Source organism: Triplophysa rosa, linkage group LG22, assembly GCF_024868665.1.
Source record: "Triplophysa rosa linkage group LG22, Trosa_1v2, whole genome shotgun sequence".
Classification (NCBI taxonomy): domain Eukaryota; kingdom Metazoa; phylum Chordata; class Actinopteri; order Cypriniformes; family Nemacheilidae; genus Triplophysa; species Triplophysa rosa.
The window spans coordinates 1,026,818-1,098,906 of NC_079911.1; the positions used below are offsets into that span (position 1 = coordinate 1,026,818).

Here is a 72,089-nt window from a genome sequence, read left to right on the forward strand (position 1 = left end):
GATGTCTAGGTTCAGCACTGACCACCAGCATGCAGAATCCACCTAGATGATGCGACGGCAGCCATATTACAACGGCACCTGTGTGCTCACCACACACAAGCTTGGGGCGAAGAGGAGAAAGATAGAGACAATTCAGTGAATGGGGATTATTTGGAGGCCATGATTGACATTGCATTTCATATATGTGTCTTGTACGGCATACATATTAGGACATCTTCAGACCTCAATGTCAGTACTCAGATATCATATAAAACGACATCGCGCCTCAGACAAAAAGGCATCAGTTTTCAGCAAAACAGCGTCAGAACTAAGCTCTCGCACAATCAGGCAAAACGGCCTCAGACTAAAAGGTTTCAGTTCTCGTGCAACAAGGCATCAGGCAAAACGCCACCGCCTCAGACTGAAAGGCATCAGGTGCAGTACAACAAGGCATCAGGCGAAACGGCCTCAGACTAAAAGGCGTAATGTAAAATGGCCTCAGGCGAAAATGCATTAAATGGAAAAAATTAAAACGGGCATTAAATAAGTTTACACGTGACCCCGTCTCTCCAGTGACGCCACGCTAGCAAACAGTTATCCAGTTCTTATGGAACTTTTGACAGATTTGATTTATTTCATATATTGACCACACGTTGATTTAAAAATGTAAAAAAATGTCTGGCTCTTAAAAAGATATTCGGCTGTATGTCAAGACCAATTTTCATTCAAATAATTAAAGCTGTCAGGATATGTGATTTCTTTTCCAATAAATGTATGTAATGATAAGCCTAACCTCTGCTGTATGCAGACTACAAAGTACTTTTCATTACTTGTGTTTCATTACGTTGTATGTTATACAGAGAAGAGGTGCACACTCTTTCACGTTGGTGTGAAGAACACAACCTCTCACTCAATGTCAGTAAGACCAAGGAGCTGGTGGTGGACTTTAGGAGGAAAGACAGAGAACACAGTCATATCACCATCAACGGAGCACCAGTGGAGAGAGTCAACAGTTTCTAGTTCCCTTTCAAAAGCTACACTCGATGCTGCGTTTCAAACGCTATGGGAGAACAGTCTTTGTTCGACCGGTTGTGAAGCACGTGTGTCAAACACGCCAACATTTTTTGGATTTAAATAACCTCGGCAGGTGACGTGGCTAATTACACCAACACCTGCAGGTTATAAATACGCGTGAAAGCGGACACGTCTTCAGGTTCTTTTGTCTTCAAGGACCGCTTTGTGTGCGTTGTGTCTTCGTCTCTGTTGTGAGGGAGAAGTCTACCTCATATATTTGATCTAGTTTATTGCAAGAGTTGCAAGTAAAGAGGATTTTTCGCTAGTGTCTAAGCACTTTTTGTCACTTAGCCTAGTGTTAAATAAGAGGAAAAGATCTTACCATGTCTGACTCGGATCGGAGATGTGTCCCTCCCTGTGAGCGGATCCTCTCTGATGCCGACAAGCATGAGTTTTGTTTTGAATGCTTGGGGGCTGATCATGCCACCCGGGGACTTGAGGGAGAGTGCAAACTCTGCGATGTCTTTGACTTCCGGGTTCTCCGTGCTCGGTTCGCCTTTTTTAAGCGAGACCGAGCCACCTCTTCCTCGTCCTGGGGTTCGCGGTTTGAGCTTGCTGAGGCACGGGAGACGGATACGTCCGCTTCTCCCGTGCATTCGCCGAACCGCGACGTCCTCGCGTCCGCTTCTGAAGTGTGCCCTGGCACTTCTTCTGAGCCGGCGGAGGACAAGGCTTCCCTTGTTTCTGCGGGGTTAGAAAGCGCCGCCTCGGGGCGGTCCTCTCGCGACGTGAAAGCGATTGAGGATCTACTCTGGGCTGTAACCAAGGCAGTCGACCGCCTCAAGCTCGACTGGCTGCAGGAACAAGAGGCCCCCAAGGGATCAAAACTTGACGACAGATATCTGTCGGGTGGCCGGGGGGATGAGCCCCAACATCGGGCTCTCCCTTTCTTCGAGGATCTCCACGATGAGCTATCTCGTTCGTGGCAGAAACCTCATTCCTCCCGTGTCTTTGTGCCATCGACGCCGATTTATTCGACCATCGTTGGCGCGAGGACACGGGGGTACACGGCGATGCCCCGGGTGGAAGAGACGCTGGCGAGCTATCTCTCCCCTGGGACATCATCATCCCTGAAAAAGCCTTCTCTTCCCACAAAGCCAGGCAGGGTTACATCTGCGCTGGTGGGAAAAGCTTTTCAGGCAGCGGGTCAGGCTGGTGCTGCCCTGCACACCATGGCAGTTCTGCAGGCGTACCAGGCTGACCTGCTGGATGATGTCAGCACTGGCGGGGTGATCGAAGAAACAGCGTTCTCAGATCTACGCTACGCCACAGATTTGTCTTTCCGTGCGACCAAGCAGACGGCCCGTGCCATCGGCCGTTCTATGGCTGCTTTGGTCACCGCGGAGAGGCATCTCTGGTTGAACCTCACGGGCATCAAGGACAGGGACAGGTCCATCCTCCTTGATGCCCTGATCTTGCCTTCCAGACTGTTTGGCGATGCGGTTAATACCATAGTCACCAGGTTCCGGGAGGCGAGAAGTCATGAGGAGGCATTCGTCAGGTATCTCCCCCGCCGTGTCGGCCACCCACTCCAGACCAGTTCCCCAGTCCAGACCAGGCACACAGTCTCGGGTGGGTCCGGTCAACCTGAGGCGCGAGGTCCTCAGGGAGAGTGTGACGAGTCGCGCCACCCCTCGCAGAGGCAGGGGAGCGGCCCACCACGACCCTCAGGCCACCTCGGGAGGGTCGGACGAGAAGAGAAGAGATCCTGAGACATGTGTGCCCGGGACTGTGGGGGTGTGCCCCCCCGGGGAGGGGTGCGTCAAATTCCAAGAGAAATTAGAGGCTCCTCTTCGGCACCCTCACAAGGTCGCTTTGCAATCTCCGCCACTACCAGTGTTTCGGGGATTAGCGGCCCCAAAAATGCTAAATATTCGGTCGTCTCCTGCCACACTTCAGGACGCCGAATATCTGGCATCCCACCAACAAGACGAAGTGTTGACGTTAATACCCCTTTCAAAGAAGCTGGCAGCGTGGAAACTACTTCCAGGTATATCTCCATGGGTAGAAAGGACTGTAGCCAAGGGCTACAGGATTCAATTTGCATATCGCCCTCCGCGTTTCAACGGCGTGGTCATCACTTCCGTGCAGCCAGAGCGAGCACATTTGTTGACAAGAATTACAAGCTCTGCTGGACAAAGGGGCCATAGAACGTGTTCCCCTATCAGACAGAGAGTCAGGCTATTACAGCCGATATGTTATAGTTCCCAAGAAAAATGGGGGTTGCGTCCAATTCTAGATCTTCGCGGATTGAACCGCTACTTGAAGACGCACAAATTCAAAATGTTGACAATCAAGATGATTGTATCTCAAATTCAGTCAAACGACTGGTTCGTAACTATCGATCTCAAAGATGCATACTTTCACATAGAGATATTGCCACAACACAGGAAATTCCTGAGGTTCGCTTTCAGGGGCGAAGCTTACCAGTATAGGGTTCTTACATTCGGCTTTGTCTTGTCACCCCGCACGTACACAAAATGCATGGATACAGCTCTGACTCCTCTGCGACTCCAGGGCATCCGCATTTTGAATTATACGACTGGCTGGTTTTAGCTCAGTCTCGAGAGCTAGCGCTTCGACATCGGGATGTCATCCTAGCTCATCTCAAAGCTCTCGGGTTAAGACTCAACGCGACAAAGAGCGTTCTCTCCCCTACGCAAAATACAATGTGTTTAGGGATAATATGGGACTCTACTGCGATGCAGGCACAACTGTCTCCAGCACGCGTCGAATCCATCCTGAGCACCCTGAGGAGCATCAGGCTAGGCCAGAAAGTCACTATTAATCACTTTCAAAGAATTCTAGGTCTCATGGCGGCGGCTTCCACAGTGATACCTCTGGGCCTCCTACATATGAGACCGTTTCAGTTGTGGCTCAAAGCCAGGGGGTTTCATCCAAAGGCCAACCCCCAGAGGCAGATAAGGGTGACGCGCAAGGGGCTTAGCACCCTTTCTATGTGGTTCAGACCTCGGTTTCTGACTTTAGGTCCCACTCTCGGTCCGTGTTGTCGTCGCAAGATGTTAACGACACACGCTTCCCTCACAGGCTGGGGCACGGTCTTAGATGGCCGTCCACCCCAGGGGGTCTGGAGAGGTCAACTTCTCGATTGGCACATCAATTGCCTCGAGATGATGGCTGTATTTCGGGCCCTGAAATACTTCCTCCGGGAGTTACGAGGCTACCATGTCCTAGTGCGGGTGGACAACACTTCAGTAGTCTCGTACATAAATCACCAGGGCGGTCTGCGGTCACGCCACGTGAACAAATTGGCCCAGCAGATCCTGCCTTGGGCAGAGGGCAAATTCCTGTCCCTCAGAGCGAATCACATCCCGGGGCATATGAATGTGGGAGCAGACTTGCTGTCAAGACAAGCTGTGACGAACGGGGAATGGAAACTCCATCCCGAGATAGTCAGACAAATCTGGGAAAGATTTTACACAGCAGAGGTGGACCTCTTTGCTACGCAGGAGACAGCGCAATGTCCCCTCTACTTCTCTCTGACTCATCCAGCTCCTCTGGGTCTGGACGCGATGGCCCATGCATGGCCCAGACTGCATCTTTACGCATATCCTCCGATAGCTCTGCTCCGGGAGTCCTGGAGAAGGTCCTTCAACAGGGGTCTCGCCTTCTATTGGTAGCTCCCCGTTGGCCAACCAGAGTCTAGTTCTCGGACCTAGTATCCCTCCTCGACGACTCACCATGGGCGATCCCAGTCAGGAGGGATGTCTTGTCTCAAGGGCACGGGACAATACTTCATCCCCGTCCCGAGCTCTGGAATCTCCATGTCTGGCCCCTGAAGGGTCCCAGCTGAGAGGTGTTGGGCTTCCGCCCAATGTAGTAGAGACTATTCTAAGTGCTAGGGCTCCCTCCACTAGAAGGAGCTACGCCCTTAGATGGAGCGTTTTTGACAGATGGTGCATGGCACACCATGCAGACCCAATTCACTGCCAGGTTGTTTCAGTGTTGGAGTTTCTGCAAGAGAAACTGTCCTCAGGAACAAGCCCCGGTACTCTCAGGGTTTATGTGGCCGCCATTTCGGCCTGCCACGCCCTGATTGATGGGGTTTCTGTGGGAAAACACCCTTTAGTCGCCCGCTTTATTCGTGGAGCGAGGCGGCTGAGGCCTCCTTCTAGACAGACAGTCCCTTCATGGGACTTAGCTATAGTGCTCGAGGGTCTGGTTGGCTCCCCTTTCGAACTTATGGAGTCAGCACCTGTCAGGCTTCTGACCCTTAAGATGGTTTTCCTAACGACAATCACTTCTCTTAAGAGAATAGGAGATTTGCAGGCGCTCTCAACCTCGCCCTCCTGTTTAATTTTTGCCCCTGGGATGGTCAAAGCTATTCTGCATCCTCACCCGAGATATCTGCCTAAAGTTCCGTTCTCCACCGTGCATCCGGTTGTTCTTGAGGCCTTCTGCCCTCCGCCGTTCACGTCGTCGGAGCAGGAACGATTACACTTACTGTGTCCAGTACGTGCTCTTCGAAATCATGTCCACCGCACCAGCCAGTGGCGTATATCAGAGCAGCTTTTCATAGGTTATGGGGGCCGCAACCGGAGGGCAGCTGCCACCATGCAGACTATGTCACATTGGGTGAGGGATGCTATTGCTCTGGCCTACGAGGCGCGCGGTCAAGCTTCACCTCTAGGAGTCAGAGCTCATTCAACAAGTGGGGTTTCATCTTCTATGGCCTTAGCAAGAGGTGTCCCCTTGCAGCAAGTGTGTGATGCGGCGGGCTGGTCCTCTCCGCACACATTTGTGAGATTTTATAGTCTGGATATCCATGATACTCCAGGCGCAAGAATACTGGAGTCTACATCCCAGACTCACATCTGAGACCTCCTCTCGGCTTGTGCACACACACCACACAACCTTGGGGGTGTCCAGACACTTCCAGTGCGGCGGCGTTGGTATTCTCATTCCCAAAGCATTTGTAACACAGCATCGAGTGTAGCTTTTGAAAGGGAACGTCTCGGGTTACTTGGCTGTAACCCTGTTCCCTGAAAAAGCGGGAACGAGATGCTGCGCCTCAAAACCGCACTGTAGGCGTGCCCGGACGTCCTTTCAGACACAGTTGGAACCTGAAGACGCGTCCGCTTTCACGCGTATTTATAACCTGCAGGTGCTGGTGTAATTAGCCACGTCACCTGCCAAGGTTATTTAAAGCCAAAAAAAATTGGCGTGTTTGACACATGTGCTTCACAACCGGTTGAACAAAGACTGTTCTCCCATAGCGTTTGAAACGCAGCATCTAGTTCCCACTTTTTCAGGGAACAGGGTTACAACCAAGTAACCCGAGACGTTTCTTGGTGTCAATATCACAGAGGAGCTCACATGGACCACTCATACCAAAGCCGTATTGAAGAAGGCTCACCAGCGCCTCTTCTTCCTGACGACGGATGATTGAACCAGGGTGATAGCGCTGCCGGAGACGAGGAGAGCTCGGCGGGTTCTGCCAGCCAAGCAGACCGACCTCTCGGGGGCCCCGTGGGGAACCGTCTGGTGTACGGATCATCATGCCATCCAGGCACGGCAGGCAGGGGACTGAGGTTCAGTGGGCATGGGTTCATCCACGGACTTGGGGGCCGCCGGCCTACTCACAGGTCATGAAGTACCGGCCTAAGCTCCTCATAGGTATGATATTGTTGGGCGGCACAGATGGTTGTCAGGCCGGCCCGAGCCAGGATCTCTGCCTTCAGACTGTAGTAGTCTTCGCTGGTGACGGCTGACAATGAATAGTATGTGTGCTGTGCTTCCCCCGATAAGAAGAGCATAATAATACGGGCCCATTGTTCTTTGTCCCAGGCCTCTCGAGTGGCGATCACCTCAAAGGTGTGCAAATATGCTTCCACGTCATCCCGTTCGGTCAACTTGGTGAGCAACTGGGCTGCCACAAACCGGGGATCGGGTAGCGGAGTCCGTTGTGCGGCCGTGCGGAGCTGGTCCATTCCCTGCTCGTCCTCTCCTGTCTGGCAGCCAGCTGCTCAAAATACTGCTGCTGATGGACCGTGACCTCCGTGAGCCAGCGGAGGATTTCCTCAATCCTTGCTGAGTGAGAGAGCGACTGTGTAACTCCTAGGGAAACAATACACAATGGTTTTCTCTTACCAATATGCCCGCATTCTCCACCACTTGTGGCGAGGTAAGAGAATGAACTGACACAAGACTGCTGGTTTAAGCAACCCTGGAGGGAGATATTTATTTACAAGAGTGAAAATGTTCTATGTGAACATCCCTGGAGTGCTCAGGTGCACATTGTCTTGGTCCGTGCTCGAAAAGTTCATGTCGTGACGTGCTTCACCCACTGGAATCTGTGAATGATAGGAGAGAACACAGTGTTAGGTCTGTGAGACTCAAACTCCCCGTTTGCTGTGTTCAAGCGGCTTATATGCGCTTTTATGCAATTTTGCACGCATTACTGGAAAGTCTGTAGTCAGCAAAGGACTTACAGCGAATCTACGACGTGGTGCAGCGGACAGTCCCTTCCTGCAGCGACTCTCCCCTGGGCGTCTCGGCAGTTCCGGAGGTGTTCGAGCAAGTTTCCTTTTCTAAAAGAGCAAATTTCTCCAGCGTGGCATGGCCCGCTGTTCTCGTGGGTGCAATGCGCTTATCGAGGAAGGGGACGGACACGATGTCTGCCTCAGGTGTTTGGGTCTCCGGCACACTGAGGCAGCCTTTGTGGATACGTCCTGGATGGCGATCCAGACGTTGCGGTCACGGGTAGCTGTGTTCTTCATGGACACAGCCACCACCTCGTCTGCTACCCGTTCCGAAACCGCAGTGGCTACGGCCCTGCCGTCCGCTACGGCTAGCACCAGGGGTGATATGGGGATTTCCATGAACGTTAACCCCCCAGTCTCAGGCTCACGGACCGTTCGCGCCCCGTCTCACTCGTCTGACCGTTCCTCAGGAGACGGTCGTACCCCGTCTTGTTCCTCGGCCATGTACTCGGGAGTGCGTGACGAAGATGAGATGTCTATTGCAGCATAGGAGGGCGACCTATTGGCATCCGACCCCGAAGATTCCTCGGAGCTCCCTCCCTCGGGGGGTCGAGCCCAGGAAGAGGCAGACGTTGAGATGTCAACCATGCTTTTCCGGGCCGCTGCGAGCATTGGGCTGCAGTGCACTGCGCTGCCTCTCCCCCAGCGCTCACGGCTGGATACGTGGTACCTCGGGTCTGAGCGCGACTCCAAGCCGCGCCCGGCCCCGGTCCCGTTCTTCCCGGAGGTGCATGAGGAGCAACTGCCTGGAGTTGTTGGCTGTGCTACTTGCACTGAAGAGGCTACTACATCTCATGCAGGGCAAGTACGTGCTGGTGGCGTATATCAATCGTCAGGGTGGCGTTCGCTCACGGCAGCTAACACGACTCGCCCGGCGCCTCCTCCTCTGGAGTCAGCAGGTGATCAGCTCCCTGCGGGCCACACACATCCCAGGCATCCTGAACCAGACAGCCGACGCGCTCTCTCATCAGTCGCCAATAGCAGATCATTTGTAACTCTGATCAAAGCAGTCTCTGTACTGTGACATGCTCTAAATCCAGACTGGAATTCTTCATTGATGTCATTCCTTTGGAGGAAGGAGCATAATTGAGTTGAAACTACTTTTTCCAGAACTTTAGATATGAAAGGTAGATTCGATATAGGCCTGTAGTTCCTTAGTTCTCTAGGGTCGAGTTGGGGTTTTTTGACAAGGGGCCTTATAACAGCCACCTTATATGCTTTAGGCACATGTCCTAATGTCAGAGATGAGTTAATAATACCAAGAAGAGGATCTATAATTTCTGGGAGCATCTCTTTCAGTAGATTTGTAGGTATAGGGTCTAGTATGCATGTTGTTGATTTAGATGATCTAATAATTTTAGACAGCTCATCTTGATCTACGGTATAAAATAATTGCATTTTCTCCTTAAGGGCGCTGTAGTTAGTTTGTTCAGCGGGTTTCACTTCTGATTGCATTGTTATAATTTTTTCTCTAATATCTTGGATTTTATATGTGAAGTAGTTCATAAATTCATCACTGCTATGCTGATATACAGGATCAGAAGTCACTGACGATTTATTTTTTGTTAATTTAGCCACCGTGTTAAATAAAAACCTAGGGTTGTGCTGGTTTTCTTCTATTAGTGATGAAAAGTAGGCGGATCTAGAAGTTTTTAGGGCTTTCCTGTATTTTCGAATACTATCCTTCCATGCTGTACGAAATACCTCTAATTTAGTTTTCTTAAAGTTGCGCTCCATTTTTCGGGCCGCTTTCTTTAGAGCCTGAGTGTGTTCATTATACCACGGTGTGGGGCTGCCATTTTTAATCTTCTTTAAACGTAGTGGAGCAACTTTGTCTAGCGTTACCGAGAAGGTGGAATTAAAATTTTCAGTGGTAATGTCAAGATCTTCAACGTTATTTCTCATGATTTGAGACAATTCGGGCAGATTATCGAGAAACGCATCTTTGGTAGTTGAAGTTATTGTTCTACCATATTTGTAACAATGAGTTTTATTTGCAGCCGTAGGCCAGTGAAGCAAACATAATACCAGATAATGATCCGAAATGTCTTCACTCTGCTGAAGGATTTTAACGTCGTCCACATTTATACCGTAAGACAGTATTAAATCTAAAGTATGATTACGAAGGTGAGTGGGTCCTGACACATGTTGACTAATGCCCATGGAGTTAAGAGTGTCTTTGAAAGCCATTCCTAAGGCATCTGTAACGTTATCTACGTGGATGTTAAAGTCACCAACGACAAGGAGTCTATCTGCGGCCAGTACTAGTTCTGATAAGAACCCACCAAATTCTTTAATAAAATCTGTGTGGTGCCCTGGAGGCCTATATACAATAGCTAGAATCAATTTAAAAAGTGTTTTATCTTTAGTATTAGGTGTTGAAACATGAAGAACCATGACTTCAAAAGAATTATATTTAGAGTTCGACTTCTGGGAAATGCTAAGAGAGTTATTGTAAAGTGCTGCGACACCTCCCCCTCTGCCTTTTAGACGAGGCTCGTGTTTATAATAATAATCTTGGGGGACAGATTCATTTAAAGCAATATAATCATCTGGTTTTAGCCATGTTTCTGTCAAACAGAGCATGTCTATTTTATGATCTGTTATCATATCGTTAACAAAAAGTGCTTTATTAGAGAGAGATCTAATATTTAGCAATCCGAGTCGTAACAGTTGATTATCTGTATTTTGTTCATGTTTAGTTTGTTTAACGTTTATTAAATTACTTTCAAGAGGTTTACGCATTATTTTATGTTTGCTAATCCGGGGGACAGACACAGTCTCTATTTTGTGATGTTTGGGAGAACGGATTACTACATGTTGTACATTTTGTGTATTCTGCGACGTGAGACGGCAAGCAGACAGTTGGTTAAGCCATACTGTCTGCTCCCTGACCTGGGCCCCAGCGAGTCAAGTTTTAGCATTAGCATTAAGACTTTTTGCCATATTTCTAGACAGGATGGAAGTCCCAGCCCAGGAGGGATGGAGACCATCTCGTTTCAACAGGTCAGGTCTGCCCTCAAAACTCTTCCAGTTATTTATAAAAACTATATCATTCTGCAGGCACCACTCAGACAACCAGCCATTTAGTGATGATAATCTGCTATAAATCTCATCACCACGATAAGCATTGAGGGGGCCAGAGAATATTACAGTGTCTGACATCATGCTTGCGAGCTCACACACCTCTTTAATGTTATCTTTTGTGATCTCCGATTGACGGAGTCGAACATCATTTGTGCCGACGTGAATGACAATCTTACTGAATTTACGATTAGCCTTAGCCAGCACATTTAAATTTGACTTGATGTCAGGCGCTCTGGCTCCCGGTAAACATTTGACTATGGTGGCTGGTGCCTCTATGTTAACGTTCCGAACAATAGAATCACCGATAACTAGGGCACTTTCAGCAGGTTTCTCAGTCGGTGCGTCACTGAGCGGGGCAAACCTGTTCGAGACTGTAATCGGAACGGTTGAGTGATGTTTTGTCCTGCGACTACGCCGTCTCACAGTCACGAAGTTTCCCAGCTGTGGGGGATTTTCAACCGGAACCGAGCTGTGTGCGCTAATGTTGCTCGCATCCAAAGTGTTTTCTATCGTCGTTAAACTCTTACCATCCTCAGATAAAGACTGGATGCGAGACTCTAATTCTAAGATCTTCTCTGTCAGCCTAACTATTTCCCTGCATTTATCGCATATAAAACTCTCGCAGCTGACAGGGAAGGCTAAGCTAAACATATGACATGAGATGCAATTAACAATAATAGGAATAGAAGCCATAACTCACCGGATTTTAAGTGCAATTCCAACTTACCAAGGTTGCTCGATGAATCGTAGTATACTCGCTTAAAAAGAGAAACAGTTAGCACACAAGACAAACCAGAGGCAAGATGATATTCCACAGTGTAAACAGAAAGCAAGCTAACACGCTATTGCTATGCTAACGGCGTTAAGTTAACTGTCACTTTTGGTTTAGAGTCTTCAAGTAAACAACAAGAACAGGGTTATTGAGATATCAGGATAAGTTAGCAACGACAATAATTATTAACGATACTAATATACACTAATATTAGAGCGAAGTGTAAGTGCACTGATACAAACAAGCCATTGGCAGCGATGCAGGAAACAGGAAGTCTCACACCATTTTCATCTGCGCTATACATCAGATCATGTCAGAAGATGACAGGTTCTCAAGTCAAACCCCATCTGTCGGCTCGACACAACGTCTTGTTCCCTCCATCAGGGAACTGAGGTTACATCCGTAACCAAGACGTTTTGCGCCCAGACGATATCCAATTATTTACCGACGCTGCTCCATCTGTCAGTTTCGGAGGGTATTACCAAGGTCGCTGGTTCGCATCCATGTGGTCCCCTCAGCTGTTAAATCTCCCTCAGTCTTCCTCGTCCTCTGCACTGTTTGAGCTATACCCATTGGTCATCGCAGCCTTTCTGTGGGGGAAAGAATGGTCAACCAACAGCATCACAGTTCACTATGACAATGAAGCAGCCGTGCAATGCATCAATAAAGGCCGTTCCCATTCCCCCGCACTAATGCCTTTGATAAGACGACGAATTTGGATATCAGCGTGCAACCAATTTATATTAACTGCAAAACACATTCCCGGGTCAAAAAAAAAACGTTTTGCTATCCCATTTTGCTCTTCAGAAGTTCAGGCGGCTGGCACCAGAAGCGGACCAACTACCCATCCCAGTACCTCCCTATTCGGAACTAATATTCCCCTAAACCACCCACTGAAGCCTCTCCTCGATGTCTCTCTCAACCCAATCATCCACTCCGTATCCCCCAGGACCCTACAATCGTACCTCACAGCTTGGAAATGCTTCAAATCTTTCCAACGCAAGATACATCCTAACATTCCCAGATTTTTCAATGCTAGCCATCACTTCATTCATCTCTTACCTAAACACTTAAAAAAAAACTCCAAGCCAGTTCCATTAAAGGATACCTAAGCGGATTACAATTTTTAGACAAACTCATATTCGGATCACTTTCACCCTATATAGCCAGTTCAGAGACCTCCATGCTTATCAAAGGCATCAAAAGAGACCACCCCTCCTGCCCGGACCCCAGAAAACCCATAACACTCGAAATCCTAACTAAGTGCATTAACACTCTCTGCCAAGGCTACCACTCCATCCACACCACACGCACACTTGACGTTATTTTCACATTAGCTTTCTTCGGTTTCCTTAGATGTTCAGAACTCACCATCAAGTCCAAATTTAATCCAGATATCCACCCCACCGTCTCAGATCTCTCCGTAATGGACCACGACACAATATCTTACTTCATTAAACAGAGTAAGACAGACCAAACAAAGACAGGCCATCTAATTTAAATTTTTAATTTACCATCAGCTCTCCAACCATACCAAACCCTCCAAGCCTACTTCCAGCTCAGAAGCACACAAAACTCAATCCCCTCCGACCCACTTTCCGTAGATGACTCCAACCGCCCCACCACTCGTTTTTGGTTCCAGAAACATCCTAAATTAGTCTTGCTCCAATCAGGCATCCCAGCGGATAACTTTTCCAGCCACTCCTTCAGAATCGGAGCAGCCACAACAACGGCCCAAAAAGGACTCTCCCAGCACCAAATCCAAACACTCGGATGCTGGTCTTCAGAAGCCTTTAAGAGCTACATTCGGTCCGACCGTTCCCACATTAAAGAAGCACACCGAACCCTCATCAACCAAACTCGTTAATGCCAGTCCTGTCAAGGATGAGGCAGGAAGAACCCAAGCGCAGGCAGGCAAAGGCAATGAAGGGGTTAACGGAATATATTTATTGAACAATAGACAAAACTGAAACAAAACACCCACGAGGGGGTAAAAAACGAGACAGGAAAAATAAACTAGACTAGACTAAAACTAACATAACACTTGACTTAACATGACTTAACATAACACTTGAATTAACATGACTTTGACAACCTAAACAAAACACTTACTAAGACTGGACTGGACTGGGATCTTAACACAACAACACAGGAACACAGGAACAATGACTGGCATGAAGCATATACACGACGAAGGACAGAGTACAATCCACAAGCACAGGACAAAGAAACAAGAGGGTATATATAGGCAAGACAAACGAGGGATAACGACACAGGGCAGGTGTAGGTAATGAAACACTCAGGGAAGGATAACAAGGAAACGAGATGGCAGGAACAGAGACGAGACACTGGAGAGAACGCATATTATTGTCAAAAGAACAATAATATGTTTCTCTCCACACCAAACCAAAGACCTTGTCATGGCTCTGCTACAAGACCAAGAAAAACATGACTAAATGAAGCAGAGCCATGACAAGTCCGCTCCCAACCTTCCACACGTATCAGCAGCTCACTGCCGTAGCAGTGTCGTCCCAGCAGGGGCCTTTAACCGTATTTCCCACCACTGCAGCGGCATCGCCCCAGCAGGAGCCTTAACCTATATTTCCCACCGCCACAGCGGTGTCGCTCCAGCAGGAGCCTTCTCCGTATTTCCCACTGCCGCAGCAGTGTCTCCCCAGCAGGGGCCTTTATCTGTATTTCCCACCACCGCAGTGGTGTTGCCCCAGCAGGGGCCTTTGCCTGTATATCAAACTGCCGCAGCAGTGTCGCCCCAGCGGGGGACTTTATCTGTATTTCACACTGCCGCAGCAGTGCCACTCCAGCAGGAGCCTTTATCTGTATTTCCCACTGCCGCAGCAGTGTCGCCCCAGCAGGGGCCTTTATCTGTATTGCAAAGTGCCGCAGCAGTGTCGTCCCAGCAGGGGCCTTTATCTGTATTTCACACTGCCCCAGCAGGGGCTTTTATCTGTATTTTCCACTGCCGCAGCAGTGTCTCCCCAGCAGCGGCCTTTATCTGTATTTCCCACTCCCACAGCAGTATCTGTACCTCACAGATGCCCACAGAAACCAACCCTCTTCCAGAGGACTCAGCCGCGACTCTACCCCAAGCGAAGGCCAGCAACTCACCGGCCACAAGCTCTGCTATATTTTGGGGGGCCAATAACGCCCAGCCTTGGCTGCTGTCCTGCACTAGCTGCATTTTTTGGGGGGCAGTGCTCGGGGCTCGGGCAAACACAGAGATTGGAGCCCTCACCCCGAACAAGGAGGAGTGCTCCGGGGTCGGGAGAGAATGCAGACCCCAGAGCCCTCTCCCCGGACAGCACGCCAAATACGCATACTATATTCTCTGCTTAACTAAACTGCCGCTCATTTAATTATTTGCTAAGGCGAACTCGTGAAATAGTAGTTCTGTACAGTCTTAGGAGTGGTGGTGCGTTTCTTCACCAACTGTTTCATTTTGCTGTGCAATTACTGTCTGGCATGATTACTATGCTGGTTTCTTTTCCTTTGTCAATATGCCTATGCATGATCATGCATTTATTTGGTTGGGGATTTTCTGCTGTACTTGGTTTCACTTTCACTGTACATTTTTATTTTAAAGCTTTCTTAAAACAAAATTGAAACATCTGATGTACCATATAAATACAAAATGTTTTTACAATCACATTAAATATATAACTTTAATAAAGCTCAATAAAAAGGAAGGAAGGAGGCGGGAACCGGCGAACATTCAAACATTTTTAATCAAAGTAAATAAACAATAAATCAGCAGTAAAAAAGGCCACACGAACATAAACAAAACTTAAATGTCCGGGCCCGGTCCTCTCTCGCCGTATGCTCCTGCCGCTTTTATGCTCCCGATCTCCTCCGTGAGGCATGCGGGACCGGCGTGGGTACAGCTGATACTCATTATCACTCACACCACCGGCCCCACCTTCCTGCCCCACGGCTCTTGTCCCGCCTTCCTCGCTACAATAACCTTATTGGGTAACACTTTATAATACTGATCTTTAGTCAGAGGTTGCCAGGTAAACTAATATCATTAAGTCTGGCCACTCCATGCTTGCTCAGAAACATAACCATAGTTATTTTAGTCACGATCATGCAACTTGCTAAGCCAGGTGATAGGTGGAATTCTGTTACATCTGAGCTTTAGTAAATATGCTCCATTTATAATTTAAATCAAAACTAGTCCATCCTATCCTGACATATCGATTTTGCCGTAACAAAACAGGCTCCTTTCAATCTACCGGTAATAACAGACTCTGAAGAATTCAGATATAATAAACAATAACAATTTATTATGCCAGGAAGGTACAACATTAATTAAAATCATAGAATGCACATACGAAGAAAATTCTAAACTTAATAGACAAAGATGATCAATATAATATAAGAATAGAATAAAACCACAAAGTTTATCATACCTGGCAAAATCGAGACACACAGTTGCAGTGTGGGAAGTTCTGGTTACAGATGCTTCCCTGAGTCTTTTGCCAATGCAACTTATATACCCAGGTGTAACAAAGAATCATGAATTCAATGGTCATTGTGAAATTTAGTTTAACTCGTGGCTGACAAGATCATCAAATGGGATTTCAATCTATCTGTGAACAGGAGTCCCTGATAAAGTCACTCCTCTTAGAGGTAACAGGTAATGTCCTAAAGTTAAAAATCTCCAATACACTCTTTGTTAGGTTTGAAGGAAATATACCCTTTTACCCATCGCACCATGACCTTTAAAACAATACCAAACATGATGATCAAATCTTCATAACATGACAATAAATTATAAACACAGTATGAAATGAGTAAGCACTTTTCAAATTATCATGGCCTGAAAAGATGAAGGGGAGGGGAGAGGTGTAATAAGAAGAGGGGTTCAGTTCATGGACATCAACCCCTGATGGGAGGTCAGGATATCATCCCTCAGGTTCTAGCAACAAATGGGGTTTTATTGTTTTGTGTCCCAGCATTACAAACAACCTTAGTTCTTAGCACTTTTCCAGCTGCATTACAGGTCTAGCATGCATGTTGTTGATTTAGATGATCTAATGATTTAAAACAGTTCATCTGGATCTACTGTAGAAAATAATTGCAATTTCTCCTTAGGGGCGCTGTAGTTAGTTGTTTGTTCAGTAAGTGTAGTCTCTGGTTGCATTGTTATTATTTTTTCTCAAATATCTTAAATTTTATTTGTGAATTCATCACTGCTATTTGTTTTTTGTTAATTTAGCCACGCTGTAAAATAAAAACCTAGGGTTGTGCTAGTTTTCTTCTATTAATGATGGAAACGTTTTTAGGGCTTTCCTGTATTTTCGAATACTATCCTTCCCTTTCAGTAGGTCTCTCGACGTTGTGTTGAGAGACAGACTGGGATTTGATCTTGAGAACCTATCATCTCCGATAGGAATTTTAAAATGCCAATGAAGTTGGGGAATGGCACGCGCACACCAGTCTCTGCCCCGTGCATTTGGTTATAAAATCATCTTTTTGTTCTTTGGAACCTGCGTGACTGGATGTCAGGCAACTATTCTCTTCGAGAAAGCTACTACACTGCTGGGCTTAAGACGCGTGCAGCGGAACTCCCCCTGTGTTCGTGCGGACTTCCCCTGGGCGTTTCGGCAGCGAGCCACAGAGCATCTAAAAGAGCAAATTTCTCGCAGTTCCAGGCATGTCTTGCAGCTGTGTTCTTGGGTATGACAGATTCATCCCAGAGTCTGACGGAGGTGCTTCCCAAGCGAGTTCGACGTCTCGGCCACCGAACCACCTCCCCTGAACGGTGAAGCAGATCGTCCCTCTAGTTACCTTTCTGTCGGTCTCTCGACGTTGTGTCGAACCGACAGAATGGGGTTTGTCTTGAGAACCTATCATCTTCTGAGTATTTAGAAAAGGCCAATGAAAATTGGCGAATGAAATTTGCATGCCGGGCTCCTCCCCGGATGCTCATTCATTCACCTTATGTTCTTCAGAGCCTATGCATCTGATGAGCTTCTCTACGATCTTTGGTGATCATTTTTCTGCTGGAATCTACGATGTGCACAGCGGACGGTCCCTTCCTGCAGTGACTCTCCCCTGGGCGTCTCGGCAGTTCCGGAGGTGTTCGAGCAAATTTCCTTTCTAAAAGAGCAAATTTCTCCAGCGTGGCATGTCCCGCTGTTCTCATGGGTGCAACACACTCATCAAGGAGGGGGACGGACACGATGCCTGCTTCCAGTACGCTGGGGCAGACATTGTGGATATGTCCTGCCCGCACTGTGGGCGGTGATGATTCAGACGTTGCGTCACGGGTGGCTGTGTTCCCACGGGACTCAGCCACCACCTCGTTTGCTCCCCGTTCCGTGGCGGCAGGACTACGGCCCTGCCGTCCGCTACGGCAAGCAGCGAGGGTGATATGAGGATTACTGTGAGCGCTAATCCGCCAGCCACTGGCTCACGGACCGTTCACACCTCGTCTCGCTCGTCTGACCGTTCCCCAGGAGACAGTCCGCCATCTTATTCCTTAATCACGTTTTCGGACACGATGCGTGATGATGAGATGTCTCTTGCAGGCGTTGTGTCGAACCGACAGATTGGGGTGCCAGGTTGTAAAACCTCACGAAGGTATTGGGCATAGCCCAACCCGCAGCTCTGCAGATGTATGCCAGAGAGGCGCCCTGAGCAAGTGACCACGAGGAGGCTACACCCCGAGGGCAGGGGCAGGGGTGATCTTGTGATCGGTATGCCGTGGCAATGGCATCCATGATCCAGTGCGCCAGTCTCTGTTTGGAGACAGCCCTCCCCTTCTGCTGACCTCCAGAACAGACAAAGAGCTGCTCAGAGCTTCTGAAGCTCTGCGTGCGGTCCAAGTAGAGGAGCAATGTGCATACTGGACACAACACAGATGGGGTTGGGTCTTCCTCCCCAGTGGGGAGCGCCTGCAAGATCACCACCTGGTTCCGGCAGGGAATGGTGGGAACCTTGGGCACGTAGCCGGGCACCCGACTCTGTAGCCAGTGTTGGAGCGGTCGCATGTGCATCAACCCAAGGGGGACCACCCCCGCCGAGAACGCCATGTGTCCTAGGAGCCTCTGAAATTGTTTCAGGGGGACCGCTGACTGCCTGAAATGCTTCAGGCAGTCTAACACTGACTGGGCGCGCTCTGTGGTCAGTCACGCTGTCATGGAGACAGAGTCAAGTTCCATACCGAGAAAGGAGATGCTCTGCACGGGGGAGAGCTTGCTCTTTTCCCAGTTGACCTATAGCCCCAACCGATCTAGGTGCCGGAGCACCAGGTCCCTGTGTGTACACAACAGATCTCGCGAGTGAGCCAAGATGAGCCAGTCGTCGAGATAGTTTAGTACCCACACACCTCTTTCCCTGAGGGGAAGGAGGGCGGCTTCCACGATCTTCGTGAAGACAGGGACAGACCGAAGGGGAGGACCCTGTACTGATATGACCGCCCCTCGAACGCGAACCGTAGGAACGGCCGATGTCGAGGGAGGATCGAGACATGAAAGTACGTGTCCTTCAGGTCGATTGCCATGAACCAATCCTGACACCTGACGGACGTCAGGATGCGCTTCTGCGTGATCATCCTGAACGGCAGCTTGTGCAGGTGCCTGTTCAGAACACGCAGATCTAAGATAGGGCGCAGCCCCCCACCTTTCTTGGGGACAATGAAGTACGGGCTGTAAAACCCGTTGAACATCTCGGCTGGTGGGACGGGCTCGATCGCTCCCTTCGCCAGAAGGGTGGCGACCTCGGCCCGAAGTACGGGAGCATCCTTGCCTCTGACTGAGGTAGAAAAGATGCCCCGAAACTTGGGCGGGCGTGTGGCGAACTGGATTGCGTAGCCGAGACGGATCGCCTTCCCTAGCCAGCCTGACGGTCTGGGAAGCCGAAGCCAGGCTCCCAGAAACCGTGACAGGGGGACTAAAGGTTCGATCTTCTTCATCGTCCCCCGGGGGGTGGTTCGATGAATAGCAGTACGGATCCCTTGCCGGGGGAGGCGGTTTCCTCTTCGACGTCCTTTTCCGGGAGGCTGCCTGGGTGGGGTGCGCTGGAGCCAGAGCCGGTATCGAAGAGGGCCGGGGCTGCTGGGAAGCAGACGCCGCTCGACATCTCGAAGGCCTGAAGGCGGCCGAGTCGCGGCAGGGCAAGATGTGTTTGATGGCCTCCGTCTGCTTCTTCACCGTCGAGAACTGCTGGGAGAAATCCTCGACGGTGTCACCAAACAGCCCATCCTGCGAGATGGGGGCGTCAAGAAAGCGAACCTTCTTGGCATCCCGCATCTGCGCAAGGTTAAGCCAGAGGTGCCTCTCCTGGACCACCATGGTGGACATCGCCCGACCCAGGGCCCGCACCATCACCTTTGTCGCCCGTAGAGCGAGATCGGTGGCGGTACGGAGTTCCTGCATCTCGACATAGCCCCGGGCTGCCCCACCATCGAGGGAAGTAAGGGTGACAGAGCCTTTCTGACTGGAACGGGCTGTGAGGGGCGCGTTCCACATCTTACTGAGCTCCTCATGCACTTCCGGGAAAAACGGGACCGGGGCTGTGCGCGGCTTGGAGTCGCGCTCAGACCCCAGGTACCACGTATCCAGCCGCGAGAGCTGGGGGAGAGGCGGTGCGGTGCACTGCAGCCCAAGGCTCGCGGCGGCCCGGAAGAGCATGGTTGACATCTCGACGTCAGCCTCTTCCTGGGCTCGACCCCCCGAGGGAGGGAGCTCCGAGGAATTATCGGGGTCGGATGCCAAAAGGTCGCCCTCCGGCCAGGGTAGGACCGTCTCTTGAGGATGGGTCAGACGAGCGAGACGGGGCGTGAATGGTCCGTGAGCCTGTGGCTGGCGGGTTAACGTTCACAGTGATCCCCATATCACCCCCGGTGCTAGCCGAAGTGGACGGCAGGGCCGTAGCCACTGCGGTCACAGAACGGGTAGCAGACGAGGTGGCAGCTGTGTCCATAAAGAACACAGCTACCCGTGACCGCAACGTCTGGATCGCCATCCGCCCGCAAGTGCGGGCAGGACGTATCCACAAAGGCTGCCTCAGCGTGCCAGGTCCCAAACACCTGAGGCAGACATCGTGTCCATCCCATTCCTCAATGAGCGCGTTGCACCCACGAGAACAGCGGGTCATGCCACGCCGGAGAAATGAGCTCTTTTAGAAAGGAAATTTGCTCAGACACTTCCGGAACTGCCGAGACGCCCAGGGGAGAGTCACTGCAGGAAGGGACCGTCCGCTGCACCACGTCGTAAATTCCAGCAGAATGTTGATCACCAAAGATCACTGTGTAGCTCATCAGATGCGTAGGCTCTGAAGAACGAAAGGTGAATTAATGAGTACGCCAGCTTCCTTTAATACCGGGACATCCGGGGAGGAGTCTGGCATGCAAATTTTATTCGACAATTTTCATTGGCCTTTTCAAAATACTCAGAAGATGATAGGTTCTCAAGACAAACCCCAATCTGTCGACACAATGTCGAGAGACCGACAGAAAGGGAAATTACTTTTAAGAGGTTTACGCAATATATTATGTTTACTAGTCTGGGGGACAGACACAGTCTCTATTTTATGATGTTTGGGACAAGGGATTATCACATGTTGTGCATTTTGTGTATTCTGCGACATGAGATGGCAAGCAGACAGTTGGTTATGCCATTCTGTCTGCTCCCTGACCTGGGCCCCACTTAGTCAAGTTTTAGCATTAAGACAATGTGCCATATTTCTAGACAGGAGGGCAGCACCAGCCCAGGAGGGATGGAGACCATCTCGTATCAACAGGTCAGGTCTGCCCTCAAAGCTCTTCCAGTTATTTATAAAAAAACATATCATTCTGCAGGCACCACCTAGACAACCAGCCATTTAGGGATGACAACACTACGTTTTACTATGAAATTATATGTAATATCTAATCATATAATCTAATCAGATTTATTTTTATAGCGCTTTATTTGTATTGTATCAAAGCAGCTGTAGCCTACCCAAAAAAGCAAATACAAAATAAAAACACATGTTAGCTAAACTTAGAATAAATGGATATACACTTAAAAAGTAGTTTGCAACGGAAAGCTTTCCGCAACAGCCCTAGAAACGGCCCTAGACTGCTGCTGACACTAGGCTCACATTAATGATGTCATCATATAAGGAATTAGATAAAATAACATGCAGTACCCAATTTAGAACCGAAGGGGTCACTATACTACTATTGATTATTAGACCGAATGCAGACTGTTCATAGGAAACAAGACAGATGCTTTTCCTCTAGATATGGATTCAAGTTTACAAGTATGTTCATCTTTAGTGTGTGCATTGCTGATCGTGTCATATTGATGTGTAAACTATTCCTGCAAAGTAAACAGAAACACAATGAAGAAGATGAAGAGATTCGCAAGCAACGGTCACGTGAGCATTCTCAATCTGGAGCTGAACTTCACACTGTCTGATTCTTAAAACGCTCTGAATGTCATTCAGTGAATGATGAAAACTCTAAACTTCCTCCTACTGACACAAAGGTTTTGTGAGTCTCTAAAGCCTTGTCCATGGCAGATTTCTACCACGCCTTTGGTGTCGTCCTTATTTAGAAAAGATTGGTGAGAATTTACGCCACAAAGACGTGCTCTCATTTGATAGTCGGCCCAAGCACGCGGCTGTGTCATGTCAAAATTATATTGGAGAATGTGATTGGTCAAAAAAACCTTAAAGGTGTGATGAACTGGGCTTGTTTGTTGTTTTATACTGTTGTATGAGGTCTACTTATGACGTTCGCGTGTTTTTTACATTAAAAATCATCAAAATCAATAAGAAATAGGCTATTTTCTACCCAGGTTTTGAGGCCAGCTCTACAAACGATCAATAGTGTCTGTCTGCGGAGTGCAAGAGAGGGGCGTAACTGGGAAGGGGCGTAAATTAGAAGGGGGCGTAACTTGTAATTGTCCAAATCTCACGGTACAACGCGAGATATCAAAATGAGATGTCGGCAAGATCGCCTTCTCGTTTTATGCCTTAATAGTATGTACTGGTTTGTGACGGAAAAAGTAGATATTTTTGACAGCAGAGCAAGTGTGTGCACTGATACAAACGCGAAACTAAAGTGACGACTGTTTGCGTTAGGACACTGTAATTATTAACAAAGACAAACAGCAACTTGTTTTTACATTTAAGCATGTCTTTATTAATCATTTATAATGTATTATTTACTGTTTAGTTTAATTAATTCAGCGACGCATCATTTGGACTATTTATTAATTTTGTGTAGCGCAAGTAAACTCCGCCCTCTAGCGGTGTTACTACTCGATCCGTACCGGTAGCAGTTTTTAATTGCTTTTCTTCTCCAGATGTATGTGTGATATCCTTTGTGACACACAATTACGAGACAGGAAGGAAATGTTAACTCTGGCTTTATTTACAGGTGCAACATACAACAATCTGTGATGTCCAACACCCGACTGCCACCGGGAACACTCTTCAAGGTTGCACAGGAGAACAGAATAACATGCTAGTAAAATACGCCCTCTACTGTCCACCTTCACCATACAACACTACATTACTACAGTATGTCACAGTTAATATGTGGCACAAATTCAGTTTAATAAACAAATAAATGAAAAAGGTTACGTTTGTTATACACAATTTTGGGAAATACAGATATATTTGTATTTCATTTTCTGAAGATGTTACAGTTCTAAATATTTCAGCATACTTTAACAAATCTGCATTTAAGAAACGCACAATGCATTCATTTATTAATAGTTTATACATTTGTTTATTCTTTTTCACTCATTCACTCCTTCAGTCATTCACTGCAATGAAATTTCTCATTTTTGACCATGGCATTGACTCTTAGGCCGTATTCGTCAACACAGGTTAACAAAAATGTTTCCATGTCTTTCAGATGGTGAAACACAAACAAAAAGTTATCTCTGGCTTCTGGGAAATGACCCCCCAGGACCTTCTTGAGTGCATCTTCTTGTTCGTTGTAACTCATCCCCAAAAAGGCAGGCTCTGTCACCTCCCCAAAGAACAGGTCTTTGTGGCTCTGCACCCAATTCCATGCTGTCTGCAGGTCTCTCACAATCGTTGGTTGTACCTAATGAATGGCAGTACAATTTTTAGGTCAGCAAATAACAAATGGAACGATACCAATATGTGTGTTACTATTGTATGAAAATTACTTAAAGAATTAAATTTAAACTTTTATCTCAGGAAAATATCCTTACCGCTGTCTCTATACGACCCGCCATCTTGCCGACAATGTGACGTTTTTGATATCTTGCGTTGTTCCGTGTGATTTGGACAATTACAAGTTACGGCCCCTACTAAGTTACGCCCCTTCCCAGTAACGCCCCTCTCTTGAACTCCGCAGACAAACCCCACTCCAAACACTCAGTTTTAATGGGCGTGCCGCATTGAAGACACTTGGAAGTAAACGCCCACTGCTTTGATTGGATAGCAGTTTGCGTAGTTGGAGCATTCTGTGAATTTGGTTCGAGACGTAATGTTAGGTTACACATTAGCACTGTCGGTACACGATCCGGGATGCCTGCACGATCCGTCCGCGCATGCGCATAATGACGTAGTAGACAATTCTGTTTAGCGACGACACTGCACGATCTGTTCCACGCTTGAGCACCTTTGTACCGCGACTTTCACTACTGTCCACCTCTGGTCTCATGTCACTTCTGTGTGCACACTATGCGTTGAAATACTCTGTAACGTTTCCCCAGACTTGTTTGTAGTTCTTTCTTCATGTAAGTGCAGATAGTCTAGGCAGAAATGCATATTATGTTCCTTATTGTGTTCTGTAACCACCATTGAAGGGATTATTCCTCATTTAGATTATATAGATAGATATATTAGCCTATATATAGACCCATACTAATACAAAACGAGTCGATTTAAAGTGAACTAATATTAGCAGCTTTTAATAAAAACCGTCTTTGACAATACTACTGACCTCAGATCGAAACACGGCAAGTTAAGTAGGCCTAATGCCATGCAGCAATGAATCGCAAAGGGGAGTATGGAGGAAACTGAAGGTTTGCAGTGACAGACTCTCAAGACTCAGACTTTATTCCACATGTAACCAAAATCGTGTATGTTCATGTAACAACTCCTTTATTATTTTGGATTGGCAACCACGTAAACACATCGTAATGCATAGCGTAAGCTACATTTTAAAACATCAAAATAGACCCGCCGTGAACTGTTAAATGAAAAACACGACGTAGCCTACAAAAATATGCCGCCATTGTGCCGTTGCGTCAAGCGTTTCATCGCATGCTTGATACCAATAGTGTAGGGAAACCGTGAAGTTGTTTACTACGTCATTATGCGCATGCGCAGAACGGATCGTGCAGGCATCCCGGATCGTTCTTGTTGGGACCGACAAGCGACAATATCACAATTCTAAGTTTTTTCCACCAACAGCCAATTATATTCTGTATCTGAGGAGACTCTGACTCCTGTTGATTAATACATGATAAATGACCTCCCCACATCAGTATTTCATGTGACGCATTCGCACGGGATGATTTTACTCAAATTTACTGACTTATTTCCCGGATGTGATGTCAAGGCATTTGTATGTTTGTATAGCCTATACTTGTATTGCGTTTATATGACCGTACCTGTCAGCATTTGAGACCCGCGAACCGGACAAAAGATCACCGCGATTGGGGGTTTGTCAGGGTTTTATCGGGGTAAAGCATTGCAGTGAAGACAACAAGACTGAACAGGGAAGAACAAAAAGGTGCAAACTTAAATAGAATCCTGATGATGTGATGCAGGTGTGGACTAATCAAAAATGGTGGATGTGCGGTGCATGCTGGGAAACTGAGTTCAGAACTCCGGGGAGAGGGAACGGGTGAAGCGAGCTGACGGTGACGACATGGGGGGGCGTGGCCGGTGGTGCTGAAACCGTTACAGGGTCTCAAATGTTACGAGAGTTTCCATGATAAATAAACAAACAGGAGACTCCCGGTAACTTATGGATATCACCCAGCACCCGAAATAATACCAAAACACTTCAAAACTGCCTCCATTATTGGAAAATGGTTTATAAAACCTTGAAAAATGATATATGAGCCCACCAAATCACAGAGATGGCAATTCGCATGGGCTTAAGATCACAGAAAACCTCTGCAATTAATACAAATGACTAGAGGTCCGCAGGTAATACTAATCTCATGCGAATAGGGCTCAGGGCACATCAAGCGATCTCTAACAAAGCAATAGTGACGCATAGTACAAAAATGTTTTACTCACATAAGATTGCTGCACCATTCCTATCCGATCCAATATTGACGCCACAGCACTGCTTTTTAATTTTAGTCTCTCCGCAAATCCAGTGTCGACCTGTGCCTTGTTCACGAAGGAATCCCCGGAGAAATTAAATGAACAAAACGCTCCATGTTTTTCCCACATGAGCTGGAATGTCTTTAAAAATAAACTTTAACCCCGCATTCCTAATATCGGAATCCGAAGGAAGGTTATGCAGCGACGGTGTCCTTAACAACCAGGGATGGCACAATATTTAGCTATTTTTAACGGCATGTTTGTTTATTGCTTGCTCGCTCTATCTGGTTCCGTGCCACTTGTGTTACTTCAGAATTGTCATGCACGAACCAGTGGGCGGGGCTAGAGAAGTAGTCATTGATATTTTTCTGTGGAGGCGGTGTTCAACCTAAAATGTCGTCATAGATACGGTGCATTCCAGATCCTGGCGTTCGCTGGGCCTGGTGTCAATAACAGATGTAATCTCAGTAACAAGGGCGTTTTCAGTTCTGACACTTACATGATGTTCGCGTGAATACCATTTCCTCTTATATAAAAAAAGCTCGGGTTAAAATTGTGATTTTAATTCATGCCTCCTTTAAATGCGTTGACATCCAATGATCTCTGACAGGGAGCCGACCATATAAAACATCTCAGTCACTGAAAGTAAGGTTATTTAGTCCATCAATGAACACCAGAGTGATTAAGAGCGAGAGAAGAACCGCCGATCTCATCGTTAACACAGAATAGTGATATTTCAGAAGAATGACAACAAGCTTCTACAATATAACAAAACTTTTAACAGCAAGTTTGTGGCCAAACACATCGAAAGCGTTTACATTTTGTATTTAGGAAAGGCAACTTCAAAGACTATCAACATTATTTAGAGCTGTTGAGTGAGTTTGGTTGAAGATTGGACAAACTTTTTATGAATAACAGTAAGTGAATCAGTTTGAAGTGGCAGTAAAGCACTTTACTGTATAAATGCCCTTAAAAGTATGAGAACATTTTCAATAGAGAAGAGTTTCACTGTATATGTCCTAGCTCGGATTTAGTAGACTTTTGGAATTCATAATAACAAGCAAGAAAAGTCAAAAATATTGTGAGTTTACCTGTTTGGTTCCTGAGATTTTCAACGCTGCAACCTTCGAGTGTTTCACAAGTCTCACTTCCCTCTGCAGTAATGATCCCGTGTTTTGTCCTGTCAAAGAAAAAATGTGTCAAACTGTTTGCCAGTGTTTTCCCCTTGTTTTTGACATCAGCATTTGCTGCATTGTAACGTGCACTGGAGGACAAATGTTTGGGGCCAGTAAGAGTAATGTTCCTGATAGTTTATTTCTGCTCTGTACAGCTACATTTATTTAACAAAAAATACAGTAGAGTATTATCATTTAAAACATTTTTATCTGTTAATATTTTGTTAAAATGGGATTGAATTCGGTGATCAAATCTGAAATCTGATCTGCAGCATCATTAGGCTACTCAAGTCTTCATTTTCACGTGATCTTTAAGAAATCATTCTGAGATGCTGATTTGCTGCTCATGAAACATCTCTGATTACAACAGTATCAATGCTGAAAACAGTTGATCTGGGAAGCCATGATACAATTGATTTTTTCACTGTCCATGGTGAAGAGCTAATCACTATTCCGGTGACTTCAATTAAAACATCAACATCTAAATCTCTAGTAATTCTCATTATGAACTAGACATGTGACAGAAATCTGGTTAGTAAAAACGAGTGAAGAGTGTGATGAATGTTTAAAAAAGACAAGAGCCATGACGTGGTTGACTGCCAAAAAATATTGATCTTTTAAGTTCTATACACGGGATGCACATAAGTGGTGCGCAGGTGCGACCAAAATTAAAAATGCGCTCTGTAAATAAGTTTAGAACGCTCATTTGCGTACTGACATGGTTGAAACCTTTTGATGCACAATCACTGTTTTAGACCGACTAAATGTAATACTGGATAAGATTTCCGTTTGTAGGCTACTGAATGCTGCCAAATCTACGGATATCTCGTTTGTTCCCGGTGTTAAACGGGACCTGGGTGTAAATGATGAAAAACGGAGTTGTGACAGGCAGAGCAACGACACGTACACAGTAGGTAAAGAGTAAGCGGGGGGTCCGTGGGATGAGGGCTCGGTGGGCATCGGTTCGTCCGGTGGTGTGGCCGCTGCGGGTCTGGGTACTGGCCTCAAAGTGCCCTCCTGTGGTCGCCAAGCCGGGTTTACCCTCCGGGGCGGCGCCCAAGCTCTCTCTCCTGTATCTCGGGCTGCCGAGGCCTCGGCCAGTTCCACCGCCTCCACGACCTCGCGGAGGGTGGTGGGACCTTTCATGCCTACCGTCGTTCGACAACGCCGGGGAAGAGCTCTTAGTAGCCGGTCGACCACCACCCGTTCGGCCACCTGAGAGGCCGAAGGTTCTCCCGCTAGCAGCCATAATTGTCCTAGCCGGGACAGTTTGGCTGCTTGGGCCCGCACCGGCACTTGGTCTTCGTACGACCATTGATGAAATTGCTGAGCCGCGCTGATGGGGGAGAGGCCGAGGCGGGCCAGGATTTCCCTTTTTAGGGCGTCGTAATCCTCACTGGCCAGCGGCTGTAGTGCTACATATGCCCTTTGGGCCTCACCAGTCAGGAAGGGGGCCAGGATCTTCGCCCACTCTGCTTTGTCCCAGGCTTCCCGAGTAGCGATAACCTCGAAGGTGTGGAGGTAGGCTTCGATATCATCCTGGGCCGTGAGTTTGGTCATCAGTTGATGGGCTGTGGATCGGGCATCTGGCAGTGGCACTCGGGCAGCCGCGCTTTCCCTCAGCAATCCCACGACTTGGTCGGTCTGCTCCTGGCGTTGGGCCAGCTGTTCCGAGAATCGCTGTTGGCGGACCACTACTTCTGCTAGGCGCCTGACGACATCCTCCATCATAGCTTACACCAGTAGAGAGAGAGAGAGAGAGAGCAATGGGCGTCCTGCGTGACAAAACAGGGGGGAAAAAATACACAAAAAAACAAACAAACAAAAAAAAAAATAATAATAATGTCCGGGGTACGTACACGGGGTCGTCGTTATGCCCGCATTCTCCACCAGTGTGACAGGCAGAGCAACGACACGTACACAGTAGGTAAAGAGTATGACCCCGGAGGGTAAGTTTATTGATAGCCTCCCGGAGGAGACGAAAGAAGTACAGGGTTGGGGAGCCGGGTCAATCCTATCATCGGATCCGTTACTCTCCAGAGCCGAGGAGGGTATGAGTCGTTGGGCCGGCCTGTCCAGTTGCTGCGAGTAGCGGGGCGGGATGGGCGTTCCTTCCGGTCGTTCGCTCAATCGTCCGAGTCTGGAAAAAAACCACAAGAACAAAGCTTGAGTGTGATCTCTGTGCTCTGGAGACGTTGCTCACCTTCCTGCGATTGCCAGCGGCTTTTATAGCCGTTTGGCACGAGGCGCTGATGGGCGGCAGGTGTGCCGCTCTGATTTCCTCCGTCTCCATGGCGACGCTGATTGTGCAAGGGGTGACTCGTCACAGGAGTATTGTAGCTCCGCCTTTGTTGGTTCTGCTTTCGTTACTAGAGAAGCACGCGGCACGCGCAGCCTCTGTGAATGTCTGGAACTGCGCTGCGCTGCGCTGCACATCTACCAAAACACCGCTTCTCTTAAACTTTCTAAAAGGACAGGCTGTTTAAACTTGACACTTGCACGCAGCTTGTGTTTCCCTATGCTATACTCGATCCTAGCTCCGCACCGCAAGTCTCCATGTGCGTTCGCAAGTGCACTTCCCAGCAACCTGCCTAAAACCAAAAAGGTTGTCGTTTTAGGTTTCAAAATTGGTGTTGAAAATTTATATTTACTAATGTGAAAAACAAGAAGAAATACATTACCATTGTATTTTAAGTGTACTTTAAAGTAATATAAATATAGTATTATCCCACTTTATTATTTTGTTTATTGTTCATTAAAAAGTAACTACTTTTTACTTTTATTTTTAATAGGTAAATATAATTTGTCACACTATGTGCAATGTGAGCTCCAAACCGAATCTCCAGGTGCTCTCTTGAGAACCAGATAGAAAAACTTATGTGCACCCCTGTCTATACATTTAGATTTGATTTATTTGTGTGTATATTTTGAGCTTTTTATGGCCTACCATATAAAATATACCTGAACTGCCCCCCAACCCGTGCTATTCTATGCTATCCAGTTGCACATCGTGCATTAAGTAACTACTCACATCATGTTTATTACTGAAATAAAATATGTAATATTGTATTATATTATATAAATGCGTGGTCCGTTCTCGAAAATGTAATGATTTATCAGGGCTGAGGCCTGAACCAGGTCATTGGTGTGGCGCTCAGGCGTTGTACCCCTGAGCACACATGAGGTGATAGAATCCACAAGAGACACAAGTAGGATATAAGGATGTGTTTATTTCCAAATAAAAAATAATAATCCTGAGGCAAAAAGAATCCACAGTGAATGCACACAAAAAGTAATCCAAGTGAAAAGGGTAATGTCCAAACCACAAAAAGCAGAAGGCAAAAAGGTCCTCAAACCATAAAAGGTCACAAGGCAGCGCGAATAATCCAAGAGAGTTTGCTAGAGTTAATTGAACATTCACAATAACCAAGCGAAGACTAAAGCCCTATTCACAGGATTAGTATTACCAGGGGACCTCTAGTCATTTGTAATAATTGCAGAGGTTTTCTGTGATCTTAATCCCGTGCGAATCGGCCATGTAATTTATAAAGTAAAAATTCCCGCGCAAATTACCTACCATATTTTGATGAACACCGAGGTCCTGTGATAATAGTATTCCCTGGCGAATCGTCATCTCTGTGATTTGGCGGGCTCATAAATCATTTTTCAAGGTTTTATCCTGCACCGGTTACGAATAATAGAGGCTGTTTTGAAGTGTTTTGATATCATTTTGGGTGTTGGGTCATATCCATACCTGCCAACACTGTCGTTTTGGCCGGGAGACTCCCGTTTTGTTATTTCTCATGGAAACTCTCGTAACATTTGAGACCCGCGACCGCGGTGATCTGTGAAGTTCGCGGATATCTCAAATATCATTATACACCATACAACTATAGTCTATACAAACTATACGCAAAGCCTTGCCATCATATCCTGTAAATAATTCCGTAAATTTGAGTAAAATCACAGGCTTCACTTATCCTGTGCGAATGCACCACGTGAAATACAGATGTGGGAGGTAATTTCTAAATCACATGAGGTCCCCAGATAATACTAATCCTGTGCCAATAGGGTTTAAGAGTCACAGAGCCTCTTTAATAGGCAAACCTAAATAGGACACGTGCTGGTAATCACTCTGATTACAGGTCTCAGCAGCAGTTCGAGAAAGGACCCGGTAGTGACCTCTAGTGGCAAAAAATAAAATCTAGCGCAGGATCCTGATATGATTAAAATTATGTTAACCATAGCACAGGGCAAAAACATGTCAAAAATGATACATTTTTTCTGTTAATATTTTTGAAATTCTTCACCAATTATTTTGTGAATTACCTTAAATGTCTCCCTTGTATAGAGTACATACATCTGCACTTTACTATATAGAACCCTGACTAATTTCAGAGGCTCCCTCAGTGGTTTGATTCTACTCAGGTCACGCGCTTCGCCTCTGTCATGATAACACTGCGTGCGCTGCTGCCAATATCTATTATTAGTCTGTTGGTTACAAGCACATCTTGCCACAAATAAAAGCATAGAGGGAGCTGTCGAATTTTAATGTAGCTCGGGTCCACAAACAGACTTAAAACAAATACACAATAATAATATTTTGTTTTCCATTAATTTACAGAAAGCAGCCTTTGGAACCCAATCACAGTCTGCAGGCGTTTCAAGGACAAGCTTCCAGTACTTTTCTCGATAATCACAACAGAAGTAACGGTGAGTTGGAGAAGGTTAAACTGTAATCACTGGAGTTTTGTAGAGTCGTTACTCGTGTTTAAAAGGAACCTTGGGTATAGAGAGATGTATGGCTTAATATATTAACAATGGCATTGACTTTATAAATGTGAAATTAAAAAACAATGTTACTGTCACAGTATTCATAAACTTTGAAAAAATATTTTTACTCATAGGCCGCCATTTTTTTTGCGTCAAAATCCGTGACGTCAAATGGTTCCAACCTAAACCTGTTCTCTTTCGCTACAGCGAAGCACACACGCACACACCAAATATAACAGTAAAATATGAGATGTCAAACATAAGATCAGATATATAAATACACAGGGACAGTAGGTGACGGTATGTCCTCTTGACACAAGCTAGCCTGCCTGCCATAGAAGAAGAATGCGTTCAGTATCATTAAATCATAGGTTTAAACGACCGTCTTTAAGACATTTAAGACTATTGAAGACATCAGCATCCACCATAATCGAATACTTTTTATACATTATGAGAATATACTGATAAACACAATAATACAGTAAGATGCTTGCGGTTTGGTTATTTCTTCTGTAGGCAAGGCAAGGCAAGGCAAGTTTATTTATATAGCGCATTTCATACACAAGGGCAATTCAAAGTGCTTTACATAAAATGATTGACAGAGAGAAATAAGACGTATCTTTAAAATGCAAATGATTTAAGATCACAAATACAACTTTAGATTTTAAGAAACAATAAAACAGCAGTAAAATTTATTAAAAATGTGAGTATATATATAAGAAGAATAAGAACAAAAGAAAAATAAATTATAGAAGTGCAGTTGATGTAAACCAGTACAGTGCTCAGGTTGTAAATGCACTCTAAACAGGTGTGTTTTTAATCTGGATTTAAAAGTAGCTACTGTTGGTGAACATCTGATGTCTTCTGGAAGCAGATTCCAGCTGTGTGGCGTAATGGTTAAACGCTGACTCGCCTTGTTTGGAGTGAACCCTTGTTATCTCTAACTGACTTGATCCTAATGATCTGAGAAGTCTGTTTGGTTTATATTCAATAAGCATATCTGAAATGTATTTAGGTCCTAGACCATTGAGTGATTTATAGACAATTAATAATACTTTAAAGTTAATTCTGAAAGTAACTGGTACCCAATGTAAGGACCTGAGGATTGGAGTGATATGCTCAGATTTTTTGGATTTGGTCAGGATCCTGGCAGCAGTGTTCTGTATGAGCTGCAGCTGTCTGATGGTCTTTTTGGGAAGACCTGTAAAGAGTCCATTACAGTAATCCACCCTGCTGGTGATGAAATCTTGCTTTGAGACAAAACATCTGATTCTGGCTGTTTCTGAGATGGTAGTACGCTGATTTTCTTATTGCTTTGACATGACTGCTGAAACTAAGGTCAGACTCTAAAATGACACCAAGATTTTTTACCTTACTTTGTGTCTTTAGACCTCTTAAGTCAAGGTATGTGTTTACCTTGTTATCTTCATCCTTGTTACCAAAAACAATGACTTCAGTTTTATTTTTATTTAACTGAAGGAAGTTTTGTTACACATCCAGCTGTTAATTTCATCAATGCACTGGCAAAGAGANCTAAATGTAATACTGGATAAGATTTCCGTTTGTACTGAATGCTGCCAAATCTACGGATATCTCGTTTGTTCCCGGTGTTAAACGGGACCTGGGTGTAAATGATGAAAAACGGAGTATTGGTAGCTCCGCCTTTGTTGGTTCTGCTTTCGTTACTAGAGAAGCACGCGGCACGCGCAGCCTCTGTGAATGTCTGGAACTGCGCTGCGCTGCGCTGCACATCTACCAAAACACCGCTTCTCTTAAACTTTCTAAAAGGACAGGCTGTTTAAACTTGACACTTGCACGCAGCTTGTGTTTCCCTATGCTATACTCGATCCTAGCTCCGCACCGCAAGTCTCCATGTGCGTTCGCAAGTGCACTTCCCAGCAACCTGCCAAAAACCAAAAAGGTTGTCGTTTTAGGTTTCAAAATTGGTGTTGAAAATTTATATTTACTAATGTGAAAAACAAGAAGAAATACATTACCATTGTATTTTAAGTGTACTTTAAAGTAATATAAATATAGTATTATCCCACTTTATTATTTTGTTTATTGTTCATTAAAAAGTAACTACTTTTTACTTTTATTTTTAATAGGTAAATATAATTTGTCACACTATGTGCAATGTGAGCTCCAAACCGAATCTCCAGGTGCTCTCTTGAGAACCAGATAGAAAAACATATGTGCACCCCTGTCTATACATTTAGATTTGATTTATTTGTGTGTATATTTTGAGCTTTTTATGGCCTACCATATAAAATATACCTGAACTGCCCCCCAACCCGTGCTATTCTATGCTATCCAGTTGCACATCGTGCATTAAGTAACTACTCACATCATGTTTATTACTGAAATAAAATATGTAATATTGTATTATATTATATAAATGCGTGGTCCGTTCTCGAAAATGTAATGATTTATCAGGGCTGAGGCCTGAACCAGGTCATTGGTGTGGCGCTCAGGCGTTGTACCCCTGAGCACACATGAGGTGATAGAATCCACAAGAGACACAAGTAGGAAATAAGGATGTGTTTATTTCCAAATAAAAAATAATAATCCTGAGGCAAAAAGAATCCACAGTGAATGCACACAAAAAGTAATCCAAGTGAAAAGGGTAAAGTCCAAACCACAAAAAGCAGAAGGCAAAAAGGTCCTCAAACCATAAAAGGTCACAAGGCAGCGCGAATAATCCAAGAGAGTTTGCTAGAGTTAAATGAACATTCACAATAACCAAGCGAAGACTAAAGCCCTATTCACAGGATTAGTATTACCAGGGGACCTCTAGTCATTTGTAATAATTGCAGAGGTTATCTGTGATCTTAATCCCGTGCGAATCGGCCATGTAATTTATAAAGTAAAAATTCCCGCGCAAATTACCTACCATATTTTGATGAACACCGAGGTCCTGTGATAATAGTATTCCCTGGCGAATCGACATCTCTGTGATTTGGCGGGCTCATAAATCATTTTTCAAGGTTTTATCCTGCACCGGTTACGAATAATAGAGGCTGTTTTGAAGTGTTTTGATATCATTTTGGGTGTTGGGTCATATCCATACCTGCCAACACTGTCGTTTTGGCCGGGAGACTCCCGTTTTGTTATTTCTCATGGAAACTCTCGTAACATTTGAGACCCGCGACCGCGGTGATCTGTGAAGTTCGCGGATATCTCAAATATCATTATACACCATACAACTATAGTCTATACAAACTATACGCAAAGCCTTGCCATCATATCCTGAAAATAAATCCGTAAATTTGAGTAAAATCACAGGCTTCACTTATCCTGTGCGAATGCACCACGTGAAATACAGATGTGGGAGGTAATTTCTAAATCACATGAGGTCCCCAGATAATACTAATCCTGTGCCAATAGGGTTTAAGAGTCACAGAGCCTCTTTAATAGGCAAACCTAAATAGGACACGTGCTGGTAATCACTCTGATTACAGGTCTCAGCAGCAGTTCGAGAAAGGACCCGGTAGTGACCTCTAGTGGCAAAAAATAAAATCTAGCGCAGGATCCTGATATGATTAAAATTATGTTAACCATAGCACAGGGCAAAAACATGTCAAAAATGATACATTTTTTCTGTTAATATTTTTGAAATTCTTCACCAATTATTTTGTGAATTACCTTAAATGTCTCCCTTGTATAGAGTACATACATCTGCACTTTACTATAAAGAACCCTGACTAATTTCAGAGGCTCCCTCAGTGGTTTGATTCTACTCAGGTCACGCGCTTCGCCTCTGTCATGATAACACTGCGTGCGCTGCTGCCAATATCTATTATTAGTCTGTTGGTTACAAGCACATCTTGCCACAAATAAAAGCATAGAGGGAGCTGTCGAATTTTAATGTAGCTCGGGTCCACAAACAGACTTAAAACAAATACACAATAATAATATTTTGTTTTCCATTAATTTACAGAAAGCAGCCATTGGAACCCAATCACAGTCTGCAGGCGTTTCAAGGACAAGCTTCCAGTACTATTCTCGATAATCACAACAGAAGTAACGGTGAGTTGGAGAAGGTTAAACTGTAATCACTGGAGTTTTGTAGAGTCGTTACTCGTGTTTAAAAGGAACCTTGGGTATAGAGAGATGTATGGCTTAATATATTAACAATGGCATTGACTTTATAAATGTGAAATTAAAAAACAATGTAACTGTCACAGTATTCATAAACTTTGAAAAAATATTTTTACTCATAGGCCGCCATTTTTTTTGCGTCAAAATCCGTGACGTCAAATGGTTCCAACCTAAACCTGTTCTCTTTCGCTACAGCGAAGCACACACGCACACACCAAATATAACAGTAAAATATGAGATGTCAAACATAAGATCAGATATATAAATACACAGGGACAGTAGGTGACGGTATGTCCTCTTGACACAAGCTAGCCTGCCTGCCATAGAAGAAGAATGCGTTCAGTATCATTAAATCATAGGTTTAAACGACCGTCTTTAAGACATTTAAGACTATTGAAGACATCAGCATCCACCATAATCGAATACTTTTTATACATTATGAGAATATACTGATAAACACAATAATACAGTAAGATGCTTGCGGTTTGGTTATTTCTTCTGTAGGCAAGGCAAGGCAAGGCAAGTTTATTTATATAGCGCATTTCATACACAAGGGCAATTCAAAGTGCTTTACATAAAATGATTGACAGAGAGAAATAAGACGTATCTTTAAAATGCAAATGATTTAAGATCACAAATACAACTTTAGATTTTAAGAAACAATAAAACAGCAGTAAAATTTATTAAAAATGTGAGTATATATATAAGAAGAATAAGAACAAAAGAAAAATAAATTATAGAAGTGCAGTTGATGTAAACCAGTACAGTGCTCAGGTTGTAAATGCACTCTAAACAGGTGTGATTTTAATCTGGATTTAAAAGTAGCTACTGTTGGTGAACATCTGATGTCATCTGGAAGCAGATTCCAGCTGTGTGGCGTAATGGATAAACGCTGACTCGCCTTGTTTGGAGTGAACCCTTGTTATCTCTAACAGACTTGATCCTAATGATCTGAGAAGTCTGTTTGGTTTATATTCAATAAGCATATCTGAAATGTATTTAGGTCCTAGACCATTGAGTGATTTATAGACAATTAATAATACTTTAAAGTTAATTCTGAAAGTAACTGGTACCCAATGTAAGGACCTGAGGATTGGAGTGATATGCTCAGATTTTTTGGATTTGGTCAGGATCCTGGCAGCAGTGTTCTGTATGAGCTGCAGCTGTCTGATGGTCTTTTTGGGAAGACCTGTAAAGAGTCCATTACAGTAATCCACCCTGCTGGTGATGAAATCTTGCTTTGAGACAAAACATCTGATTCTGGCTGTTTCTGAGATGGTAGTACGCTGATTTTCTTATTGCTTTGACATGACTGCTGAAACTAAGGTCAGACTCTAAAATGACACCAAGATTTTTTACCTTACTTTGTGTCTTTAGACCTCTTAAGTCAAGGTATGTGTTTACCTTGTTATCTTCATCCTTGTTACCAAAAACAATGACTTCAGTTTTATTTTTATTTAACTGAAGGAAGTTTTGTTACACATCCAGCTGTTAATTTCATCAATGCACTGGCAAAGAGAGTCAATAGGTCTGTAGTCATTGGGTGAGAGTAGATCTGAGTGTCATCTGCATAGCTGTGGTAGGCAATTTGGTTCTTTTTCATTTTTTGGCCAAGTGGCAGCATATACAAATTGAACAGGAGCGGAGCAAGAATTGAGCCCTGTGGAACACCACAAGTCATGGGTGTCCAGTCAGATTCATGTTTGCCTATGTTCACATAGTAACCTCTCCCTTTAAGGTATGAAAGTATTGTATTAGAGCACACGTGAATATTAGCCCCCGTCAGCTAATGACAGAGAGAGAAAAGACAACAGTTCGTTAGGCTACTGTCAAAATCTGGATAAAATGCATTTTATAATGGCTAAAACATCGTATATATAATACATTCGAAATGATTTTGGTGATTAATACGTATGTTTGTATTGTTTCTGACCAACAATATTAAAATGTATGAAAATACACCAAATAGCGTCTTTATTTTCTTTCTTCGTTATTTTAGCATTTATATATATATATATATATATATATATATATATATATTATCCTACAGCACCTTCTATTTACTGAAGAACTGATAAGTGTGTCTGTGTTCAGTGTTGCCTGTGCGTGCAACCATTTTACGTCATCGAAAAAAACATGGTGGCCTCCTTAGGTTAAAATGAGTATTACATTTAGGGTTTTTTTTAAAGAATTGAAAATATTTTGTGTTTATAATGACAAATGCTAGTGGTGTAAGGCTATAACAATGTATTAAGCCATACATCTCTCTTTACACTGGGCTCCGTTTAAGAGCTTTTGTACGTTAAACATGCCTGCGTTGCCAGCGACTGTGTTTCAGCGGGGTCTCCTCTTATATAAAGACTGAGGGAGGTTCACTGCTCATATAACAATGCCAATGAATAAAACCACCTCATGTTTTCAGTTGTTTTTACAATTACTGCCAAGAAATATTACTTATTAACTTTGTAAAAGATCATGTTGGGCCACATGTGCTTCAAAATATGTAAGCTGCTGTAAATACAACCCTCACCAATTCATTTGACTGGACCGAATTTGAGTGGAGCATGTATTTATGGTCTAAACAATTACATTCTTGTCTAAAAACTCTAAAAACTACCTTCCTGTAATGCAATAATAGTGCAACTGGAAGAAATACTGGAAAATAAACAGCAATTTCTACAGTGTAGTATCTGTAAAATTACAGTGGGCTTGTTTCGCTGCCATTGACGCTCACAGTGAGACCGCACAAGTTTTTGTTATAAGACTATTCTCCAAATATTCAGTGTTGGTTTTGGGAACGTTAAAAAGGTCCAGTTTTCTTGATGTCAGAGAGGAACGTGTTTTTAAAAGTATGATGTTTCTGAAACATTCTTTCAACTTTTAAATTAATAACTTAAGTTATAACTATGTTAACTATATAGTAAGTCAACACTAGTGAATTTGGTTGACTTAGAAATTACATTTTGTTCATTAACTGAATGATTTCACCCCTTTGAAGGGTTTCCAATGTCTCAGTATAAAACCAGAGGGAAATTGGAGAAAAGGGAGGCAGATATGACTATTCATCTCCAGTCTGGTTCTTCTGTGAAAAGCAGATGTGGAAGTGAAGAAAGAAGAGAAAAGGGAGCTCGCATCACATCCTCAAGTCTAAAAAGACACGTTCGAGAAAAAAAATCCATCACCCCTCCAACTCCTCCCACTTCAACCTTTTCTCAGCCCACTTTCAGAAAGCCTCCTATAGAACCCCTCCTTGACTCAGAGCTCCGCCCCTTTGTGCTCTCCACACACTGCGACGCCCTCTTCACTTCACTACGAGGACTCAAGGAGGAGGGGCTGCTACTGGACTGCAGTCTTAAGTTCCTAGACGACTCCCACAAAGCTCACCGACTGGTGCTCGCTGCTGTCAGTCAAAAAGCAGAGGCGTGGCTGTTGTCTGAAGAGGCGGGGCCTATGGAAGTGGAACTGGATGGAGGACGGATGACTCTTGCAGGACTAAAAGCTGTACTGGACTTCAGCTACAGTGGAGAAGTGGACAGGGGAGAAGCAGATGAAGTGCTGGAAGCCTGTAAAGAGCTGGAGGCTCAAAGACTCGAGCAACTGTGTGCCGGAGATGTTCCGCTCAGCGGGAGCAGAGAGAGGGAAAGAAGCCTACAGGTCATAAGAACACTGTGGGAGAGAAACGTCGGCTGTGATGTCATCATACAAACAGACAGTGGAGACTGTTTCCCTGGTAACTATAACATCTCAGGGTCTTTAAGAATTATATTTTACATTATTATATATGCCAGAAAATAGCAATTGATGTCGATGTAATTTGCGCGACATTACTGTACAGTATGTTTAAAAATGCCGCCTGTATCAGGCGAAGTGCCGATTGTATGTCAAGTGAGTCTAGCTCCACCGTATACTTCTGTTTTTTTGCAGCAAGCATTTACTAATGTGCATAAAGTTATCACTGCCTGTGTTATATTTCATCTGTAATGCTCTCTTCTAGCGCATCGTGTCATATTAGCAGCAGGTGCGGACTACTTTCGGGCTCTCTTCTGTGGAGGGTTACGTGAATCCGGCGAGGATGTGGTGTTAATGCGCAGTGTGATGTCCTGGGTACTGCACCACCTGCTAGACTTCATTTACTCCGGCCAGCTGAAACTGAGCTGCAGGAACGTGTGGGATCTGACAGAAGCCTGTTCACAGTTTCAGATGCAGGGGGCGCTGTCGCTGTGCTTAAACTTCCTACAGGACAACATGGATGAGACATCTTGCCTGGATGTTCTGGCTTTGGCTGAAGCCTTCAGTCTGGTGGATCTGGGTAAAAGGGCAGAGGACTATTGTTTAACTCACTTTCAGAGGGTGGCAGAGGGGGAGAAGTTCAGGGATTTGACTTGCGACCATCTGATGCGTCTGCTGGAGAGAGATAAACTGAATGCAGAAAGTGAGGTAAGATCAGATGGACTATAAAACAAAAAAATGGTTTGGCCGTTCATCCACATGAAAACGCAGGTTACTGAAACCAAACTTTTATTAATTTTATTTTACTTTTATGATTTTCAGAAACTTCAGTTGCAGTCTTGTCATGTAGCCAGTGATACCCAAGTACCCAACAGACGTTAACGTTAACCTGTCATCCGCCTGTCAGTTCTTGCGGTGCTGCATAAAGCCAAACACACCTTTTATCTCCTTTGTTGTTAGCCTACCGGGACCTGTCATAACCTTTTCTCAGGTGTGGCGAGTCCCTTTTGTGTGAATAAATCACCCTCAATATCGTTACCTTCCTCACCACAGTTGGTGGAGAAGGCGGGCGCTGTAACGTGTGACGATACGGCAGAATTTAACCCTTCCCTGTCTCCATCTTATCCCCAGGAAGCCTCACTCTCTCTCGCTTGCTCGGATGAGCACGATGGAGGAAATCATCCACCGCCTGACAGACATCACCACACGCCAACAGCAGTTTTCCGAACAGCTAGCCCTGAGGCAGGAAAGGACAGAACAAGCGCTGGGGCGGATGACAGAGGCAGCGGCTGCGCAGGTACCGCTACCCGACACACGCTCGACTGCTCATCAACATCTTACTAAACTTAGTGATCAGGATGATGTAGAAGCTTACCTGCACACCTTTGAAGTCATCGCCATCCGGGAGACATGGGACAAGATGGAGTGGGCTCGGGTACTGGTATCTTTTCTGACCGGTGAGGCTCAACGCGCATACTATTCCCTACAGTCACCGACCAGCGAAAACTATGATTCGCTGAAACGGGAAATCCTTGCAAGAGTCGGATTATCCCCAGTTAGCGCCGCTCAGCAGTTTCACGACTGGACCTATAATGAAGATGTGCCTGTCCGAGCTCAAGCCACCCAGCTAAGCCGTCTTGCCCACCTCTGGCTGCTGACCGGGAAGCCCACGGCCGCCCAGGTCACTGAGAAGGTGGTCATTGCTCGTCTCCTGTGCGCTCTGCCTCGACGCTTCAGTGGTCCGGTTCCACCTTTCAGGAACTGGTGGAAGCTGTGGAGCTGGCGGAGGCATCTTTCGCCCACGATGCTGGAGAGTGATGGCGCCGCCCCGGAGGGTGAACCCTGCATGGTGACACCCGGAGGGCACCTCAAGGCCAGTAGCCAGACCCGCTGCTCCCTCTCCCCAGGACGAGCCAATGCCAACGGAACCCACTACACCAGGACCCTGGGCTGCGTCGTGCACCTTAAGCTCCCCTCCGAAGCTCCAAAGAGGACAGTCCAACTCGACGGTAAACCGGTGGTGGCAACCTTGGACTCCGGACGCACTGTGACTCTGGTGAAATCTATGCTGGTTTGTCCCTGACCCCACGTGAAAACGGTAATCCCCATCACGTATGTCCATGGCGCAGTGTTCCAGCGCGTCGAGTTACCATCTCCGCCAAACCAGGAACCTGGCCAATGGAAGTGGGATCGTCCACGACCTCCCAGTGCCGGTGCTGTTGTGAAGAGAGAGGCCAGGAGAGGGAGCGGACATCGAAGACATCGACCAGCAGGATCAAGGAAGCCCCGGACCGTCATGATGGCCACTCAGAGTGAGTGGCAGCGTGAGTGTCCATCGTTCTCTCCTAACCTCTTTGCTGATTTGTTCCAGCAGGTGACCACTGGCGGAGCTTTTGGGAGAGAACAATGGGAGGACGAAAGGCTGCGAAATTGCTGGGGGCAAGTACGGGTTGCGGAAGACCAGATCCGCCAGCCTGCCCCACACCCCCTCCCATACTTTGTAATCAAAAATGGTCTGCTCTACTGTGCTGCACAGAGACGGGGGGAGGTGAAACTCCTATTGGTCTTCCCGAAGTCAAAGACGGCCACCATACTGGAGCTGGCGCACACCCACCCGATGGCTGGACACCTGGGAACTGCTAACACCACCCAGCGGATATGGGAACGGTTCCACTGGCCGGGGCTTGAAGCAGAGGTGAAATGCTTGTGCCAGAGCTGCCCCACGTGTCAACAGACTTCATCGAAACGGCCTCCCCCAGTCCTCTTGTCCCTCTGCCCATCATCGAGGTGCCCTTCAAGCGCATTGGGATGGACCTGGTGGGTTCGTTGCCGAAGTCTGCCCGAGGCCATGAACACATCTTGGTTGTCGTAGATTATGCCACCAGGTATCTTGAGGCCATACCCCTCCGAAAAGCCATGGCCAAGAACATCGCCAAAGAACTGTTCCTGTTCTTCAGCAGAGTGGGCATTCAGAGATCCTGACTGACCAGAGAACTCTGTTCATGTCCCGGCTGATGGCCGACCTCTGCCTCCTCCTCAAAGTCAAGCAGCTCAGAACTCAACTCAACTCAACTCTCAACTCAACTTTATTTATATAGCGCTTTTACAATTTTCATTGTTACAAAGCAGCTGTACATGAGACATATTGACTATAAGCAAAATAATTAAAGTTGTACCTGCAAAAACAAGAAAAGGTTGAAAAAACAGAAGACAGATATACCCACATACAAAACACTCCACACACACAATATGCACACGTACGTACACAGACAAGTACGCACAAACACACACACGCTCAGTGAGAGCACACATTTAGGATAAAGGAGAGAGAAGCACAGGTCAAATATAACAGACTATAAATTCCTATATGCAATATTAATTAAGTAAAACTTTAAAATTCTAAAGCAGCCCCCCCGGTCAGGCAGATAGTGCAAAAACAGTATGCAAACGGTGGCGAGGAACCCAAAACTCTAATCGAGAAAAAAAACCTCAGGAGAACCCAGGCCCAACCAGGGGATTCCAGTTCCCCTCTGGCAAAAGCTGCTGCCTCTGCACAAGCTCCAGAGAACTTGCACAACAAGGCTAAATAAAATAAATAAACTTAATAATAAAATAAATTATAGTTTAAGATTATCATTAATAATCTAATAGCATTTGAAGTTTTGTGGTGAAGACATGTCAAGAGACCGCGTCCTTCTTTATCCAGCTCTATCATCTCAGCTCTTGTCAGGTCCCCACTTCCCATTCTCCGCTCTACCATCAGGTCAGGCCATGAACTGCATCCTGCTCGCTGTGGTAACCTTGGAACAATGAGACAAGACTGGCTGAGAGTAGAGTACTGTTCTGTACTCTTTGATGCAACAAGTACATCAGTTGTGTTTTTGGTTCCGGTTGATCTAACTAATGCAGCCTAAACCCTCTGAAGATTTATATTATGGAAGAGTAGTGTATGCAAGATTAAAAAGATGCGTCTTTAGTCTAGATTTAAACTGACAGAGTGTGTCTGCCTCCCGGACAGTGCAGGGAAGACTATTCCAAAGTTTAGGCGCTAGATAGGAAAAGGATCTACCACCTGCACTTGATTTTGAAATTCTAGGTATTACCAACTGACAGGACGCCTGAGAGCGTAATGCACGTGAAGGACTGTAATACAAAAGGAGTTCATTCAAGTACTGAGGAGCTAAACCATGTAAGGCTTTATAGGTAATAAGCAAGATTTTAAAGTTAACGCGATGCTTTATAGGTAACCAGTGCAAGGTTGACAGAACCGGGCTAATATGTTCATACTTTTTTGTACGTGTAAGAACTCGAGCTGCCGCGTTTTGGACCAATTGGAGTTTTTGTAATAAGCCTGCAGGGCAACCACCTAACAGTGCATTACAGTAATCTAGTCTTGATGTCATGAATGCATGAATTAACTTCTCTGCATCTGAGATTGACAGCATATGACGTAGTTTAGATATATTCTTAAGATGGAAAAACGCAATTTTACAGGTGTTGGCGACGTGGCTCTCAAATGACAGATTACTATCGAATAGAACGCCAAGATTCTTTGCTGACGACGAGGGTTTTATGGAACATCCGTCAATAGTTAAACAGTATTCTTGGTTGTTACTTATAGCAGTTTTCGGTCCAATAAGTAACACTTCCGTTTTGTCCGAGTTCAGTAATAAAAAGTTGTTACTCATCCAGTTTTTTATATCGACTATGCATTCCATTATTCGATGGAACTGCTGTGTTTCATGAGGCTTCGAGGAAATATAAAGTTGAGTATCATCAGCATAACAGTGAAAGCTAACTCCGTGTCGCTTTATTATATCTCCTAGAGGTAGCATGTATAATGCGAAGAGCAGAGGCCCTAAGACTGAGCCCTGTGGTACACCGTACTGGACTTGCGATTTGCGTGACACCTCATTGTTTATTGCTACAAATTGAAAACGGTCGGATAAATAAGATTTAAACCATTTCAAAGCTATTCCCTTAATGCCGACATAATTTTCGAGTCTATGTAGGAGTGTGCTGTGGTCAATGGTATCGAATGCAGCACTAAGGTCTAGCAGCACCAATAACGAGATACAACCTCGGTCAGACGCCAATAGCAGATCATTTGTAACTCTGATCAAAGCAGTCTCTGTACTGTGACATGCTCTAAATCCAGACTGGAATTCTTCATTGATGTCATTCCTTTGGAACATTACATAGAACATCCATCTACCACCCCCAAACCGACGGATTGGTGGAACGATTTAACCAAATGATGAAGAGGATGTTACGACGCGTGGTGGCAGAGGATGGGCATGACTGGGACCTCATGCTACCCTACGTGCTCTTCGGCGTTCACGAAGTACCCCAGGCCTCCACCGGCTTTACACCATTTGAACTCCTGTTCGGCCGGCAACCCCGCGGCCTATTAGATGTCACTCGAGAGGCCTGGGAGCAACAACCGGCACCCCATCGCAGCGTCATCGAGCATGTACAAGAGATGAGGGACCGCATCAACCGGATGATGCCCCTGGTAAGGGAACATCTTGCTGAGGCCAAGCGCGCCCAACGACGATTGTATGACCGGCCCGCCCAACCCAGAGAGTTCCAAACCGGCGACCGCATGCTGGTCCTTACACCGACAGCTACCTCCAAGTTTCTGGCTTCTTGGAAAGGACCGTACACCGTCGTCGAAAAAGTGGGGCCGGTCAACTATCGGGTCCGCCAGCCGGGACGCGGCCGAGAGGAACAGCTGTACCACGTAAATCTGTTAAAGAAGTGGATCACACCCCCAGAACAGATGGCGGCCTTCGCCGAGAAAGAACCTCCGGTGGTCCGGATGGGAGAACAGCTGTCCCCCGTGCAGAAGACCGAACTCAACGCCCTTGTCAGTCAGTTCAACGTCGTCTTCTGCGAAAGGACCGGGCAGAGTAGGATAATTTACCATGAGATCCATACGCCACCCGACGTCGTGGTCCGGCAACGGCCCTACCGGGTCCCGGAAGCTCGTCGACTGACTATTGAGGAAGAGATCTTTCGGATGAGGGAGCTCCGGGTGATCGAACCATCCCGTAGCCCATGGTCCAGCCCCATAGTCATGGTCCCGAAGCCGGACGGCACTCTCCGCTTCTGTAATGACTTCTGCCGGCTGAACGAAGTCTCCAGCTTCGACGGCTATCCCATGCCCCGAGTGGATGAACTCCTGGACTGACTCGGAAAGGCACGCTTCATCTCAACCCTGGACCTCACCAACGGATATTGGCAGGTCCCCCTGGCCCCCGAGACACGAGAAAAAATGGCCTTTAGCACTCCATCGGGCCACTGGCAGTACAGAGTGCTGCCGTTTGGATTGCATGGCGCACCGGCTACATTCCAGCGTATGATGGATGTTCTCCTATGGCCTCATCAGGAGTATCCAGCAGCCTATATAGACGACCTCGTCATCCACTCGGAGAGCTGGGAAAGCCACCTCAACAGATTGCGGAGAGTGCTCATGGATCTCAGAAAGGCTGGCCTGACGGCAAACCCCAAGAAATGCCATCTGGGACTCGCCGAGGCACAGTACCTGGGTTTCCGGATCGGCCGAGGGTTAATCCAGCCCCAGACATTGAAGAAGGCCCTGTCCTCCTTCCCCGTGTTGCACGCACCTGACTTCGGCTGCCCCTTCATCCTCCAGACCGATGCTTCCGACACCGGCCTGGGTGCAGTGCTCTCCCAAACCAAGGAGGGAGAGGAGCACTCGGTCGTATACATCAGTCGGAAGCTCACACTGGCCGAATCCCGATACGCCACGGTGGAGAAGGAGGCCCTTGCCATAAAGTGGGCAGTCCTGGAGCTCCGCTACTATCTGCTAGGACAGAGCTTCTCCCTGGTCACCGACCATGCCCCGCTACAATGGATGTCCAAAGCTAAAGAAACCAACGCCCGAGTGACCAGATGGTTCCTAGCGTTCCACGACTTCCACTTTCAGGTAGTACATCGGGCAGGGTCTGCCCATGGCAACGCTGACGGTCTGTCAAGGATGTGGTGAGGCTGGACATCCTGGTCAGGGACAAACCCCCCCTCCTCAGCAAACACCCCTCTCCCGGTGCAGGCTCACCCACCGTACTAGGACGACACTTTGGGGAGGGGGTGTGGCCCCCATTGCACAATCAGCATCGCCATGGAAATGCCAGCAATCAGAGCAGCGAACCTGCTGGTCGTCAGCACCTGTTCCCCATTTACAGAGAGGATAAAAGCTGGGGAACAGGGGAAGAGGGTGAGCTTCGACTCCAGACTTGGGAGACTCTCTCTAATGTTGTGTTTTTGTCTTTTGTCTAGAGACCAGCGGCTGACGACTGGCCACTACAACTCAACTCACGGACACTACAAATTTCACACATCACCCCCGGAGCACACGTGAAGACACTCACCGAAGGACGGACATTTTTCCCCACTGTTTCTGTCACTGCACTTTTGTGTGAATAAATCACCCTCCGGAGCCTATGATTACAAGTTCTGTGTCAGTATATTTACCTTGCTCGCCACACAGGCTTATGACATGGCTTTATGGTTAGGGTAATATTGCCACCTGTTGGCTTGGTATGCTCTTGTCAGAGCTTTATAGCATTTTTTTGCGTTTTTATGTTAACAGATGTTTTAAACGAAGAAGGGAAAATTATGTTTATAAAATATCCATGTTTGTGTGGACTAGGCCCAAGAAACCACCTAGTACCCTCTGGGCAACACATGGCAACTAGTACTAGGCATAAACTAAAGGAAAAATGTATTAAAAAATACTGTTGTTGTAAATGAAAACAATAGGCAGAAATTCAAGCCTGCATTTTAAATAAATAAATATTTAAGAAACAATATATGTGGACATTTATATCACTTGTATATACTTGTATATATATTTTTCTTCAAACATGTACAACTTGATGTAATGGTATCCTATTACTATCAAGTATAACTCTGTTTAAAAAAAACAATTCTCACCCACAAGCGGTTTCAAACCTGTATTAATTTATAGCTTGAGCCGAACAAAAATAAGATATTTTAAAGAATGTGGCTAAGCAAACAGTTTCTGGTCCTTAATGACTTGCATAGTATTTGTAATAAGATTCAATAAAATGGAAGGAAGGAGGCGGGAACCGGCGAACATTTAAACATTTTAATCAAAAATAAATAAACAATAAACAGCAGTAAAACAGGCCGACAGCCCCTCACGGACGACTGCCAGCCACACGAACATAAACAAAACTTAACATGTCCGGGCCCGGTCCTCTCTTGCCATATGCTCCTGCCGCTCGGCCTTTTATGCTTCCGATCTCCTCCGTGGGAGATACGAGGCTGGTGGCGCCCAGCTGACGCTCATTATCAATCGCATCACCGGCCTCGCTTGCTCCTCCCACGGCTCTTGTCACACCTCCCTCGTCACAGTATTATTTCCCAATACTATAGTATTGAAGTTGAAGGGACCAGAAACCGTTTGGTTACAAACATTCTTTAAAATGTCTTAACAGAAGAAAGAGCTTCATGCAGGTTTAGAACAACTTGAGAATGACCAAATTATGAAAGAATTTTAAGTAATAAAATATATTATATGTGTTTCTGTCTCACCATTTCTGTACCTTTCTGAGCAATTCTGGACCCTTTGCATTGCTGAATGAATGCATGTTATTCTCTGTTAATGTTTAGCTAATTTCTGGAAAAGGGTCTGCTAATTGTGAACATCTCAACCAAAGCATCAGCATGCAAATCCAGCACCAGGGGGCAGTATCACATTCAAACACATTCTCTCTCTCCTGGCAGCTGGATGTGTTCAGAGCCGTGGTCAGCTGGATCGAGGAAGATAATGAGCAGAGATTGTCTCATCTCTCACGACTGATGCAGAGTGTTCGTTTCCCTCTCATGAGACCGGAGGAGCTGCAGGAGGTAGTAAGGAGAACATTTTGCCCTGACCATCCCATTATCAGTTCCTTACTGTTTAATTTTCTGCACCGTTTTGCTTTATCTCTTCCAGGTGCAGAACTGTAAACTGCTAGTCAGGAGTTCAGGAGGGAAAACAGCTTTGAGAATTGTAAATAATCTTCTGCATGGTGATCGAAGAACATCGGACTGCAAGCCGCGCACTCCAAACCAGGTGCAACGTACTGATAAAGCAATAGAAGGACAAATGATACAGTGATATTATAGTTATTATTAATTAATTAAATTAAATTAAAATAAATAATTAAAATAAAACAAAATGAATTAAAAATACTTTTGTTACTTGAAAGACAATAAATGTTAACTGAAATAATTGCATCTATCCGTGTACCCGTTTGTATTAGGTTTTGGTGCTTGTTGGTGGAGATTGTGTGAATGAGAATTTTGAGCGTCGAGAGCCCAACCTCTGCTTGTGGTTCGCCCGTCGCTTTATGCGCGGAGAAGGACTCATCCGTACAATCGAGTGGAGACCTCTGGCCTCCCTCCACGAGCCGCCGCGCTTCCGCCACTGTGTGTGCGTCCTCAATAACACGCTCTATATATTGGGAGGTAGGAAGTACTACGGTGCCCTGGACATACTGAAGACTGCACTGAGGTGAGACTTGTTTAGTGATGGGAAAAAGTCATCTTTTTGAATCAACCAAACCAAGTGCTTTAAAGATTGGTCCATAGTTTGGCACAGCACATGTAGATGCCGCCTGCAGGTCTGAAAAGTGTTAATGCAACAAGAACATAACACCACCAAGGCTCTATCATAACATCATAACTGCACTATCAGGCAATGACTTCAGAGGCAGCTCTGGAAAACGGATTTGGAAAAGCTTCATAGGCAGCATAATGTAATTTTATTTGAATTGTAAATAGAGAGCAATAGCCAATAACGTATTTAAAAACTATGACACTAATTTCTCTCTAGAAATGCAATCAAAAGTTATTGAAAGTGAACGTTGAACTTTAAACCTGTTTTTTAGCCGCCATTTTATTTTTCGAGCTTGGCCCTGCTCGACCAATCACCTTCCTCATGCGGACACATGCCCACATGTCTAGCTCCACCCTTTTGGTACCGGACTTCTGTGATAGGTACCCCAATGGAAGGGTCCCAAATAAGAGGTACGGTTCACTATTTTGGTACCTGTAACCCCCTCGTCAGAGAAGAGGAATGATACCACACTGGAATAAGGATTGAGCAAGTAGTTTTATTAATGAGTCCAGGTAAGGCTGACAAGTGCTCGGGTAGAATTGGAACATCCAAGGAAAATAATTCAAAATCCATCCACGGAGTATAGAAACCAAAAGAGTCCACAAGTAGTTTAGAGAGTAACATCCAACATACAACAAGACTGGACATTGTACATGACTAAACACTGGGTTAAAATAGAGTCCATGGGATGGGTTTCAGGTGGAGTGTAAAGAGCAACAGGTGCGGGGTGATCAATGATGTCAGAGGAGTGCAGTGCATGATGGGAAATGTAGTGATTGGGTTAAAAGTCCAGTGATTGTGATCGAGTGTAGCGGGGAGGTGACTCTGGTGCGGGGGGCATGATCGACAAAGACAGAGCAGATGTTACAGTACCCCCTCCTCCACGGACCGCTCCTGTGGGCCTTTCTGGGTGGCGAGGACAGCCACGAGGATGGGGTGCCAGTCCGTCAGGGTGAGAGATGTGGAATTGTCTGCGCAGTTCAGGATCTAGAATGTCTTCTCGGGCCACCCATGACTGTTCTTCCGGTCCGTACCCCTCCCAGTCTATGAGATATTCTAAGCGGCTGCCCCGCCTCCTGGAGTCCAGAATGTCTTCCGCATGGTAGATTAGTTGGAACTCATCGATGGTTGGCGGAGGCACATGGAAGGAGGGAAGTTACACGTACATCAAGTATTGATAATTTGAACGAATCAAACGGGGGTTGAATAGTACTCACCGCTGGGCTTGGAGGTCGGACGGGACAGGTGACGAGCATGTGTCCTGTTCCACCACAGTATAAGCACAGGTGTTGAGTGATTCTTCTGGCTCTTTCTTCACGGAAAAGCAGAGATTGATCGATGATCATGGATTCGGGTTCTGGAGGGTTAGATGGTCTTATACGGTGGTTGAGGAGGAAATGCAGTGGGTTGGGGATTAGTACAGGCAGCCAGATGTTGGGAAATCCCAACTGAGTACTGGATAAGTCTTTCCAAGCCCACAGTGTCATCGTGTATGGCCAGGTGGGTTAACCACTGGGTTAAAATAGAGTCCATGGGATGGGTTTCAGGTGGAGTGTAATGAGCAACAGGTGCGGCGTGATCAATGATGTCAGAGGGGTGCAGTACATGATGGGAAATGTAGTCCTGTGGTTAAAAGTCCAGTGATTGTGATCGAGTGTAGCGGGGAGGTGGCTCTGGTGCGGGGGGCGAGGTCAACGAAGACAGAGCAGATGTTACAGTACCATTCACAACTTCTGACAATGCAAATGCCAATAACTGCATACTGTACTCTACGGCAGTGGTTCTCAAACTGGGGGGCCCCAAGATGGATCTAGGGGGTCCATAGGTTTTGTGGTATTTGTTGAAATATAGAAATTTATCCTAAATTTTATGCAATCAAATATCAGAAAAATAAGACCACCAACCAAAAGAATTAATGTTCCAGCATTGTATAACTGAATATCTTTTTTAATTCTTTATTTGGGAGTCCGCAAAGCGATGCACCCTAAACAAAGGGGGCCTTACAACGAATAGGTTTGAAAAACACTGCTCTACGGCACTGAACCTTACCACTTGGTGAAAACAGACCATAAGAAAAAAGTAGCCACATAAATCATTAAAGAAGCAGAGGCCAACACTGCTGAAAGACAGTCTTGAATAAACTCCAATAATGGAAAACAGTCAAGTTGGTTTAAGAGACTTTGTTCACACCATGAACATTTCAGGGCATACAAACTCCTCAAATGTCTCAGTAACCTTAGCTGAAAGATTAGATACTGTGCGCTGGTGTCTGTGTGCAGATTTGATCCTGTTCAGGGAAGATGGGAACGTCTTCCTGACATGTCCAGCCCCAGAGATTACTTCGCTGCTGTGTGTCACAGAGGGAAGGTGTTTGTCCTGGGCGGTAACTGCGATGACATGAACTGTCTGGACTCAGTGGAGTGTTACTCACCTGACGACAACACCTGGAGGTCCATCTCTCTGCTACAGAGCCTTCATTTATGCTCACTGAACCTATTATTACAGAGAAATTACAGGAGTTTCATTGACCACGATAGAAACAAATTGGGTGTCCATACAGGGACTTATAGTATAAATAACAAAATATCAGTGCTGTGCGGTCTCTGCAGTATTTATCTGTGCAGTATTTGCAATGATATTATTTTTATTGCAATGACATTTCAAGTGTAACTTAGAGACAAAATACTATTTGGAGCCACTGCATGTCACATCAAGCTGTGGTGATTAAATATCAAACCTGAAAAGTCTATTTTCCTTTTTCCATGAACACACAGGTTGTCTCATCCTCTGGACGTGCCTCTCTGCGGTCACGCCGTGGCTGTGTTGAACGGAGAGATGTTTGTATCGGGCGGTTGCGACTCTCGTCTGCGCTGCTATCCATGTTTGTGGGTCTACGACCCGGTGCACGGCTGCTCAAAACGCTTACCCATGACAGCAGGTGAAGGACGGGCTGGTCACGTGATGCTGGTTATGGGACACCGATTGGTTGTGGCCGGGGGGTTAAAGCCAGTGTGTGCAGGGTTTGGAGACCAGCTGCAGTGTGAGTCGTATGATCCTGTTCATGACTCCTGGGCGTCTTTCCCCCCGCTGCCCCAACCGCACCTCTCGCCTGCAGCGGCCACTCTTGATGGACATCTGTATGTTTTGGGAGGGTCTTCAGCTGACTCGGCCCGTGATACGGCCTGGGTTCACCATTACGATCCACAGGCAAAGTGCTGGGACAAACTGGGAGCGATGCCGCGACCTTACGCCGATCTCGCCGCGTGCGCTTTACAGCTGCCTGCCAGCCTGAAGAGCTGAAAGAGAGCAGACAATATGATTACAGTGCACTTTAAAAATTCACTGTGATTTTACCGGAAAGTGTATGTACTGTACTCATCTGTGTTATTGTTGTGTAATCGCGGTATGGTGAAATTTTCATTATATTTCTTATTGGAAATTACTGTGAAAGTAATGCAATTATCAGTAATTTTCAATTAGAAATGTAATGAAAAGTTCACCATCCATGGTAAACAGGAAATGTTTGGCTATGAATGCATTACTTTCACATTAAAGAAGTTCACTGCTTTCATCTTAAGGCAGATTGATTTGTGATGTGTCTCTTGACAACACTGTGTGAAATTGGTAACTATCAGGATTGGTATACAAATAACAGTAACATTTTGTAAAATTATAATCAGAATTTATGTGTGATTTACACACAGAGACATCAAAAATTCAAACAGAACAAATTCAAACAAACAGCATATTTAGACACAAGGTTACATGTATCTTTTTATTAATTGTTTTTTATTACATATTTACTTAATTTTATTTTTGCCAAATTCGTAAATATAAATCAACATATTAATTTAGAATATAAATTAATATCTGACTTTAGAATGAGACAGACTGTTTAATTTAGGCCAAAATAATTACATACAATTAAAAATGGCATAAATATTATTATGAGCTTATTGTTTTAAATTGCATAACCAATATTTTCTTTAAAAAGCTTAACTCAGACCTTTACAGAAGATAACACTCAAAAACTCAACCGTCTTAGAGTCAAACTGACAGGAAGGACTCAGATGCAGACAGTGTGGATAAACAAAAAGACGTTATTAAACAAAAACCCCACGAGGGGCAAAACAGCAAGGAATAACAATACAAATAGAAGACTTCCCAAGGGGGGGAACAAGAAGGTCCAGACGACAAATAATACAATCGAAAAAATCACAATATAATCGAAAAAATCACAATATAATCCAAAAGACACAACCATGCAAAAGAACACGATATTATGTGGGGGATTTCAAGATAAGAATTTGATAATGAATCGCACAGGACAATAAACAAGAGGGACTTAAATGGGGAAACTAACGAAGGGATGATTACATAGGGGAGGTGTCGGGCAGGTGACCGGAATCAAACACAAATGGGAAGCTAACGGGAAGATACACGGGGGAATGAAACACTTATGGGACAATGACAGGGAAACAAGGGGGCGGGGCCAAAGCACGCGACAGAAGGACATGTGGCACAAAGTCACAACAATGGCCACATGTCTCCACACATAACTGTTGGGTCCAGGGGCCCGTTCTTCGTACCTCACTAACTCAGTTAGCTGGATTTGATTGTTGACGTTTTCGCATGATCTTGGATTGTTCGGTACTTCGACGCTCATCCTGGACTTGTTGTCTTAGCAACAGGTCCGTTAGCTTAAACCTGCTCTGGAGCAGTCTTACTTCATGTAAACAGGATTAGATCACAGCCATGAAGCAGTCAAGTCGGCTTCATTCATACAAAAGTCTGTTGTACAAGGTACAGGATTAATAGAAATAATATATTTAGAACTATTTTTGTTTCTCATTTACTGTGAAAAGTCTTCGGTGAGGACCGAAATAAATTAATGAATAAATAAAATAATTTTTTTTTCTTGTAAAGGAGATATTCGCATATGAGAGATATAAAAGCACAGACAGTGCATATGATATGGGGGATTTATAAAAAATGCAGCCTGTCTTGCCATTTGCAAATTTGTGATATTTCAGTCTCTTAAGACCCCATCTTAATTAATAAGATATAATAGAACTAAAGATTCTGCATTCATGATCATGTCAATGAGCATTATGTGTCTTGATTGATGTCGTAGACTGCATCATAGGCCTCTGAGGCCTCATGTTATTTTCTGAAAATAAATTATGATATTTGCAGGTAATATTAATTTTAATATTAGTAATAGTATTAAGCAAAAAGTAATTGAATCAATAAGGAAGCTGACTGATTAATCTCTTAGATGGTGTGTGACCTAATGTGCACCTACAGTATCACCAGCACTGAAGCAAAATGACCTGAATCTGCACGAGTCAACAATCTTCAGTCACATTTATGATGAAGACACCATTCCCTGACCCAAACCTGTTACACTGCAGCCCTAGTCAGGACAGGATCATGAAATGACCTTTGGGCAACTGATAGGAATGAAGGATTTCAGTGTATCAAAAGTGCCTGACAGGGCCTGTTCTGTGTCATGTGCTACACTACACACATCATCAGAAAACAGAGGAGACCTGTGAGGGAGGTACAGCCTTATGATGATCTCTAAACCACTACAGACTGAGCTTCATGAGATATCACTTTTGCTATACCGTTTTTTATTATTCTTATATAAAAAGCAACATAAACATGCATTATGCCCACATGCATTTTACTTTTAATCTCCACGGATAATAGTCAGGTATCAGTGTCATCTTTTACCTGCAATGAGAGATTTTAGGTCAGTTAACAATATAGAAATAGTTACTTAATCTCCAAACTTTTTAAAATTAAATCTCAAGTTTTAAGTTTGTGTTCTTTATATTATCAAGGTCAATGTTTTGAAGTTTTATCTTTTGAATTTGCATATATCCAACATTTAAAGACTAAATAAAGTTTATACATGGATACGCCTTGCTCCTTTTGTGGAGTGAATTAAATAATTCACAATACATCAAAAGCAATAAAATAGCACAACAAAACCATATTTTCCACTATCTGTACCACTTTTCTATGCAGACTGGGCAGATGTAAAAGCCTTTTAGATAATGTGAACTCCTGCAACTGCTACTGAGTTAATCCAATTTAAAAAATGTCTGCCTGCTGTTCCCAGTTCAAGATTCTTCTGTGCCTTACAGTGCATCTGCCTGTGTGTCTACTCACAATAAACTTATTGTACCCGCTTTAGAAACCGCGTGTTTCACTACCCTGACACATAACATAACAAGAACAAATGACATACTGTCACGACTCTGTCCACAGAACTACAAATCTCATGACCAGAAGGACAGAATCATGACAACAAAATACATCCAAACGCAGTTAAAAGAAAAATGAGCAGTTTGTCACTTGATGCCTTCTGTAATCCCCTGTATTTTGTATAAAGGTAGTTGATTGTTTCAACTTTGTTTGCATATTACAGTTATTATGTACAAGAACTGCTTACGGTCACAGTATGGAAAATATTCTAAATAAACCCTTTGGTATGACTATTTGATTTGTTTTTAAATACTGCATTCACCAGCTGCTGTTTTTAATGATCAAATGATTGAATCTAGTTTGTTATAGATTTCTCTCTCTCATCGTGTCAAGATTTGACATGTGACCCGAGGCGTTGGAGCTTGTGTCAAGAATAAATGGGAGTGCCCAAGCATCTTTTATTTAGTCATGTAATACTAATACGTAAACGATCACAAAAAATTAATGAGTAGTTCATTCATCAACACATTTTTTCTTTAACACTGCCCTTATTGGTTCAGTCTAACTCTTGCCAAATTATGACTCCCGCCATTTCCACTAAATTCAGGGGTAGGATTAAGTGTGGGCCGGGTTAGGATTTGGTGTGGGCCGGGTTAGGATTAGTTAATTTTACAGCAGTATCAATGAGGAGAGTCATAATCTGGCGGGGAGTCAAAATTCGGCACAACACCAGGATAGGGAGTCATGTCAATCAATCTACTCTCTTTTGTGTTGGTGAGATGCGATGACTTGTGAGTGACAGTTTTATTACGATAAAGGACCAGATTTTGAACGTGTAGCTGTATAATGAATGAAATATAAATGACATGGTAATGAGTGAGAGAATGACTCCGACCTCACAGAGTGAATGACACATGTGGTGAGAGACCACTCGAAGACCCTTTGTAAAACTGAAATCAGAGCACAGATGAATCAAACTGAATATGGGATTATACTTCTGTAAGCATCAGCACATTTTAGAAACTCTACAGACTGTACTCTGGTAGACTAGTCCTTGACAGCTGCTGGACTTGAACAGTTTTGACTGTGTTAAATTGTGCATTGTGTTCTACAATATATACATATACTTCATGAAAGACGTACTGTAGTTCTGTCTGAAGCTAAAGCACCTCTCAAAGATTATTTTTTTGCAGGATGTATTTGCTTATTCTTACGTTGACATTATACAATTCTCAATTGCCACTTTGAAATGGTTTCAGTCATATTTTCGAACTCTCTTTAACCCTCATATTCTGTTCATTTCCTGTTACCGTTCCTTGTGTTCTGGGGTAACCACCTACTGCCATACTATAGGTGAAATTCATTGAGTCATGACCATAGTAGGAAAATGACAATGGTTGTCAAAAGTGCCCCACAACTGTTTGCTTTTCTACATTCTTCAAATGATGTTCTTTTGTGTTCAACAGAACAAAGACATTTAAAAAGAGTTTTTTTTCTACTATGGTAGTCAATGGGGTCCAAGAACTGTTTGGTTGTAAGCATTCTTCCAAATATCTTACTCTGTGTTCATCAGAACAAAGACATTAATACAGATTTGGAACAACTTGAGGTTAAGTAAATGATGACAGAATTTTCTTTTTTGGGTGAAGAGCTCCTTTAAGGTTTTGGGCTAAAACTGACTGGTATATACATGGAGCTATTCATTATTCCATCCACCAAGTTCCAGCTGAGGAAAAGCAGCGCTAAAGCGTGATGCTTCCACCTCCGTGCTTTGCTGTGGGGACGGTCTCTTTTTGGCGTCAAACATATCTTTTGGTATTCAAACATATCTCGGAGGTTGTTTACTAGCGATTGTTTTGTTTTACTATGGCTCTCACCTTGCTTTTGCATACAGTAGTGTGAAGAGACTTAGAAGCGGTGGAAAATATGAATAAATCAAGTCGAACGGAACAACATTGAACTGAACTCACTGCAGAAAAGAGCCGCGGCCACCTACAAATATGGCCGCGACACCCAGCATGCAACACGGCGTGACATCAGCTCCACATTCTCTATTTATATTTTGGATAATAAGGTTCTGTATCGGCAGAGTAAGCTCTCAGCTTTTTGTTTCCAAACCGATGTCAGTTCAAATTCTTTGAGAACAGTCACACATTTTTAAGGGTTAATCAGTGACTTATTCATATTTAACTTAAGTCTGAATGTGATTGGTTGATTTTGAACACAATCCCCATTATAAGAGGTTGTGCACACATGCAACATGGTTGTTGTACATTTTTTATTCCCCCCAAATGATTCTCTTTGTTATTCACTTTAGTGCATAGGCTGCAATTTTACAATAAAGTTGGAACAGGTTCTGACATGATTCATCTTGGTTTCATTTTTAACAAGACAAATCCCTGCAGTTTTAATAGTGGTGTTGACACTTTTTAGATCCACTGTAAATCAGTACGTACTGTCACAGTATTTTGGACACAGCACAGATCTTTTTGATGATTCCTCCTTGACCTTATTCAAATTTCATTCCCACATAATAGACTACTTTATATGAAATATTGTGTGTACATATGCGCGTGTGTCTCTGTGTAAACATTCTTCTATTTTCAGCATACAGTATGGATAATCATATGAATTTTAGCTCATACTGGAATTTATTGCCACACTTCAATGGGTAAATTAATTTATTATATGGAGCAATGTAACACACACGTGTTACTCTAATCTTACTTTGTGCACATAACATTAAAATTCATCAGGTCACTGTTCACTCGGCGTAGATTCTTCCAGAGGCGACTGCTACATTTGATTAACCTACAGATGGCGCTGTTTTCATGCACTCTAGAAGCTTTGCAATCTCCCGAAACAGTCACGGAAAACACGCTTCATGAGGCTTCATTCCCCATCGATATAAAGATCAAGAGACAAACCTGTGATAGAGAAAAATCTAATTAGCGCAATATACCAAACTACAGATTTATTAAAAACAATAAATATAAAAATGTAATTGTTTCTTTTATTTAAAAACAATTTCTCACCTTGACTCTTTTCGGTTCACTATCGTCTGAAAGATTCAGATCAATAACTGCACACTGGGAATAGAATGAAACAGATTCGCGAACGGTTCGTTTGAATCATTAAAATGAACCGATTCAGTACACTGAATATTCCCGCCCATGTGCGTAATATTTGCGTCATTACGTTTAACTCCCTTTCTGGACCTTCTCCACGTGCATCTGGTCGCACCTGCGGTCTGCTCTTATAAATGTATGCCTTTTCATCTTCATAAGCGTTATTAATATCCGAATACGTTACTGTAAACGTAAATATAATTCAGAAGACGTTTTGTGAGGTAGATGCAAGATAATTAACAGGACGCTAACGTTAATTCCTGCCGAGATTCAGCACATGTCAGTCGTGTTTCATGCTAATAACGTTAATTTACTGCAGTAGCTAAATTCATATCATTACATCTGCAGAGAATCATCAATAGTTATTACTTTACCAACCGCTGAAACATTTTTATTGCGTTTGTCGTGACTCGGTAAACCTCAACGGCCGATTTGAATTGTATTTAACCTCTAAATGTTGCAGAAACGGGATTGAATCCGTCTAATGTGGTTACTTAAAAGTTAATGGTTGCTAGTGTGTTGTCCGCGTTTTGGACAATAGAGTAACGTTACCTAAGTTTCTGCCATCAGCTCATCTCGACTGAATCTGCCATGGAAGACTGGGAGGAAGATAAGGTAATATACTGAATCTCACTCAAAAGTCTCGCTTTATTGTGCTGCTTATTGGGGGAAAAGAGGCAGAGGTTTAGGATGTGGTTTAAAGCTATCGATCATTTAACGTTTTTACAATCTTTGGGACTGTGCGTAGTTTCTATTGAAACCGCTGTCGCCATTACGTGCAGAGAAACTGCGGGAACGTTGTAAACGTCATCACCCTCCGGGTCTTTCAGAGGGAGACGATATGGCAGCCATATTCTAGAGTTAATCCAAACGGAAGTGCCCAAAACTTTACATTTGAAAAGGCTTCTAATATTATACTGCGTTCCAAATTACGTACTTCTATTATGCACTAAAGTGTGTACTCGTTAAGGGAGAGTGCATACGGTGGGGCGTGCAGCAGTAATGTACGCAAACTTCGCGTCACGCGGATGGAAGTTGTTGCACACACGCATTGTGATCGTTAATTAGGCACACATGAAACGCAACTCAACTCATTTCTTCGTTTTTTATTAAGTTAGTTTTTTTGTGGCTTGAATGTGCCATGTTTAACGATAATTACATGCACCATAACAGCTAAACAAATAGTTTACAAACTGTTAATACAAATTACAGAGTAGTTTAATCACAGTCGCTGTTTTGCAGTGTTTAGTGGTAGCTGTCACTCTTGTCATTGTCCCCTCATTGGTTCCTTTTGGCAAACCTTGCTGTTTTTTCAGTCTTTTTTGTTTGACATAATGGAACATTCCTCACATTGGTTTCATCCTCTAACAATTCGTGTATGTTTACTAATTGTACCCGAATTCATACTACAAATCTACATTAGACATTCGGTTTAGTATTGAGACTTATTGCTGCTGCACGTAAAGGTAGAGAATAAGATATTTCTATTAAAGCAGGTATTTTTAATTAAATGTCCAACTGTAGTTGTAATATGTTCTTTTTTATCTTTACGCAGAGTCCTGTGGTATCCTGCAGCTCCACTTTTGGTAGGTCATTTCTCATTTTTTTCTAACATTCTCGGTATTTCGGTTACCCCATGAATGGTGACCGAGTGAGTGCCATAAATTCATGTGTTGGTTGGCAATTGATGACGTCATCACTTACATTTACTTGTAAAGCAGAATTATTCCTGGAACCATTGATGGTGTTTGTTAACCAGTAGTCACGTCCTGAATTGCTAAAGTCCTCATGATTGAATGTACCGCTGCTTCATGCAGGGTAGAGATAGAGAGAGAGATAGTATTGATAAAAGAGCTCAACGTCTTCATGTCAAATGTTTAAATAAATGTTTATATATCTTTGTCACAGGTCTGAACTCTAGTGGTGGAAGTGGAGGATTCAAGAGCCGCTTTTCAGGTTCAACCGGTTTTGAGTCATCTTTCATTTGTTTTGGCATAATGAGATTTTCAATAGTGTTCAGTACTACTGAAAATTGACACAATGTCTTTTTGGCAGTAGAAAGTGCAGGACATCAAAATGGAAACAATGAAGGTTTGTTTCTCTCGTCTAATAATGTTGTTTATTTGAGGGGTTTGGTGTCTTGATACATGCATTATTACTTGGCTTTGTAATTCACGTTCAGACTAAGTTATTCTCATAGATGAAATAGTGATGCAGACAGTTATCCGGCAGTAATGATTTGTTTGACTGATGCTGTCGATTACAATTTCACCACACAACTGCACTTATCTATGTCAACACATCACTTCAGAAAGATCAGAAAATGTGAAGCGTACAGGCAAACTCATGAAATTCCTGTTTTGATCATACATGGTAATCTTAGTTAATTTCAACGTTAACTAATTTCTGAAAATCAAACTAAATTAATCCACAATGACGTAAATCGAATTATTACACTGCTCATTTGAATGCTTGATTTGGATTGGCCAGTCGCGACATTCCAAGTGCTCAAAACTAATAACACCTTGTAACCCGGATGCTGCTAATCATTTTGAGAGGGGCAGTTTAATATTACACAAAAATTAATTATAAACATACTTTTAATAACATATATGATATTATATTTACAAATGATTAAACCAATTTGCGTGTTCGTGACGTTTGAGCGTCGTTTCTTACTTTAAAAACGAAACTAAACGGCATTTCCTCGCGGAAGATCTGCATTCGGTAAAAATGAGCTAATAAAATATTTCAAATTCACATTTATGTCCAGTTTTTTTCTCATGTGGCAAGTAGCCGTGTAAAAAGCGGCATAATGTACAAGCAGCCGGCTGTTATCGCGAAATAAACCCCTTCAGTGTGACACAAGACCCTCTGCTTCACGTCGTGTCCTGATCACAATGTCGGGGATTATTTCTGTGATACAACCGGCTGCCTGTACTTTATCCCTTACTTTAAACCATTGTGTTGATATTAACTGCACTTATGTAAGGGATCATCCACGGCTAGCTGTGTATTCAAATCCTTATGTAAAATCCACGGTTTTAATGCACACCTTCTAGCCAATCAGAATCCAGTATTCAAACAGACCATGGTGTACTTTTGATTAATAAGTAGTTAGTTCATATCTAATGCTTTACAAATATTAAAGACCATTGCACATTGAGTCTGAAATTTCTGCACGTTAAAATATAAAAACCACCTCAAGTTGTGTCCATCACATTTACACACTGCCTCCGATATTTTAGTCCGTCATAAAAAATTCAGATCGCATTTTTAGCATCCGTAGCAAGTATTTTGAGAGGCGTTTTGACAATTCAGAGACACCGCACAAACGAGTGACAAATACCCAAAAAAGTTATCTTTGAAGATTGATCTGTGTGTAACATCAGAGTGTTATGAGAGTGACTCCACTGTACTGCTTTTGAATCCCTCTTGAAATATTGTGATGTCATACACAGATCTGTGCAATGCCACGTGAGTTCAAACACAACTGTGATTTCTACAGCAGTAAAAGTGGAAGGTGAAGTGTGGAAGCTGTCTTTGTTGTAACAGTGTTTATATGGACAGTATTTATATGATGTAAAGACGTTTTGTCTGTGTGTCCGTTAGGTCAGGTGCTCGTTAATCTATTAAAATGAGTAATAATGGATTTAATGAAGTGTAAAATCTGGTGTCACTAGCTTTTCTGTATGTGTGCAGATGAAGGCAGCTCTTGGAGGAAGCCTGCTGGAGAGGGATTCAGAGGCAGAGGTGAGTCCATCTACTGACGCGGTTTAAGAATGACCGAGCTTTCATTTAAACATGACCAGACTGTTTGGAGCACAGCTCAAGATAGATTCTCTGAAAACAAGCTGGTGTAATATTACTAATGAAATCTCGTCACATACATTAGATAGTTTTGCTGGAAAGACTGAGACTCGTGTGGCATGTTTTTCAGGAGGAAGAGGAGCATCACGAGGCAGAGGAGGATTCAGAAATGCCTTCTCATCAGGTGAGGCGTTCTTCATCATTTCCACATGCAAGTTCTGTGCACTGTGATAAGTTACTCAATGCTTAAGTGCATGTAGTCAATGACATTGTGCAGCGTTTCTCGCACACACGTGACTCATTTGTATATTAATGGCCACCTATGTTTACTTGGTGTCACATTCTTGCAGTTTGTTAGCTGTCTGAGATCAAATAGGTGATTGATCAGCTGGAGAATAATCCGCACTCATGATGGGTTCTCAGTGTGCATGTGTTACGGTGTATTCTCACATTTTCTGTAGAGTAAAACTGTTGAAACTTGTTTTAACGTGAACGTACATCTCTAGAAGTGAAGAGATGGAGGTTTTAGTACATCTCAATACCACACGTCACATACTCTGATCTGTAGAGATCCATCTGTCATATACAGATCTGATCCACATCGTCAGACGTGTCCTGGAGGATGCCTAGGACTGCACATTCTCTCTCTTCTGACACACCTGAATGCACATATTTCAGTCACTACTAAGGAGCTGATGAGTTGCTATAAACTATATTTAGGGATAAAACTAGATGCTGAAAATTTTTTAACTCGTAGTGAAAAGCTTTTTAAGACAATGGTGTTGTACTTCAAAAGGAAAATGTGCTTTGCGTTTCTTAAAGTGATGGTTCACCCAAAAATGAAAATTCTGTTGTCATTTACTCGCCCCCTTCTCATCAACCGTTGTTTGTTTACCAACTTTTTCATATCATCTTTTGTATTCTGCGTACGAGTCATACGGGTTTGAAATGACAAGAGGTGAGTAAATGATGACAGAATTTTCATTTTTGGGTGAACTATCACTTTAATGTATTTTAGTAATTAACGTGACACTAATTAAAAATGTCTTTTGCTGAAATAACAGAAGCTGTGCCATTACCGTGATGGCCACTGCTGTGATTTCCAGACATGCATTTATTAAACATGTACCAAACAAAAATTGAGCCAATCGGCTGATCTGAAAGCAACTGTAAACATCTGCTAGCAAGATGCTAAAAGGCAATGAAACTACTGTCTAGTGCTTATTTACATTGTAAGACAGTTAAACTTCTGACACAAGACCGTTTTTTGACCAGCTTTGAGTTTAAAGGGGTCATATGGCGTGAATACGTGTTTTTCTGTGTCTTTGGTGTGTTATAAGTTGCCCATGCATGTATTAGACATGTAAAATGGCACAAATTAAATTGTGGGAACAAAAGCTGCATTCTATCTAAAAGCCAATGCCTGAAACGCCTCGTGTAACCACACCCCCACAAATCTACGTCATTTCGTGGTATGATTTGACTAAGACCGCCCAAATCTATGTCCAAGTGAGGTGGGCGTACTTGTAAATCTCATTGTATCGTCACCGCCGCAGCCATGTCGTGGAGACGCTGTGTGTTTCGTTGCGAAAAGAAAGACTCTTTGTTTGCCCTGCCAAAAGATGAGACAACTAAAAACGAATGGTTACATTTTATTTATAACACTGTTCCAGAACAGTACAATCTGAATATTCAAGTGTGTGCAGCGCATTTCACAGATGATCGCTTCATGAACCTGGGAGAGATCAAGGCCGGCTGTGCACGAAAGCTTTGGTTAAAAAGTGGGGCAATTCCAACCATTACAACTTCGCAAGGACAGTCTGGCACTTCAGATTCACAGCCTGTGGGTGTATTTTCATTGTAAAAGACTTTGTTACGGACTAACACGAGTTGAGTTTGTCGTGTGTTTGTGATCTGCAAACGCAACATGAAAAAAAGTCCTAATAATGTGTAATTATGTTCCAACTAGAGGCAACAAATGTGGTATTTATAAATGGGTTTATTGTCTTTGTTGAGTCGCGATGAGACGTGGCGTAACACTGGTTGATCAAGAAGGGCCAAAGCGCTCGCGTTATTTATACCATTTCCTGCTGTAATGCCAGCTTGTTTCTATCTCACACAAACTCTGTATGATGTATATGGTTGTTTGTTTATAGTCTTTTTATAGTCAAAAGGTTAAACAGTTAGCTATAGTTTTTAACTATTTAACATCATATTTTTTTAATAAAACCTTACCAATCCTTTACATCCTGCTCAAGTCGCGCTGGCAAAGTTGATGTATCGGCTTGATCATCTTCATTTTCCCGATCAGATTCGGGCTCGAATTGACATAAGGAAGTATGATGACATTTGATCACCTGTCAGTACAATTGCTTAGGAACCTGATGTTCCGAATGTAATAAGAGGCGTTACATTTCCATCACACGCTTGTATTCCACCAATCACTACGCACTGGTGAACTGGCCAATCATAGCACACCTCGCTCTTCAGAGCCATGAGCTTTGTAAAAAATCTGCGCGTTTCAAAGAGGCGGAGCAAAGAGGAGATACAAACATGCACGGTATGTGGAAAATACAGCGTTTTTCAACCTTAAATCCTGTATACACATTACATTACATCTAAAACAAACCATAATATTCCTTTTAGTTGTGTCATTTGACCCCTTTAAACAATTTTGGGTCCTTTATATTTTCAGTAGGTAGTTTTAACATTTTCCCTAAGTAATGCATATTACACAAGGTTTCTCTCCTGGGTCAGAAATGGACTACGGTGGCTGCTGACAAACACAGTCATTCAGAGTGAAAGTACTTCAATATTAAACTGCCAGCCCAATACTGCCACTAATTCCAAAATAAATGCAATGCAACATTTTATTAGTCATTTTATTCGGTTGTTTACTTTCGCAATCCCTTCCAAATTAAATATTGGCTATGAAATGATCTGTCACGTATATTGTTTGTCACTCATGTTTTCTTTCTTGCCCTCTCTTTCAATGGCCGTCAGTGGTTTCCCTTTGCCATCATTATATATGATATATAATCATATCAGTGTCGTAGGACAAGTCAATTATTTTCCATCACCAAATACAGCTAAATTAAATTAGCAGCTATCTAACAACTTTGTTGTGGTTTCACCTCTCCTGTCTAAACTAAATGACTTTACTAGACACGTCATATAAATGAACTCTAAACACTAACTACATTTAGCCACTCTTGCTAAGTGGCCTCACAGGGCTCCAGACAAACAATCAATGGCTCCTCAAGAGGAAAGCCACATAACATGACCTTACATTTTTAAATGACGTACTTTGTTATCCTGTTGTGTTGAAAGTAGTTTATGTCAGCTGCATGTGCAGAATCCTTGTCTGAGAAGAATAAGCAACATGTTTTTAAGCACAATTCACACCCAGCGGTAATTCAGGTCAAATATTCTCCAAATGCACCATGTGAAATGTGGGAGGAGTGTCCGGTCAGAGACGGGCTTGTTTCACTTAAGTTTGTGTTTGCATTGCAAAATTTACGTCAATGTCTTTTGTCTTTCAGAAGCTGAAGACGGAAATGGCAACCGTGAGGGTAAACTCACAACTTTCAGATTTATGGTGTATGTTATAATTCTTGCATTTCCAAGACACTTGACTGTATATGTGTTGCAGGTTATAAAGGAGGGGAGGGCCGAGGAAGAAGAGGTCGTGGTGGCTTCCGTGACGGTTGGTTGATAGGATATTACAGTCTGATTAGTTCAAGTATTAATTCTAGTAAGTTGTGTGGTCATATTTGAATGTTGACATGCGTCATTGTATCATCAGGTACTGATGGTGATTCTGACAGGAAAGGCTTCGGACGAGGAGGTGATGGATTATATGGGTGATATTAGGAATAGCTTTCAAAGTGAACCGTACAGGTTTAACCAACTCTTTTCCTTCCGCCGTGCAGGTTTTCGAGGCCGGGATGAAGAAGTGTTTTCCAAGGGTAAGTTACAACATTTACACTAACTAGCATTTGATGCTGTGTTGTGTTTTGTTTAATGACTCTTGTTGATTTGCTGGATTAGTCTCGACAGCAGACAAAGTGGATAAAGAGAATATCAATGAAAATGCCGGTAGGTCTCATTCACATTCAGTGTGTAGGTATCAACATAGAAATCGTCTCGTGTCGAAATGATGTCACGTCCTGTTTCTCATTTGAAGGACCCAAGGTGGTTTATGTGCCACCACCGCCACCGGAGGATGAGAACTCCATCTTTTCCCAGTTTGCCACAGGCATAAACTTTAACAAGTATGATGATATATCTGTGGACGTGAGCGGCAGCAACCCTCCAAAAGCCATTCTGGTGAGTCGTTGGTCTTCCCTGTGTGATAGCCGCATATGAAGAAGGCTTGCAGGTATTTAAGACCAGAGTGCTGCAGGAATCCAGCCTTGTAGAATTTGGCCTAATTATCACATTAGGGTGACGTAATCAAGAGTTCATATTTGGGATACTGAAAAACAAACATTTAGTCCAACTGTGATTTGTGTTTGTAAGGTTTACAGCATTGGTAAATAGTGAACATTTGAAATGGTAATTGCTTTTATTATGGTCACGTCTCTGAGCTTGATGTCAAAGCCAGCTAGGATCGCACAAACGTTTTTTTTTTCAGACTTTTGAGGAAGCAGGACTTTGTGAGTCACTGAACAAGAATGTTGCAAAGTCTGGATACGTCAAACCCACTCCTGTCCAGAAGCACGGCATTCCCATTGTATCCGCGGGAAGAGATCTGATGGCTTGTGCCCAGACGGGATCAGGAAAAACGGTTGAAACACAATCCTCAGCTCTATTTTGTCCTCATTAGACACTGTTCTGTCTGTTTTTAAACCCTTTCTATCGTTTTCATGTTTCCAAAACTGTCCACGTTCCCTCAGTAACTGTGTGGTGTTGGGATTGTTTGGATGATGATGTTTGCATGTTTCGTTGATTGTGTGCTTTCTTCAGGCGGCTTTCCTGCTGCCCATCCTTCAGCAGCTCATGACGGACGGTGTGGCGGCCAGTAAATTCAGCGAGGTGCAGGAACCCGAGGCCATTATTGTGGCTCCAACCAGAGAGCTCATCAATCAGATCTATATGGAGGCCAGGAAGTTTGCATATGGGTACACATCTTCAGACTTCTGATAGTTGGTTACTTAAGATTTACCATGAGTTTACAATCAATAGCTTTGGTGCCGGTATGTTTTTAAAAACAAGTAAATGCTCGCTTTATAATCTTCAAGTCTGTTAAATAAGTGCTTTCAGCCTCATTCATGACTGTTGGACTTGAATGTCTTGCAGGACTTGTGTGCGTCCTGTGGTGGTCTATGGTGGGATAAACACTGGACACACTATTCGGGAGGTGTTGAAAGGTTGCAACGTTTTATGTGGAACTCCCGGAAGATTGCTTGACATAATTGGTCGTGGAAAGGTAATTCACCCACTGAAGTGTAACAAATATTTTCAGAAAACCATTTGTCCTGTTCTGCAATCGATTACAATATGTAATGATTCAAGTCGGTTGAGATGTTAAAAGAATCGCAGTGCATATTTTCAACAGCAGGGGCTGCTATTGTTCTGCAAACTTGGTAAATGTGGATATGCCGATATTTATTAAAGTAAAAGTTAGGAAAAGCACATACAAGGTCAATTGTGCAGCATTAGAGAAATAATAAAAGGTCAGTTGTTCATTTTTAATTCATTAACCCATTCTGTAAAAAAATTGTGAATAAAATCAAATCTTGAGAGCCGAATCGTGAAACGCATTCTGAGCCGAGTGATTCGTTACATCCCTACTCATGACACTTCTGAATATCTGACTTTTGATTTGATTTCAGTTTTTGCTTCATTGACTGCCTGTGTGTTTATTTTTGTGTGTATTACATGTAGGGCTGTCACGATTATTAAATAATTGTCTCGTCGCGATTGTTGGACCTCATCGCGATGGATTCAGATCATCGCAATTATTGCACATCTCTATAGAAGACACTAGGGGGAGCTGTAGTGCATCTGCATATTTTATATTGTAACTAAAGCACGGTAATACTTATAAAATGTACCACCACAACACAATCACTTAAAAAAAAAAACTAAAACGTATACATATTACCTGCAGTACAATTTAATATTATTTAAGCAAATCTCAGTGTGAAAACCAGTCTACCAAAATCTCATTAACATACAAACCCGATTCCAAAAAAGTTGGGACACTGTACAAATTGTGAATAAAAACAGAATGCAATGATGTGGAAGTTTCAAATTTCAATATTTTATTCAGAATACAACATAGATGACATATCAAATGTTTAAACTGAGAATGTATCATTTTAAGGGAAAAATAAGTTGATTTTAAATTTCATGGCATCAACACATCTCAAAAAAGTTGGGACAAGGCCATGTTTACCACTGTGTGGCATCCCCTCTTCTTTTTATAACAGTCTGCAAACGTCTGGGGACTGAGGAGACAAGTTGCTCAAGTTTAGGAATAGGAATGTTGTCCCATTCTTGTCTAATACAGGCTTCTAGTTGCTCGACTGTCTTAGGTCTTCTTTGTCGCATCTTCCTCTTTATGATGCGCCAAATGTTTTCTATGGGTGAAAGATCTGGACTGCAGGCTGGCCATTTCAGTACCCGGATCCTTCTTCTACGCAGCCATGATGTTGTAATTGATGCAGTATGTGGTCTGGCATTGTCATGTTGGAAAATGCAAGGTCTTCCCTGAAAGAGACGACGTCTGGATGGGAGCATATGTTGTTCTAGAACTTGGATATACCTTTCAGCATTGATGGTGCCTTTCCAGATGTGTAAGCTGCCCATGCCACACGCACTCATGCAACCCCATACCATCAGAGATGCAGGCTTCTGAACTGAGCGCTGATAACAACTTGGGTTGTCCTTGTCCTCTTTAGTCCGGATGACATGGCGTCCCAGTTTTCCAAAAAGAACTTCAAATTTTGATTCGTCTGACCACAGAACAGTTTTCCACTTTGCCACAGTCCATTTTAAATGAGCCTTGGCCCAGAGAAAACGCCTGCGCTTCTGGATCATGTTTAGATATGGCTTCTTTTTTGACCTATAGAGTTTTAGCCGGCAACGGCGAATGGCACGGTGGATTGTGTTCACCGACAATGTTTTCTGGAAGTATTCCTGAGCCCATGTTGTGATTTCCATTACAGTAGCATTCCTGTATGTGATGCAGTGCCGTCTAAGGGCCCGAAGATCACGGGCATCCAGTATGGTTTTCCGGCCTTGACCCTTACGCACAGAGATTGTTCCAGATTCTCTGAATCTTTGGATGATATTATGCACTGTAGATGATGATAACTTCAAACTCTTTGCAATTTTTCTCTGAGAAACTCCTTTCTGATATTGCTCCACTATTTTTCGCCGCAGCATTGGGGGAATTGGTGATCCTCTGCCCATCTTGACTTCTGAGAGACACTGCCACTCTGAGAGACTCTTTTTATACCCAATCATGTTGCCAATTGACCTAATAAGTTGCAAATTGGTCCTCCAGCTGTTCCTTATATGTACATTTAACTTTTAATGGGCCTCTTATTGCTACCTGTCCCAACTTTTTTGGAATGTGTAGCTCTCATGAAATCCAAAATGAGCCAATATTTGGCATGACATTTCAAAATGTCTCACTTTCAACATTTGATATGTTATCTATATTCTAATGTGAATAAAATATAAGTTTATGAGATTCCTAAATTATTGCATTCCTTTTTTATTCACAATTTGTACAGTGTCCCAACTTTTTTGGAATCGGGTTTGTAGAAGTAAACTTTTATTGTAGTCTTGCAAGTGAGAAAAAAACAGACTAGAAGCTTTTCTATGACTGATAGCATTTTAATGGTGGCTTCAATTCACACCTGATCAATTTACTTCATTTACAAGTATGTGGTGGTTGTATTATTGACAGGTAAAAGCCTAAACCTTAAATATATGATGACCCAATTTTTTCTGATGTATTTCCAAGAAAAAAACAGTCTTATATTCAGAATAATATGGTCATTTCAAAGCTGAATAAAAAATGTACGAGAATTAAATGTCAAAGCTCAAAAACAGACAATTAATCGTCATAATCGCCAAAGCCCTAAAACAGACAATTAATTGCCATAATCGCAATGATTTATTAGACAATTAATCGTAAGTCAAATTTCATAATCGTGACAGCCCTACTTTCATGCAGACAGATATGATGAACCCTTTCAGATAATGAAGTTTACCCTTTGATGTTGAGATGACAGTAAGAGTTTGTTTTTTAATCATACAGGTCGGCTTAAATAAGGTCCGATATTTGGTTCTGGATGAGGCAGACAGAATGCTGGACATGGGCTTTGAGCCAGACATGCGCAAGTTGGTGGGATCTCCAGGGATGCCTTCAAAAGAAGATCGGCAAACCCTCATGTTCAGCGCGACCTTCCCTGAAGATATTCAAAGGTCACTTACAGAAATAGTTCACCTTAATCACGCTCATTTCAGACCTGTATGATTTCCATAGAATGTTCACATTGCTCTTGCATTTAGAAAAGCACCAATGTTGAGATGAAAATCCGAAGAATCACATGTCGTATGAGATCATACGATAGCTTTGTGTGAGGAACAGACACATTTATATCAACATTCACAGATATTATTCTCCCCACAACTTCTGCTTACAGCTTCTTAAAACCACATGTATAATTAAATCGTAAAGATATCGGTTGATGTTCTTTTGGACCAGCATTGTTACTCCTCTCCATCGTACAGAGAGGAAACATTTGTCACGTGACTTATGGAAATTGTTTGCATTTGAAAAGAAATATCCGAAAAGAAACACAAACAGACTTGTTCTAAATAAATGGCTGGACTTGAAGAAACCAAGATCTGAGAGTTATATTTAATATCAAATTCTTAAAGCGCCACAAAACTGGAAGGTGAGATGGTTAACCGACAGGCGTTTAGTGCCAACCACTGTAATTGATTTTAAGCGGGTGCGTCATGACATCCAAAAATGTAACATCAGATGTGTCTGTTCAGGGTGATATGCTTTTCCATGTAAAGCAAAATTCTGTGAAGAACATGAAATCATTGGGTTCAAACGGCTAAAGGTACAAATTGGGATGAATATATTGAGTTTATTGACTTGTCCACTGAATACGGTTTGTTCCAGTGGTTCTCAAACTGGGGGCCCCCAAGATGGATCCAGGGGGACCACAGATTTTGTGGCATTTTATGAAATATAGAAATTTATCATAGATTTTATGCAATCAAACATCAGAAAAATGACACCACCAACCAAAAGAATTGAGGTTCCAGCATTGTATAACTGAATGTTTTTGGTTTAATACAAATTCTAAGTTTAAGATTATACGTCTTTATATGGGGGGACTTAACGCACTTAATGCACTTAACACAAAGGGGGCCTTGCAACGAAAAAGTTTGAGAACCACTGTGTTAAACATTCTCTATGACATTGGTCGTCCTTAAGGATGTGTTTGTGTGTGACGCGATAGGCTGGCAGCTGAGTTTTTGAAGGTGGACTACATATTTCTTGCTGTTGGTGTGGTGGGCGGAGCCTGCAGTGATGTGGAGCAGAGCATCATTCAGGTGACCCAGTTCTCCAAGAGAGAACAGCTGCTGGATCTACTCAAGACCACAGGTGTGTTTTTACAACATGATTAAACAATTGAACAGACACTTGAGTATCTCCTGCACTCTATATAAAACGATCAACTTGAGGCAGTTCTGTTTTTACACTTTGAAAAGCAGAAAGCAGTGCCTGAAAGCAGCAAACACGCTGTATATATTTGAGGTTTGTCAACCCTA

General features: G+C 43.8%; 3 protein-coding genes across 4 annotated transcripts in view; 2 read left to right on the forward strand and 1 right to left on the reverse strand.

The window, feature by feature from the left end:
• Positions 1–11,947: 11,947 nt before the first annotated feature.
• On the reverse strand, positions 11,948–29,188 carry LOC130546391 (uncharacterized). Its single transcript, XM_057321651.1, has 3 exons — positions 28,727–29,188; positions 27,775–28,642; positions 11,948–12,005 (listed from the first exon to the last, which is right to left on the reverse strand). The coding sequence occupies exons 2-3, from the start codon at positions 28,596–28,598 to the stop codon at positions 11,948–11,950; spliced, it is 882 nt and encodes a 293-aa protein (XP_057177634.1). The 5' UTR covers positions 28,599–28,642; positions 28,727–29,188.
• Positions 29,189–31,379: 2,191 nt separating this feature from the next.
• Positions 31,380–52,697, forward strand: LOC130546542 (kelch-like protein 33). 2 transcript variants are annotated; one of them, XM_057321862.1, is made up of 8 exons: positions 31,380–31,580; positions 38,740–39,471; positions 39,736–40,178; positions 48,246–48,368; positions 48,457–48,576; positions 48,767–49,017; positions 51,402–51,572; positions 51,897–52,697. In XM_057321862.1, exons 2-8 carry the CDS (start codon positions 38,748–38,750, stop codon positions 52,420–52,422), a joined length of 2,358 nt encoding a protein of 785 aa, XP_057177845.1. In that variant the 5' UTR covers positions 31,380–31,580; positions 38,740–38,747; the 3' UTR covers positions 52,423–52,697. The 2 variants fall into 2 exon arrangements, with proteins under 2 accessions (XP_057177845.1, XP_057177844.1); XM_057321861.1 differs by lacking the exon at positions 31,380–31,580 and adding an exon at positions 35,466–35,669.
• A 6,002-nt stretch (positions 52,698–58,699) lies between these two features.
• ddx4 (DEAD (Asp-Glu-Ala-Asp) box polypeptide 4) overlaps positions 58,700–72,089 on the forward strand; it is a 16,699-nt gene continuing 3,309 nt past the window's right edge. Inside the window, exons 1-17 of the mRNA XM_057321724.1 lie at positions 58,700–59,081; positions 60,022–60,052; positions 60,375–60,422; positions 60,525–60,557; positions 62,169–62,219; positions 62,407–62,460; positions 65,819–65,848; positions 65,929–65,982; positions 66,082–66,123; positions 66,209–66,244; positions 66,327–66,374; positions 66,463–66,605; positions 66,913–67,065; positions 67,245–67,399; positions 67,578–67,707; positions 70,555–70,721; positions 71,777–71,922. Coding sequence (XP_057177707.1) covers positions 59,058–59,081; positions 60,022–60,052; positions 60,375–60,422; positions 60,525–60,557; positions 62,169–62,219; positions 62,407–62,460; positions 65,819–65,848; positions 65,929–65,982; positions 66,082–66,123; positions 66,209–66,244; positions 66,327–66,374; positions 66,463–66,605; positions 66,913–67,065; positions 67,245–67,399; positions 67,578–67,707; positions 70,555–70,721; positions 71,777–71,922 — 1,345 coding nt within the window. The 5' untranslated portion in view covers positions 58,700–59,057. The remainder of the gene's footprint in view (positions 59,082–60,021; positions 60,053–60,374; positions 60,423–60,524; positions 60,558–62,168; positions 62,220–62,406; positions 62,461–65,818; positions 65,849–65,928; positions 65,983–66,081; positions 66,124–66,208; positions 66,245–66,326; positions 66,375–66,462; positions 66,606–66,912; positions 67,066–67,244; positions 67,400–67,577; positions 67,708–70,554; positions 70,722–71,776; positions 71,923–72,089) is intronic.

Bases quoted from the DNA above. Each gene is read 5' to 3' on its own strand.
- LOC130546542 (XM_057321862.1), top strand. From the start codon at position 38,748: ATGTCTCAGTATAAAACCAGAGGGAAATTGGAGAAAAGGGAGGCAGAT. The intron at 39,472-39,735 runs GTAACTATAACA...GCTCTCTTCTAG, and splicing joins CAGTGGAGACTGTTTCCCTG to CGCATCGTGTCATATTAGCA. The intron at 48,369-48,456 runs GTAGTAAGGAGA...TATCTCTTCCAG, and splicing joins GACCGGAGGAGCTGCAGGAG to GTGCAGAACTGTAAACTGCT.
- LOC130546391 (XM_057321651.1), bottom strand. From the start codon at position 28,598: ATGATGGAGGATGTCGTCAGGCGCCTAGCAGAAGTAGTGGTCCGCCAA. The intron at 12,006-27,774 runs GTACGTGTCGTT...TTTCCCCCACAG, and splicing joins GCTTACTCTTTACCTACTGT to AAAGGCTGCGATGACCAATG.